We start from the raw sequence: 60,948 nt of genomic DNA on the forward strand, positions 1-60,948 counted from the left end.
ATTTCTCGCGCGTACCCCGCGTCTGTTAGACGACGAACCTGGTCGTCGAAACTACTTCGCAGCCGGTGAATGCATGATTTCTTTAGGGCATTGTCAAAAGATGAATAAACGATGCTACGCTTGACTAGCTTAGAATGCGAGGAATGAAACAACAAAACCGGTTTTTTAGCTCTTGGCTGGAAAGCCCAGCAGACGTGACGAGGTGAAAAATGAAGCCCTAAATCGAGGAAACGTAAAAAAAAATATCAACCGGAAGCTCGTGAGTCAAAACTAAAGGTGCCAAGCACTGACGAAAAAGTGCAAGTATATCAGAAGATTGCTTTTGCAAGTCTTCCTCGTCACAATCTAGAACAATTAAAAAGTCGTCCACGAATCTAAAAACACGTCACACTTGAGTGGGTGTCAGGCGCTGCTGCAACAGTCTGTCTAACTTCGCTAAAAAGATGTCACTTAGTATTGGAGCTATGCACACACGAAGCCTCAGGACACACGAAGCCGATATAGGCGAGTATTAAAGCTTCACTCCTCTATAGAGGAGCTGTGAGTTAGTCTTTCTTACCTTAGTAGTACAAGTTTGATTATATACGTCTATCGCATAACGTCAGAACACATATTTAATTAAAAAGCCTCAGTATGCGCATTTCGCTACACATTTAGTTATTAATAAAACTGGTTGTTCAGTACACCGAAATACCACGCATATAATTTTACGTTCACGTTTTGCTGAATACGGCCTTCGCAAAGCATTCTTTTGCATTTAGCCGTCGCATCCTGTTGACAGTTTATGTATCTCAAGTTGTTGCTGCATCAACAGAAAAACAAAATAAAGAACTAATTTGCGATTACCGCACGCTTCTTGATGCTCGCTTCTTGAAGTTTCTCCGGCAAAACATTGTCACTTTGCCTGTGCTTTTGCGTATACTGTAAAAAGCCGTAGCTGTAACGACCGGTACTGTACTTGTCACTTGGTTCCCGCCCGAAATGACGAGTTACGTTGTGACAAAAATAACTTCGTTTATTTATTTATTTATTTGTGAGGTTTTTTTTTTCACATTGAAGGCCTGCGTCTGACGTGAGATCGGCAAACCGTTATAAGAAAAAAGAAAGTCACAGTTTCGCCGCAAGGGATAAGCAATGAATGGGATAGCAACGAATTGCAATGTCATACGAAGTAAGGCTAGCAGCTAACTCCTTTAGCGTCCGATCTGGCGTAACTCAACAAAACGCTGGCGTAATGAAACGTGACCGCTGTTGCGAGCGAAGTGACCTTCGTGTTGTCCATCGCCTCAACGCAAACTAGGCGGTGAGGACACTGCACGCACAAAGGTATGAGCCGTCTGCTAATCCCTGTCAAGGTAGGGCGCGCGCGACCATGCCCTGCCACTCAAAGTACGCAGTCCCTACCAGAGCGACGCAGCGACGTATTTACTGTTCGGCGACGAACACCAATAGTAAGTATACGTATATATTGTCATGTGGTCGTGACGTCGACGAAGGCAGCAGGCAGCACGTCCGAGATGAAACTCTTTATTAGGCCGAACTTGTGGCCGGGAAAATGAAACTCCAGCTACAGCAATAAACTGATAGCGGCGAACAGAGCGTCGACCGTCGATCAACTGACAAGCGGTCAAGCGCGTCGGCTTTTATAGAGGCGCTATCGAACTTTCCAGCAATATCGCTGGTGGCGGCATTATCTCTCGACAAAGCCGGAACATTCACGGGCGGCGCGCAATCTTAACAAAACGATCTACTACAATCGAGAAGCTTCTCGAACACTGCTTTGCGGACAGCGTCGATCGTTGATAAACGTCTTTGCTGGTCAAACCCGAATAATTGAAAATAAAACAAGAAGTGGGCGTGGCAATATGATTAAAAAGATAATAAAAAAGACGAACCTTCGACGCAAACGTAGTTCTCAAGCCTATGAGTTCTAGATTTCTCTCTCTCTCTCTCTCTCAATACAAACACCCTAATCGCTAAATCGATGGGCAGAGGCTCAGTGGATACGGTGTTCTGCTCTTGATCAGTAAATCACAGTTCGATTCAATTTTCGGTTTTCGAGTGATATCGTGTATCGCTTTCATCATCATCCTTCGCCTTGTCCAGTGACTGTATAATTGACATTTGACTCTGTGTGTAGGAACTAGTGAGGAGAGACGTGACGTGTATCGTCAACGCAAATTGACGATGTAATAGATGTAATAGACATTTCATGTTCACTGCATACGCTTCAGGCAGGGCTGTCCCACAAGTCTATGCAATGAACCAGCAAAAAAGTGTGTAGCGGTGGTACTCTCTCGATCTGTCAACTCCAACAGACCGCGTTGACTTCTAGCACGAGCCAGAATGAGGAACTCTATGCGTGAACTTATTGTGCAGCCCCATTCTCATAGCCTCTGTCGATGTGGAGACTGAGTAAAAAGGGCCGAAATAAAATTTATCGTGAATTTGAGCAATAATGGTATAGAAAATCGTCATTGAATTTTGCGAAAAGACCTGGAAAGGAGGCCTTAAAGTAGGCAGCTGTGTTCAACTGGGTCCGACGTTTTCGGAGAATTCCACGAACACATGTGCACAAAGGACAAAGGGCACCCGTCCACCTCGTGCAAAGATGAAACACATACTGTGTGTGTTCTCCCGTATTCCGTGACCTCCGAATTTAAAAAAAAAATGACATCAGAAGCACTCAGTCTGGCAAAGTCACTATGTTGTGCTAAAATTTAGGAAGTTAAAAAACGATTTCTGCGCCAAGATGGCTCCGAAAGTGTTCAGCAAAATTTGAGAACTTGCAACGAAAACAGTGTCGCTTGATTCGATACCTTTGGTTGACAGCAGAGGTTTATCCAGAATTTCGATTTGTTTGTATGGGGAGGGGTTACTGGGTGTGTTGTTGCGAAGAGAGTTCGTGCGAGAATAAAGCAATAACGAAAATAACCAAATATGTATGCCTTATGCGCGATATAATCACGAACCAGCGAAATTTCCGCAAATCCGCAAGTAATCATTTGATGCACATTATGGAATAACGCAGGCTACTACCGTTTTCGCTAATGCTTGGGTACAAAAACTGGAAATTTCCCATAGCATCTGCGCATGTTAAAGATATTACATACCAAAGCATTCATCGATGACGTTTAAGCTGTTAAGAAATGGCGCCGTACGTTTTATTATTCATGAATATAACCGGTCTTTCAGAATAGCACTAATGGAAATCAGAAGGCGCTGACATAGTTCATTATACATATATCGCCTTTCAACGTCCTTTTTTTTTTTTCGAAAATGCGGAACATCAACTTTGTAATGGTATATACACGATGATCATTTCGCCCACACGCATTTCATCACGCATGGATCAGCAGGCGAGTCACTGCCGCACGCTGCGTCAAAACTAAGTTCCTTCATTCCCAAAATGGAGCGGAACGCCCTGCCGCCCGTTTTCGTAATGACTTTTCTCATGCTCTACGTCACCAATAATTGTCACCAATATTTGTCACCAGTATTTACTTATTGGTGACACTTGTTTGTGTGCGATGTTTCAATTTATCTCTCTTGCAGTAGCAAATTAAAACATTGTTTTTTTCATGTGGGCTTATTATTTTGTTTATTAGAACAGCTGTTGACTTTAGTCTGCCACATTTAAGTATTTCTCTATCTTTTTGTGTTTATACGACGTCACCTATCTCTTTCTGGAACATTCTTTGTATGATCCATTCCAGTGCAATTAACTAACTATCAATTAATTATTAACAAATTAGTAAACATGATCCGCCTCCCAGAAATCTCGGAAAGTACTAGGTTTCAACCAAACGACATTAATACTGGGCTGATAATTTTATATTTAATTTTTTTTTAGCTCGAAGGCGCGGTTTCGATTCCCGGCCACGGCGTCCACATTTCGATGGGGACGAAATGCAAGAACACCCAAGTCCTCTGATTCAGGTGTACGTTGAGGAACCTCTGGTGGTAAAAATTAATCCGCAGTCTGCCACTTCGGCGTGCCTCACATCATGTCGTGGTTCTGCCACGTAATACTCCGAATTGTTATTATTATTATTATTATTATTATTATTATTATTATTATTATTATTATTATTATTATTATTATTATTATTATTATTAGTAGTAGTAGTAGTATTAGTAGTAGTAGTAGTAGTAGTAGCAGCAGCAGCAGTAGTAAATCAATTGCTGATTGAATTCCTACATCGATGTCATGGCTACAGCACGCTGCGAAATGTTTTCGCAGAAACGTGGTTTTAGCGATACCAGCCTTGCAACGATGACTGCCTGATGCCCGTAAAGCTTGTTTCAGCGACGCACTTAGACAAATGACTTTCGCAAGTGGATAGAGTGCGAGAGATGAAGTACATATGACGACGACAGCGACAGCTGCACGAACGGAAGGGCTCCATCCGTTCCATTGTCGGTGCCCAGATCTGCAAATTACGTCTACTAACTCACCTTAAACTTGTGCCATTAAACTGCGCTGTTTCACGGAAGCAATTTCGACAAGGCGTGACGTGTAAATGCAGCGAAGACGAGGGTTTCGTTTATTCGAGGCCGGTAGGTGCAATCGCTATGGTGATCGTGTTTACATCGCAAGCCTAGTTCGTATCCAATCCAAGCCGCGCCAGTTTCGCTCATGGCGGTTTTGTTGGATTGTGATTGCGGCAGCTTCATATCGCACAACAAGCTTGTAGAAAGCTGGTACAGGAACTGCCGGCGCTCTGAAATCGGCGATGTTGTTTCTATGAAGCTCAAAGACGCTTTATTCGATGTCAGAACTCCAATGAGAATGGACTCGGCTGCCGAGAAGCTGGTAGCGGGTACAAAGCACAGGGTGAGTACGCAGGCCGCTTGGTTTATTTTTGGCGATCAAGAATGTTTACTTTGAGTGGTGCAATATTTACACCACCGAAACCATACTGGACATTTATTTTCAGAAACGAAAGTGGCGAAGTTCAGATGACACTCCACTGACCGATTTTGTTAAGGTAAGCAATGTAAAAAATTTCAGGAGAATTACGTGCCAAAACCACGACATGATTATGACGCACGCCGTAGTGGGGGTTCCGGAATAATTTCGACCACCTGGGCTTTTTTAACGTGCACCTAAATCTAAGAACACGGGTGTTCTTGCTTTTCGTTCCGGTCGAAATGCGGCCGCCGTGGCCGGGAATCGAGCCCGAGGCCTCAAACAAACAAACAAACAAACAAACAAACAAACAAATAAATAAATCCTTTAAAATATATTTCATGTACTATGTATCAACAGAACCATCTATTGAAAGGGCCCACCATAGTCAAATCATACATCGGAATCACGCTACACACTCATGCCTTCTGACTCCTCTCACGACGCAATTTGCGCAGTGTAGTCAGGACTGGAATAAATGCCGCGGTGTTTCTGTGACTTGTGTGGCTTGCAAGTCTTAGTAGCGCCACACAACCGGCCGCGGTGGTCTAGTGGTTATGGTGCTCGACTGCTGACCCGTAGGTCGCGGGATCGAATCGCGGCCGTGGCAGCCGCATTTTCGATGTCGGCGAAAATGCTTGAGGCCCGTGTACTTAGATTTAGGTATACGTTAAAGAACTCCACGTGGTCGAAATTTCCGGAGCCCTCCACTACGGCGTCTCTCATAATCATATGGTGGTTTTGGGACGTTAAAAACCCCAACAATTATTATATAGTATAGCGTCACTCAAGCCGCATACACAACGTTGAGAACATTTTGAACACTTAATTGGTCATCATCTCAATTCAGCTTTGGCCGACGGTAATTGATGAGGGGCACGCAGCTGATAGGCATGTCATTTTGTGGCATATCATCCACTGACTACGCAGTCTTCACCCACTGCAAGTTATGGCACTGGCAACCTCAGGTATAGGCTTCATAGCAAGGCTGGTTATGAACGCTAGCGGCAATTGCACGTTCTGAAAGCTATAGCTGTAACCAGCCTGTAGAAATTTTGCAGCACACACTGTTACAAGAACTGTCATCTTTGTGCACGGGGATCAGCATATCGCGAATGAGAAACGTAGAGTCCACGTGGTTTCCGACTTTCCTTACACATATTATATATGTGTACCGCCCGCGACGCTTCTGCGTTCCAGTGATGACAGGGTGCAAAATAATTGCATAAATAAAACAGAAGAGGGAGAGAAACACAGATGAACAGGAAGGTACATCCGGCTGCCATAAATTAATTGTGCAATCGTCTCTGAAGGTGAATGAAGGCACAGTCCATCTTGCAATCAGTCGTGCAGCTGGATAGCAGAGGCGAGTGACCGCATCGTGCGAGCTGCCCTGGATGCTGGCCACCTGGAGCCAGGGCCGGCCAGCGACCGAGAGGTGCTCGAAAACAACCGCGGAGCGCGGGCCGCGGCTGCCGACGCCCTGGCGGCTACCTCTGGGGTCGGTGCCTGTCTGTCTTCACCCGTGGGAGTCCACTGCTCGGCGCCTCACGCCAGGCATGTGTTCTTTCTTTCTCTGCAGTCCATGCACGCATTTGGGCACGCAATATATATATATATATATATATATATATATATATATATATATATATATATATATATATATATATATATATATATATATATATATATATATTCGGTTCATATTGCTATTTTGCTATGACCTAGGGGCCGGCCCTACTGCGACGTCGTGAAAATAGCGCTTCGTTATTTTGACCGGGTCAAAATAAGGAAACGCTATTTTCACCCAACTTGGCTTGGATCTGTGAAAGATTGTGGCTTTTCGTTGAACGTTTACACCGCCGGTTCAGGCAACCTGTGGGCGCTTGGGCATGTTTTCTTGCGTGTTTGTGATCGGCGCGGTGTTTGCGGCGGGCGCGGACTAGCGCGGACGCTGTGATTGTGCTTGTCGTTTGCTGTGCTTTTTGAACGTGAATAGTTGGATTGTGTTCGCATCAGTGCGTTTGGAACCGGTACTGTGGTTCGCCTGAGCTTGCGTGGTCACTACGATGTCTAAGGCTCTCATGAACCTGTTTCGATGTTCTTTGAGATTCATATTTTATCTATTTTCGTGCGGTACGTGAACGGTGGTAGCATTGTGGTAGTCCGTAGTTGTGCACATTTCTAGGGAAGTTTGTTTTGTGCTTTGCACGGCCGTTCTTACCTGCTCTGCAACCTGTTTCGCGTTGTGCTTTTGCGCATATTCGTCGAAAGCTTAATTTTATAGGCGTAATGGCATCGAACTCGCCGTGGCTGAGCTGTTAAATGCATGGTACTTAAACCACTTCGTCCAGAAAAGCCGCTGACCAGCCTCGATTTCATAGTACGGGCATCACACGATGTAATTTCGATGTCGATCCAGTCCAAGTTTCCTAATCGCGATTTACTTATTTGCGCTAGATGCGGAGGCGAGTCAATCACGGTCCAGAATTTCGATTTCATTAGAAAGTGCCTATGTGACACCCGTATTGGTCACCGCATGCGCAAGCCTCACTATTCGCATCGACGGCTACACGATCGATAGTTATATGCGACAAAACGTTCGACTTCGTCATCATCACGTTGCTCGTAAGAGCATGCGGCTCGCACCCCACGGGTTCTACGCACGGAGCAACGTGTGGTAGCGGGCTAGTTGGTATTCCATACTTAAAACTGCTCAGCGCGAAAGTAGACACAGCAACGCAGGTGAGACGAGGACTAGCGCTGACATCCAACTGAAATTTATCACAACTCACAAATATGTTGCCTACACCCAAGATTAAAACAACATGCTTACGCTACAGCATAAGCATGTTGTTTAGCATAAGCATGTTTATAAAAAAAAAAAAAGAGGTCAAGCATGAAAGCACAGTGAGACCGTAAAAAAAAAACAACAAAGGCGGCACAGAATATGCTAAATGAATCCAGATAAGCCAGTTCTTTATCAGATAAGAATAATGAAGGTTGCTGGTGCCATCATGAGGGTGAGCCACAAGAACTCACGAGTGTTTTCTTGAACAGAGGTTAGCAACCATATTTCTAATAATGAGAAGCCATAAAAACGTCTCTATCCATAACGTCGCTACCCACATTTTTTTACTTTTTGCCACTGCAATCACATGCTTAGGAACCTGCCTATTTGACCAAAGCACCGAATAAGCAATCTCAGTAATGTGTTCGAACTAGAGCCGTAGAAGGACCTTCGAGCCATTGCCAAGTTATGCGCCGTAAAAAGTTTGTTGACTGCGTAATAGGCGTCATTTACAGCGTGCCTTTGTCCTGTGAACACAGCTACGTTGGTCAAAGAGGTAGATGCCTGAATATACCATTACAGAAATATTGTCAAAAAGTAAAAAATGTGGATAGGGATGGTTCTTTGGCTTCTCATTGTTAAGAATATATAGTTGCCAGTCTCTGTTTAAGAAAACAAGCTCTTGCAGCTCACCTTCATGATGGCACCATGATGGCATTGAGGTTGTAAGAATAGCTAAAGGAAGCTGTGTCAGTAAACCTTCAATATTCCTATCTGATAAAGAACTCGCTGACCTGGATTCATTGTCATGTGGCATTCCGCCCTTAGTTGTTTTTTTATAGTTTCACTGCATATCATCTTTCACTTCTTGTTATTTGTTTCTAGCATAAGCATGTTGTTCTTATCTTGGGTGTAGGCTATATATTGTGTTGTGTTAAATTTCAGTTGGAAGTCTGCGCTTGTCCTCGTGTCACCTGTGTTGCTTATCAGCTGTCATGCTGAGCAGTTTTAAGTCTGCACATGGATGCATTTTATACATGTTAAAATGGACAGTACAAAAAAAAAAGAGAACACTAGAAGAAGGAATACACACCACAGCACCATCTTGCAACCAACTTTATAAGAAAGCCCACCATTAGAAGCAAACCAGGAGTCTCAAATTCACCTGAGCTAGCGGGCCGCAATCACAAAATTTAGTCCTGCGAAGGCCGGGCCAGTGCAGACATTTATTAACACAGACAATAAACGCCGCTCTTCATAATAGCCAACTAGTGGCAGTTATTTTTCTTGATTTAAAAAAGGCTTTCCTCACCGTCGATCATGGCATCTCACTCAATAAGTTAAGTGCTTATGGGTTTTGCAACAGTGAACTTGATTTTTTTCCCAGTTATTTTGATAATCAAATCATACATATACACAACATAATGTCATACCCTCAGCATCTTAGTACAAGAGTACCGCAGGGTTCAGTACTTGGTCCCCTGTTTTTCACAGTTTATATAAATGACTTGCCCCAAACTTTACAATTCGCTGATTTATCAATGTACCAGGGGCGGTGCCAATGGGGGGTTTGGGGGGGCTCCAGCCCCCCCCAAAATTTCTGCCTGCCCCCCCCTTTGCCCCCCCAAGAGCAAGCATACTCAAAATACAATGCTTATGTTCCCAGCCTCCCTGCCCCCCTGAAGGAACCCACTTGTCGTGGGTGCCCCCCCAGTAAAAAAATCCTGGTGCCACCCCTGCAATGTACGCTGATGACACCGCTTCGATAATTACAGGTGACAAGATCAAGGAACTAGAGGAAGAAGCCCAAATCGAGCTTGCTATTGTTTCCGAATGGTTCGTTGCCACTAAACTGACCATTAATACTACAAAAACTAAATATACCGCTTTCCACTCACATTAAAAAATTATCTGTAATGGTTGTGTCTCACTGCATATAAATCCATGCCCACTCAAGCGCACTTACTGATATATCTATCTTGGCGTTATTCTTGATCACCATCTAAATTGGCAGCATCACATGGAAGCTCTTGTTCAAAGTTGGCATGTGGTTGTTTTGGTCTTTCAGGCAGGGGAACATTTTCCAAGAAACATTCTCCGCATCTTGTATTTTTCATTTTTCCAATTTCACCTAACGTACTGTATTGAGTCATGGGCATGGACATTCAATGCATACCTAGAACCTGTTCAACGTCTACATAAACGAGCCATCCGATCTATTAGCTTCTCGCGGGGAAGTGAAGCAAGTAAACCAATTTTTGCTAAACTACAAATCATACCATTCCATTTCTTACGCAAAATAAGTATGGCGAAGTGCATTAGTAGTATAATTAAGGACAACTATCCCTTGAACATATGAATATTGCGTGTGCCCAATCGTCCAACAATAAACAAAAAAATTGGCAACTTTAATATACCATTGGCTAGAAATTTATATGGCTAGAGACAAGTGGAAGTTATTGGTATAAAAATATGGAACGACGTACCACTTGAGGGAAAACAAAGCAAGAACGTTTCACTCTGGTTAAAAAAATTCAGTCTACAGCAGATGTCATCCGGGCATGTATAGACACTTATGTCACGTACGCAACCTGTAGATACATACATACATATGATTTTTTTTCTTGCTTTTTCCCTCTCTCAATGTTATGCTTACCACACTTAAGTTAAAAATGACATGTCTCCTTGTTCTATACTATATATTCTGTGTCTGTTATATTTTTTTTGCTGCTGTTGCTGATTTTTTGTATTGTCATTGATGATCGAAACTATCAATTACATGTTTGTAAATTTACTTTTCGGTAATTACATGTCTAAATGGCCCCAATACTAGCCTTCGGCTAAGGGACCATGCAGTGTTTGCAATCGATCTGTATTTACTTCATGTCAATAAACTTAACAACACTTCATTTGGAGGGGGGGGGGGGTAAAATGTCAAGTATTGTCACTTAAAAGAAAGCCTTTTCCCATATTTCATTATATGGGTCATTTCTGAAGGATATTTGTCATCAAGATTCGAGAAAGATGACGATATCGACTTTCAGAATGGCTAAAACTACAAAATAAAAAGCTTTTACTCCACGTTTTTGTTTTGTCTACATGGAGTGCTCCAGGAACAAATGCTTGAGACCAGTCACGTCTGTGTAGCTTACCCAAACAAAGCGTTGTTAAGTGCAACAGGTGAGAAAATTGTGTGAGTACCATTTAGCAAAGTCACACAGCTTTCTTCCTTGCGAAATACAAAATAACTGCTGAAGTTCTAAACACGCTGGCTTGATGCCTCGCAAAGCTTAGCCGTGATGAGAGAAGAAATGTCCGCATTAACTTCTCGTGCAGAGACGATCCTCGTGGTAAATCACAGGTGCTCATCAGTCATCCTCAACCAGAGAGCTGACTTTTTAATTAGGGTAAAATATCAGATGAAGACACGAGCAAGGTAGCTATTTGGGCGAGTTGGTCGAACTTCGTCATAAAACAGTGCAAACACACACAAATACAAAAGAAGGAAGCACTCGTGTCGTCAGTTCTTCCTTCTTCTTTTGTGTGTGAGCTGTTTTATGATGGGGGTGAAGACAGTCAGGTGCGGGCTGAGTCGCTCAAGAAAAGTCTGCGGGACACGTGTTTGAGACCCCTGTGACCAGTGCCCATGTGTTGTTTTCACATCATCCACAGCAGAATTGTGCACCCTCAAAGATCAAAACAAGGTTACAAAAAATTAAGGCATATTTGCACTAGTGGTGCTAAGCCAGAAGGAAGTGCGGAACTGGGCGGCCTTCTTTGTTTGTCTTCAGTTTTCACTTTTTTCCTTCCTCTCTTTATTTATTTTTCTCTATTCTCTCTCTTTTTCCTGTCTTTTTTTCATTAAGATTTTTCTCTTCGCCTTTCTCTCTCTCTTCTTGAATCTTTCTCTTTCAGCACTTCTCTCTAATTTTTTCTATGCTATGCTTTACCCTCTCCCCTCCTCCTTTCCCTGTTCCTCACTTCCCTTTCCCGCCCCCTTCCTACACTGTACTATAAAAGGCTATGGTATATGCTCTACTTGCATGCCTGGATAGCTGAGTGGTTACGCCACTCATCTTCAAATCGTTGGTATGTGGATTCGAATGCTACCTCACCGAGAAACTTCTGTCTCTCGAAGTGTCTGGTGCACACCAGAAAAATGTCTGGTGTGCTGTGACATGCATGAAGATGATGACATGATGTAAGGTGGGCAATTTTGTGAGCTGTAAAAGAAGGGTGGACGCTTGGGCTAGTTAGTATGTATTCAGGACAAGGACGCTCCTCTTTGTGTGGCTTGTGTCGTTTCCTTGAGTTCGCGTTATAGCTATCATCCTGTAAAAGAAATTGTGAGAAAGAGAGAGTGTGTCAAAACCATGACGAAAAAGCAAGATGACAAGCTAGATTCTTCCTTTAAGAAAGAAATTATGTCAGCCAAAGTGCACAAGCGTTGGCTCAGGCCGCCTTCAACCGCCTTTGACGAGGAAATCCCATAGAGTACTAAAGTTGCATGCAAAATAGGGACTTTAGCTCCACCTTACCTCTGCCCGCCAGATTCCTACGAAGAGTATTAGCCCACCAACAAAAAAATAATAACGGATGGCCGATAGTTGCATGCATAATATTCCAGCACAAAGAAGGGTGTCTTTAAAATGCACATATGATTTTTTGTTCCGCATGTGTGCCTCCTGGTGAGTAGCTGGAGAGTCTCAGTGCTGCATGCTTGGCCCATTTCTACTTCTATTTGCTTTGCACGAGAGTGCTTAATATATGAAGTCAATCTTACAATGACTCGATCAATTCTGAAAGCTGGCCTTGCCACGTGTATTGAACTGAAAGTAAAAGATATGTGCTTTAATTGTATCGTGCTTCACATATCGCTGCAGGTAGCAGCAGAAGGTTCATTCATTTAAAATATGGCAGACACTGTATCTTGGCGCAGCTAGATTTATTGCTGTCCTCTCCATGAAGAGGTCCCCACTGTACCTAAAAAGCACCCATACTTTTGAAGCCTTACATACTGAGTGCCTTGTCTGGAATTACACGGCAAAGGTGCTAAGAATGCATGTGTTCCTGGAAAACAACCACAAAGTGGCTCGTAACAAGCCTGCCTTCAATGTGTCTTATTCCATTATTTGTTTACCATGCTACGCAAATCACTGACGCACCTACGCTCTTGCCTTCTTGCTGAACGAGGTCGTAAAAACAATAAATTTTGTGATTCGTTCACATTATGTATGAAAAAAGCTGGTTTCCTCGATCTCATACCTGTCAGCTTCAAAATAGAACGTGCATGACATTCTTGTGTGCCTTAAAATAAACTGCTGTTCATGCCTTAATTTCCTCTATGGTTTTGTTGATGCCAGGGGTGCATGTGTAGTCTGTGTACAGTTCTAGCCACGTTTTATGAAACAGCACAGAAAAACAGACTTTCTTCTGTACGGTAAAAGCACAATGAAACAAGCCCTGGAGGGAGTATGGCCTAGGTGACAAATTGCTAGTGGGGTTTTTCTACGTTGAACAGAATTATGTGGCTGCATCAACAGAGAAACAGATCAAAACCAGCACCAAGGTGAGGAGCAATACTGCATGCATTTATGTCCTGCTGAGTATAATTATTTCCTATTGTTATGACTAATCCCTCCAATCATTTTGTCTATGCCAAGCATCTTCTGTTACACAATAGGGCTAAAACATTCTGTGCCTTTGGCTTCAGTCAAGCTCTAGCTTTTTTGCAGCCTGCCTGCTTTACAAAAAAAATATATAGTATCCTGCTTCAAGATGGGGCTGTGCTGCATTTACGTGGATTGAATTAAGCCGTGCAGTTTCTTTATGAGAAAGAAATCGAACAGCACCATAAAGAAAAAATGGGGTGAAAATGACAGACCCATGTTGTGTCTGTTGCCTTCCCTCTATTTCATCAACAGCGCTGTTTGATCCCCTCCTAGAAAAAGTGTATTCAGTAGTACACCTGCAGCGTGTGCTACCAAGCACATTCCAAACAAGTGTTCCTCACAAGCTGTGGGATTCTTTAATTTCAGAGTCAAGTATAGGAGCAGAAGTTCTACATCTGTTAAGTATGGCTTCTATAATTGAAAGAAAACTTGAGATACCGCTCTTGCCAGAAATTTAAATGCATGCCAGCACTTCTAAAACTGAAAAGAAAGGACAAAAGTTTCAGAATGCTAGCTATTTGGTAAAAAAACCTTGGATACATTTCTGAGAGAAACGGATTTGTAGGAACTGCAAGATTAGTATTGTTTAATTAGTACTGCGGATCATTTTTAATTTGCAGTGCGGTCACATGTCTACATAAAGTGCACATCAGTATCTTCACTGCACAACGAAAGTTGATGCAGTGAGGCCGGCAAAGTTCTCTGCAAATGTTGCTTGCAGCTGCAAAAACTACTCACAGCACGCCTTGAGTACGTTCTTTGCATCTAGACAGATCTTGCGCAAGACATTGATTATGCACACTGCAAATTAAACAAGTAAAGTATTTAACTGTGCTTACGAGGCACACCGGCAATGCTTCACTGCATAATTACTTATGTTACTGTAAAGACAGAGACGGTAATATTGAGAGCTTAAATAACCAAATCAGTAGCAGTTCTGAATGCCTGATGAGTAACATACAGTTATCAGGCGTCCCACTGGATTGTACAATGACTAGAGACAACGCATGTAAGGTTTCATCATAGTCAGCCTATTTTATGTCCCCTGCAGGGCTTCTTTCATTTAGCTCCAATTAGCTGCGAGAGCCATTTTATGCCTCGAAATTTATTCATTTCGTATCATCATCCAACCTTCTGACATCCTCTGTTATATATGTTTCCCATCTCTTAATATCCAATCCGTCGCTCTGGCTGATCGTCAATTATCCGTCCCCCACATGATGTCACCTGCCCATATCCACTTTTTTTCTCTGAATTTCAGCTAGAATGTCGGCAGCTGCCCCTGTTTGTTCTCCAGAGTCCACTCTGCTCTCTTGCTAGATATGTTAATGTTACACCTCTCATCTTCCATTCCATGACACACTGCGTGGTTCGCAACTTCTTTTTGAGTTTCTTCGTTATCTTCCAAGTAAGCTTGCATAAAGACCTCTGGTGTACTACCTCGGCCGTGCTAGTGCCCTTCTTAGTATACTTCACTGCACAGCAAAAATGCTTCGCCTCAACACATTTTGTGTGATTCACCGCATAACATTTTCATCCTCCAGTGAAGCTCAGAAACTTGACAACTATTGGGGCTAGGCTACAGAAAAGCTATTATTAAGCGTGTGGATCTGGGCTACACATTAACGCTATATATGTTACTTCACAAAAAGTTAAGGGTCGAGCAGATAGCAACAGTTATGACAGCGAGTCAAAACAAATATCCGAGCATGAAGCATGTATCCAGCAGGATTGATGAAACCTGCTCATTGGTTTATTATTCGAAGCATAAAGCTGTGCAAGCCCTCATGTGCGTGATTTCATATGGCATGTGTGTGACTGGCATTTAAACATTCATATGATTTAAATATGCAATGGAGTTTTCAAATGGAGTGCAGCTGCAATATGGTTTGGTGCCAGAAGGGTTGAATTGAAGTCTTCAGTCATAAAACTAATTTCTGTAAAATTGGGAAAACAAGTGTGATCACGACAATTTTGGACTTATGATCTCAGGTACATTAGATATGGAGAGGATATATATGCGCAGCAAAATTGCTTTGGGAAAAATTAAATGTGAATATCTGAATCTGGACTTAAAGGCAAGAATGCTGCTCACATACTGGAAAAAGGTTAATATAATCTTGAGTTATTGTAAATTAGGCAAAAATTCTTCAAAATGCCAATGGTGGCGCTACCACTCGAGATCAGGGATCCATACAGAAGTTTCCAGGATTATATATTTATAAGTTGTTAGATTGGCTTAAGTACATTATTTCTTGTTGATATATAAAAAACAATGGGTATTATATACTTTTCAAAATTTATATACAAAACAAACATTCGGGGTAGGTCTGACCCTGAATGCTTAGTAATAACCCCAACAAATTCTGGCAGATAACCAACCTTAACTCATCCCTTGGCATCAGAATTTCTAAGAACTGTGAAGTTTTATCCGACCTAAACTGTGCCAATATGTTTAATTCTGTTTGTTCATATGTTTTTACAACCAAACCTCTCATGCATTTTTTTGCATATGCTGCTCCTGTCATGCCTTCGATGCCTGATGTTATTTTTTCACCAGTCAGAATATCCGCACTAAGTGACAGTCATAATTAAGTTATCCTCATAAGCCAGTGCTGATGAAATCACCTCAAAGGTTTTAAAAAATGTCAAGTACAGATCTCTGCCATGAATCTAAACCTGCTGTTCTCACAACCATCACTACCAGGCACTCTTCCAGACGAGGAAAAAGAGCAAGGTAGTTCCAGTCTACAAATCAGGTAACAGCCAATCGCCCTTAAACTATCGTCCCATATCCATCACTGGTGTCGTTTCCAAATCATGGAATACATCTTATTTTCACATGTTATGAATTTTTCGGACAGCAATAACTTTTCCATCTGTCACAACATGGCTTTCATAAGGGTCTATGGTGCAACTCCCAACTAGCTTCATTTCTACATGACATCTACTCAAATCTTGATGGTAACATTGCAACTGACATATTTTTTTTACTTTGCAAAGACATTTGATAAAGCAGCTCATCAACGATCACTAGCTTGCACTTTAACGTCATAACATGGATGAAAAAATTTTTTCGTAACCAATCACCATCTGTCATCATTAACAGTACTACTTCATAATTTCTCCCAGTAACATCAGGCATCCCCCAGAGTTCAGTTTTATACGTCCCCTCTTATTCTCAATAGTATATATGAGCGGTCTACCATGTCTCTTCTCACATTCGAATGTTTGATGACTGCGTTCTTTATTGATCTATCAATAACAATAACATTCGCATTTTATTGCAGAATGATTCATTCTGAATGGTTTAATGCTAAGAACTGGTGTGACCAGTGGATCATGGTCTTAAATCCTTAAAAATGTAAATCCATGCCAGTTTCTCACAGCCATAATCGATATCACTTCCCTTTCACACTTGACAACACCTCCATTGACAGTGTCAACTAATTCAAGTACTTTAGGCATTACGATCTTCAATCAACTGCATGGTGCTCTCATATGTGACCAACATCACATCATCTACAAGCAAAACTTTAGGTTTTCTGAAACGTAACAGTTGCGCGGTGCTCCTCAACATGTAATATTACGGAAAGCCGAACTAGTTGGTACGAACTCATAGTGCAATAGCGCAAAAAACACAGGGACACAGGCAAGAGAGACGATACAGGCGCCTGTATCGTGTCTCTTGCCTGTGTCCCTGTGTTTTTTGCGCTATTGCACTATGAATGTAATATTACTCGCATACAAAACATTGGTTAGACTTAAACTTGTATCCCTCATCCTTATAGGGAGTATGCACTGAAACTGAGCCGCAATGTGGCGCTGCGGTGCCCCGAGCTGGGCGCCATTTTTGCGGTTCTCGTGCAGCAGCCGACCCACGCTTGCTACTGTGTTTGCTGTGTGTACGCGCTAGGTATTGTGTGGTGTTTCCTTGACTTCCGTGTACTCGCGTGTTTCATTAACGATAGTACGGCGTTGGAACTGTCCCTTACCACTGCGTGTTGCACGGATCTTGTCATTTGCCTGGCTGTGCAAGCGATCGCCGTGTTGCTGCAGTGAAAAGATGCTGCTCAGCGACTACGCCAAGTCGCTGTCTGATCCCGAGCGCAGGAGATACCACATCAAAGTCGCAAAATGCGGTAGCGACGACCCGGCTTGGCGCTTTCCGATGACCAGTTCACGAACGATGTTGGCTGCTATCCCAGCGTAGACCGTGCGGATATCAAACGATTATCTTGTTCACGGGACAAGTTTCGTGACGCGGGAGCAGCTTAAGACCTACAAATCCTAGGAGGCTCACAATTATGTCACAAGCGGCCTCGTGGAGCCACCAAGGGTGAAAACTCTTCGTGATGGCAACATCGTCGTCGTTTCAAAGGTAGGCTGTACATATTGTACCGCATGTTCCCGACTTAACGGCTTGTTCTAGGTATCCGTAAAGTTAGTGATCGGGTGCTAAAGTGGTAAAGCTTGCTATCAGTCGCTGATAGGGCGTCCATCCCATCGCACTTTGTTGCCGCTATCACTAGATGGGCAGCCAAGTTGTCGCTGTGTTTCGCGTGTTTTTAGCGCTTGCATGCAGGGGCGGCGCCAGGATTTTGATGCTAAGGGAGGGGGGCACCGAAGACAAGCGAGTTCCTTCAGGGGGGCAGGGAACATATGCGTTGTGTTTTGACCATGTTTGCTCGAGGGGGCAGGCAGAAATTTAGGGGCAGCTCTAGCACCCCCCCCCCCCCGGCGGCTCCCCTGGCTTGAAGTAGTGCTCTAAAATCTAATCGCGCGCGCTGAACACTGATTTATCTTACTATCTGCGCAGGTCCGCCACTCACAAGCGTTTAAAGAAAAGCCGCTGCTGCCGTGGCTACTAATCAAGCCTGATGGTGAAGTTCTGTGCGCGCACTGCACGTGCATGGCTGGCCTTGGCGAGGCGTGCTCACACGTTGGAGCAGTGCTCTTTTACTTGGAGGCAGCAGTGACACGCCGGGATGGTCGATCATGCACGGATGGACAGAATGCATGGCTGCCACCGCATAGAGCTCTCCGCTTTGACGACAGCTCCGTTGTCTTCGCACACTGCCCTGATATAACTTTCGGCACGACATAGAACCCTACCCGTTGAAAGTTCTCGTCGTTGGGGCTGTTTCTTGTGCGGTTGGAGCAACCGTAAACAGCGCAGTTCACCATAGCCGATTGACGCAGCTCGACGCGCAACAACGTCCTGCGGCTGGGGCACTTTTACAAGTCCATGCAACACGCAGTGGTAGGGGACAGTTCCAACGCCGTACTATCGTTAATGAAACACACGAGTACAAGGAAGTCAAGGAAACACCACACAACACCTAGCGCGTACACACAGCAAACACAGTAGCAAGCGTGGGTCGGCTGCTGCACGAGAACCGCAAAAATGGCGCCCAGCTCGGGGCACCGCAGCGCCACATTGCGGCTCAGTTTCAGTGCATACTCCCTATGGAATCCTCACCAGATCTACCTCAGCAGCACTTAGAATCCGCACAAAATCGCGCCGTAAGGGATATTTATTCATCATTCTCATTCGATATCAGCGTTTCGTCGTTAAAAGCAGATTCTGGTTTGGACCCCCTAGCACAGGGGTTCTCAAACGTTCTGGCTTTGGAGAACCCCAACACGGTTCTTCCAGAGTGGGGGGCCGCGCGGAACCCCTAACTTTTTCTTGAGCATGAAGACAATCGAAACCGGGGGGATGACTCCTATCTACGCGTGCAACCACAGTATTAACACTGCCTGCGTTGGCCTCTCTTTCTTTAATATCGAAGGCCTTCGCCGTTGATGTAGAACTCCCGATAATACATAGACTTAATTGCGATTCGCTCCCCGCGCCGCTCCGGGAGTCGCGCAAAATGCTTCAGGCACCGCGCAGCGTAAGCAATGTGTTCACGCAAACGAAGCGCCGGACGTACAGCGGCCTGTTTTATTTTTTTGCAAAACGAAAAAGGAGGCATGCCCGTCGCACAGCGAAGCGGGTAAAGCTAAGCCTAAATGCTTGTTCACGAGAGAACCAGCGCTCGCGCGTTCACCATGGGTCCGCATAGTCGTGCAAGTTTCATGGCACGCACGTACTAAACGACGAGTCTTTAATTCTGCTACTACGCGGGTCTCTCGCTGCCCGCAGACGCCCGATGTGCGCATGCGGCGTACGATATGGCTTCGTTAAAGACAAATGCAATGCAAATTTGCACGTCTAAATAAATAAATAAGTTGCGAATGGGACTGAAACGGGAGCGGGTTGTATTCGTTCTGGCCGCTCGCGGAACCCACGTCCTTCACGGAACCCCAGGTGGGTTCCGCGGAACCCAGTTCGAGACCCATGCCCTAGCACATTGTTGTCGTCTCGCGAACTTTTCATTATATCATAAATTCTGTAGCAGTTTACTTTGCCATAGACCTAACAATTAACAATAAATAACAACAATAACAATAAAATAAAAATAATCGACCTCCTTCGTGCATTTCACTGTGCACATGCCATCAACTTAACGTCGCTCGCCTGAGTGTGCATACTGTCGCTTGCTCATCATCATTTTTCCATCGCACAGCCAAAGGCTGGAACGGCGGAACGGCCTCGATCCCCAAACACATCGCTCCCATCACCACCTCACCTGCAAATAGTTTGCATCTTGAAACCTTTCTCTCCAGCTTTAGAATCTCTGGCATGCATTTAACTTTCTGGTATATACTCAGTTTTTTTTAAGTTTTAGAACCCTGCATGCATATGTACCAGAGCAGTGTTGCGGAATGGGCGCCTCCATTCCATTCCAATTCCATTCCGGGGAATCAGAACTTGCCGCAATTCCATTCCTTTCAATTCCTCGGAATGAAGAAACTGAGCCCATTCCCACTCCGGGAATGGCCGGGCAGTTCAATTCCATGCCTGTAATTCCTCTACGTAGGAAAGGCATCTTGATAGTTTTATCGAGTGCACGTCCCATAACGCTGATGTCATCAGATGCATTAAGAACTGCAAAAGTATGCAAAACACGTTACCAACGTCGAGGAATAGTAGCTTGGTGACATATCTCGTGCAGTACAACCACCCTACTAATTCCCATAGGGGCAGTTCTCTCGCTACCTATAGTATTTGCATGGTCAGCATGTTTGAACGAATGGTGATGTTTTAATATTGTTTAAGGTTAAGTGTGTTAGTGCTTAAATGACGACATAGCGTATTTTTATACTGACAAAAGCAGTATTCAAGAAGACTAAGCAGTTTCCACACGTCTGGAGCGGTTGTGAATATGGAGAAAACTAAGATTTGGTTAATGGGGAACAAGACTCTCTAGATCTGCTGGTATTAGTTGGAACAGTGCACTGCTCGGGCACCTTGTGCTTTTGCATCGAATACGGAACACTGCGCCACACTGCTCGTCAGCACTCATGCTTGTCAAGCGCGCCTCGCAAGCATGGATGGGGTGAGGAGAACTTTCTGTGTTCTCCTGTGCGCAGGTATATATGCAATGTCTTCCTTGTCACAAAGGTTATTTACGTGTGTCAGGTACTAAACTGCTCGTGAGATAAAGATCAGGCTGTGCATAGAGTATCGCCACTTTTGTGTTGGGGTATCAATGGAAACCAACGCGCAGGGATAATTTGTTTCTCCCTTCAGTATCTGCTGGGATAATGCATTTGTTTGTACACTAACTTCTGCCTCGGTTTGTAGTAGGCGCGTTGCTTATTAATGTACCGTGCTTGTGATCAGCCAAGTCATTTTAAAAATACTGCTTTATTGTTGAATCGAGGCTCTGACTTACTAATATTTGAAGTTTGAAAAACAGTACGTAGACGAAAACGTGCTCTATTTTCCGAAAAAGACGCAATTCCATTCCCATTCCATGCAAAAGGCGCTTACTTCCATTCCCATTCCATTCCTCCAAGCGTTGTCCCCATTCCATTTTGGGGTCGCGAAAATGTGGAATGATTCTGGAGTCATTCCAATTCCGGAGTGGCAAGTCCGCAACGCTGTACCAGAGAGCTTCTGCTTATACTTGACTCTGAATTGAGATACCCTATTGTTTGTGTGGAGCACTTGTTCGGAATGTGCTTGGTAGCACACACTGCAGGTGTACTACTGAATACGGCTTTTTTTAGGAGGGAATCGAACAGCGCTGTAGATGAAATAGAGAGAACGCAACAGAACATATATTGTGTGCGTAATTTTCTCCCAAGCTTGTCTTTATGGTGCTGTTCAATTTCTTCCTCATAAAGAAATGCATGGCTTAATCCAGCCCATGCAGATGCAGCCTACTAATTGAGACACCTGCTAAATGTGACCCAGCAAGCACAGCCCTAACTTGACGCAGGATATTTTGGCACTATTGTGTATCAGAAGATTGCTTAGCATAGACACATGCTAAAAAAAAAATGAGCGGAGAATTTAGTCGTAACAAAAGAAAATAATTATATTCAGGAGGGCGTAGATGCCATATTTTTTCTCACCTTGGTCTCTGGTATTTATCTGTTTCTCTGTTGACACAATCACATAACTCTCTTTAACATAGAAAAGAACCCTGTGAGCAATTTGTCACCTAATCCCTACTGGGATTGTTTGAATGAACCTTTACCATAAAGAAGAGTGTTTTTCTTTGCTGTGTTTCACACAACATGGCTAGAGCAGTACAGGGACTATGCATGTGCCCCTGGTATCAACAAAGCCAGGGCCGTAACTAGGGGGGGGGGGGGAGGTTGAGGGGGTTCTGACACCCCCCGAAATTTTTTCATTCTTTAACTTTTTGGGTGATAGTCAAATATTTGCATGCCCTCACAGTGACCACGTGTTGCCAAAGCTGGCCGTTCTACACACAAACACCCCCCGAAAAAATCCCTGGGTACAGCCCTGAACAAAGCCACAGAGGAAACAAGCGTATGAATATCATTTTATTTTAAGGCACACAAGACTGTCACATCCTATATTGAAGCTCAAAGGCATGAGATAGAGGAAACCAACTTTTTTTGTACACACTGTGAATGAAATACAATATTTATTGTTTTCACAAGCTCGTCCAGCAAGAAGGCAAGAATGAAGGTGTGTCAGTAATTTGGCAGCATGGTAAACGAATGATGGAATAAGACATATAAGACAGGTAGCCCTGTTAGAAGCCACTTTGTGGGTGGTCTCCAGGCACACATGCTTAATTCCAGACAAGGCATCCAGCATCTAATGCTTTAAAAGTTTGGGTGTAGAAAAATGAAAAATAGGCAAATGAGTCCGTTAATGTTAACGAAAAGTGTGATGTAGCAAAGCAATGTACTAATGGGTAGAGCACAACTCGTGGTCTTGATCTTGGTTTTTTTGAGCTGTAGAGGGATGGGCAGGTTTGGAATTGGCTCGACCTGATTGCACAGGTAATAGTAGCAATACTTCGAGAAATATTTTCAAGAGGTGGTTCATTGAGCCCAGTGCTTTTTAAGTGCATTGGGAACTCTTCATGGAGAGGACAACAATAAATTTATCTGTGAGAAGATACAGCGTCTGCCATACATTAAATGACAATGCACCTTCTGCTGCTACCTGCAGTGATGTGAAGCACAATAAAATTCAAGCGCATCTTTGACTTGCAGGTCAATGCATGTGGCTAGTGAGCCCAGAATTCAGTCGCTATAAGACACTGACTTCATATATCAACTCCTATATTGAAAAACAAAAAGTGATAAGTGGAAATGGACAGAGCATGTAGCATTGAGGTTCTTCAGATACTCGCCACGAGCCTGATGTGTGTGTTGTAAGCAGCCATGCAAGCAATGACACCTGTGTTGTTCTAAAACTTAATGGGATATGAAGGGGGTGCGTCTTTTTTCAAATTTCTATTGCTGTGGCAAGCTACCACTGAATAAACTGTCTTCTGCCTGTTGTCTTCTTCACATATAACGGTGGCAGTGAGGATGGTATAGTGACCAATGGCAGTTGTGTATGAGTAGAAGTTCAGTCACTATGTTGGGCACAGAGCCAAGTGCAAAAGCCAGCCAACTATGCATTGGACATATACCTCAGCTCTGTCCATCAAGCAATAATCTGGAAGCCTATATTAAGTGCTTTGATGTGTTTGCTCGCATGAGCAGTCTCATTGATGAGCAAGAGTCTGGTATTTTTATCACAGTGCTCGGAAACAATGTCTCCACTATGATGCACAATGTGCTTTACCCATGTGATGATTCTGTTTTGGTTTGGCCAGCTAAGGAAGCCGAAGAGCTGAAGCGAAGGAGGAGAAAGATGATGAAGTTGTCCAGGGTCCTGTTGCCGAGTTCGATTCAGCACTTCACTTTGGACCCTGTGTGCTGGGCAGCCGCTTCATGCGGGTGCTATTGAGCCCACAACTAGAATGAAATGGTCCCACACTGCTACTGACACCCTCCTACACAGCTACCCGCATGCCACACGTGTGACAAGTGCACAGTCAATTATACCCTAGCCTTTTGGTCAATTTAGACTGTGTATTCGCATGGATACACGAAGATAGATGGCGCTAACAAAGGGCAAGTTCGATTTCACTTGCTCGCTTCATGGGCACGCTGAACTACGCTAACTGTACTGTGAGAGCAGACTTTTGGGAAAGTGAGACACAAGGGGCCATTTTTGTATGTTCTGTACCTGACATTATCACAACTAGCCACACTGGTGTGTGAAGTCGCCAGAATCAATACTGTAGCTCACTACTGTCTGAACGTGCACTACATGAAAATGGACTTTAATGTCAAAATAGGATTGCCACATGTGCTTGTTTTATTATTTCCATGTGACTGGGCTTCACTCACGAAAATGGTTACACGTGTTGCCACTTGGTGCAAGCCACGCCAGAACGCATGGCCACCTTCACAAGTATATTAGACAGTTTCAAGATGACATCATGCATAAAAGACAGAAGCCGAGTTTTGCATGGGTAGTGCTTAAGACGTATTGAAATTTGCTTAAAAATGAGTTGGTTTCAAGAAACGTTCAGAGATTGTGCCCGATCAACAACTGTGCTTGCCGCTATCATTGTACTGTGAGTGAACTTATTTTTCTCCACACAAGCTTAAAGAGTTTCATTTTTACTAGATTGAGTTTCGTTCACTTCACTGTCACACCCACGCAACAATACATTATGAGCATTGACCGAGCTTTACACATGCTTACAGCCATCTCTGCATACAGGAGATAATGAAGTGCAGTGCAAGGCACTGACGAGGTAAATAATTACGCGATGCATGTGACAGCTGCTTGGCCAAAACAGCATCACTGCTGGGCCAAGGAGCAGTTTTGTAGCATGGAGGACCAATCAGCATGCTCAATGCTACGTCAGGATCCCGATGGGAAATATTATGCCACTTTGACCGAAAAGAACTGGTCAGGCAACGGAGAGAGGTGCGGGAATTATTTTCTGAAATAGAGCACATGCACAGCTCTGTGATGGTTGTTAAATGTGATTGCCACAGCCTTCTGTATGAATGAGTAAGCATGTTTAGGAGGTGTACAAAAAGAAGACTGGGCCTGTTTACCAGCTCTTTTAAGCAAGTCACGTCAAGTCCTCAGTTCCCATATTAAAACAGACTTGGCATGAAAAGTGTGACAGTGGTGAACATATTCACAAGAAGACCTGCCATGCTACAAAAGACAGACTTGAACAAAAGTACCCTAGCTGTCCGATGTGTTCTTGAACAAGGAAATGCAGCAATTATGAAAATCTTTTGAAAGGTGTTAGAGCCTGCTGAAATAAAAAAAAGCAAGCAGTGCAACTTCTCAACAGCCTTAATCCAGGAAAGCTGGTCAATGGGGTAAAGAAAGAGGCAGGCCACTCTCTAGAGGTCTTCTTTTCCACTAAGACCCACAAGCCTAACATCCCTTTCCAAACCGTCGTTTCTGAAAGAAACACTTGGCTTCAGGTGATGTCTCGGTACTTGCAGAAGAACATGAACTCCCTTGTTGTTATCGACTACTTCCTTGTGTGCAGTTCCGACATGGTTGTGGAGTACCTTAGGCACAATTATTCGGGAAGATTAAGGGCGTTTAGCCTTGACATCGATTGTCTATGGCACTCTTTACCACAAGTCCCTCTGTTGCAGAATGCAAAGGACTGTATAAGCAATCAGGATGCCAAACACGCATTCACTACTTGCTCAGGTGCGTCTGTTGGTGGTTTCCTCGAGGTGCTACATGGATTTGATGTTCATCATATGGAAAGGGAAAGTTTTTGCACAGCAATCTGGTGTGTGCATTGGTTCTTGCGTGGCACCCATTCTGAGCAGTGAGTACGACTGCTTTAGCGACGGTAGATAGGGCCACTCAGAGCAACCTTTTTGGCCTGGCAGACAAGATTATTCATTTTGTTGATGACTACTTGTTCTTCACCGACAGGTGAGATTTCAATTGAAAAGTGGTTGACGTAATGAAGGTGTTCAGGGAACAAGGGCAGGGACTCATGTCCACTTCAGAAACCCCCAAGAATGATAGATTGCAGTATCAAGACTTTAGTGTCTCTACCACAACCTACTGTACTACTGACCTGCCCATATGTTCCCTCTCCAGCGCCCACGTTCTAGTTCATACCTCCTGCTGCTAGGGACGTAACCTACAAGCGTTGTGGCGCTAGTCAGCACCTGTTCGCTGACGTCAGCTTTAAAGGAGTACTGACATGAATTTAAAAATTTTTCGGGTTGTTGCTCTAAATGAAAGCACGGGTGTCGAGAACCCTAAAAAGACTGTCGTGGTGCCTGGGGATGCATTGCATATATTTTTAATACCGCTTCTTTCAACCAGCAGTTTCGGTTTCGGTTTCGAGAGGGCGGCTTCTTAGTGACGTGTCAAGTCTGCCCTTGACGTCACGGGCAGACTGCAACCCACGAAATATGCACCTGCTGTCCTTTGCTGTCAGTCGAACGCGGTTCATGATGAGTGAACTGTCGTCCAGTGCCTCCGACAGCGATTTCTGTGATTTAGGCTGCATGCAGAACCCAGACTTCGCAAACCGAGTGAGCTGACTTGAAACGTCATAGGGCTCTCCATGCGATGAAGCTGCCTTGCAGATGCTGGGAGATGAAAACTTTAAAATCAAACTTAAATATTTATACGTGTTTCCCGGATGCGGTGCGGGGAGAGCGTTAACACTACATGCCAAGGAAACCAACGTTTTGCTGCACTTCAAAATCATGTCAGTACTCCTTTAACGCTTGTGGTGATGTTTCGCCAGTGCAGAGCGCTCATATCGTGTAATTATTATGCATAAATGCAAAATACTTCGGAAATAAAAATACGGAAAGTGAATTGGAACATTTTTTTGCATTGAAAAGGACACAGCCGTCCTACACTATGCAAGTCTATGGCTTCTCATGTTAGTCAACCAGTGCGCAGTAAATACTTAACCGCACTGAATAGCTTACTTGACCCTCGGTCTAAGTTTGCAGAAACAGTCACATAATGCTGGCAGTTCGTCACATAATACAGGTGTTTTTACTCTAGCGCCGTCCAAATGCTCGCAGAGTAGCAGACGAACAGGTTATAGGAAGCGCCACCTACGATGAGCGAATGAACGAAAGCAGGGACGCGCGCTCCCACAGGACCCTCGCTATTGGGAAGGTCAGGAGTACAGTAGGTAGTGGTCTCTATGACTTCAGTGCTCTAGTCATAGAACACCCAAGAGTAAAACAAAGCCAGTGATTAGAAAAAAACAAGCTTATTTATCTGACACATTAAGATAATGGAATGTCCACGCAGCTCGAGCGGTTCACTGGTGACTGAAATTTCTTGTAGTCCGCTGGGCAAACACACTCCCACAAGAACAGCTAATGACAGTGTTGCATGTGTCCCCCATTTTATAGCCCAGTTCGGAGGGGATTACAGTAACAGTTTTAGTCAGGAGTGTTTGAATGCTCAAAGGCCAAGAGGCACGGGGGCTGTATGCTAAATGCGTGAAACTTTCAAGAACTCAAAGAGCCAAAAAAAAAAAAAAAAGAAAAAAGGAACAACTGTCCACAACATCCACCCTGATTTGGTTTTTGCCCTAATGAGATACGCTGGCAGTATAAGCCAAGATCGCAAAAGGGTTTGCACAGCTATCAGTCTGGCCACTCTACACTTGTAGAAAACGGCATTGCTAATTCATTTATCCAGACTGCCATTTCAAAATCTTGCCTGCACCCATAGGCGTGCGCAGGGGGTGGGGGTTACAGGGAGGCGGCCGCCCCCCCTAGTCACCGAAGAGGGGGGATGCAATGTCTGCCCCATACATTGACTTAATAGGGAGGGGGGAGGGCGCTGCGATGAACCTTTGCACCCCATGAAGGGGAACCCTGCGCACACCTATGCCTACACCTTATGATAAGAGACAGGTTACCCTGGTGCAGTAATAGTGGCTACAAGTGAACATGTGCTGATATATGTAAGAGCAGGTGGCAAGTTGGTACCGCGAGAAAGAAGTGAAGAAAGTAGGCCACTTTCAGTGATGCCCTATGTTCATGGTGTGTCCCATCACTACGAGTGGTGACTGCTATAATGTGAATGTGATTTTTTCCACCAAGAATAAGCTAAAGGGGATTTGTGCAGGACTTCAGTATTGACAAAAAAGAAAAGCAAGAGGGTAATGCACCGTGAAACACGGCCTTTGATTTGTGCCGTGCGTTAAGGGGGTAGTATAACAGATTCTCTTTTCATGTGAAAAAGTTTACGTAGGCCAGACTGGCCACTGTATGAAAATTCGTCTGGCAAACACCAAAGCTCTTAGAAATGTGCTCCGATATAAAATTTGACCTTACAGTGCAGTCACTGTGGATGCAAGCCGCTGTTTGAACTAGCCTGTTATAATCCGTCACAGGGTACAAGTAACTCAACAAATAAGCGAGGCTTGCATCATCCAGAGGCAAGGCTCGTGTGTCTGTAGACCTCTTTGATAAATAATTCATTCCTTAACATACCTGCCTAATGTTGCACTTTGTAATTGCAATGCGTGCATGGTTTCATTTTGATGGTTTCCTTTATGATAGAGTTATTGTGTATTTTTCGATATTGCACCTTTGGGTGTCATTGCAGGCGACGCATGCGGGATTCCTTGCTTGGTAGGGTCAGTTTTTTCCTTGATAGTGTAAAGGGTTTTTTAGAACTGTCATTTATAAGCGCATAATATATTCATGTATGTTCCCAAATAAACATGGGTTGAAGTTCGGCGCTTGTTCTGTCTACGTCTTCTTTGCCTCCGTTGTTTATGCGCTACTCATTCCCCCCCGAAGTCATACATCTTTACCAACCTGCCATACTTGCCGCACCTTCGATCGGATGGAATTTCGTGACCGCATAAAGCAATCGCGATTAAGGAACTCGCGCTCAATCGCGATCGAAATAGCATGGTGTGATGCTTGTATTCCTCAATCGAGACGGAAAAGTAGCTTCGCTGAGCCGACACAATAGCGCAGTTTGCCGAACGCTTTGTATGGTCATGCAAGTGAAAAATGTACTTTCCTTGAAACGCGCGCAGTATAACTGGTACAACCAGTACAACAGTACAACGAACGGATGGCCACAAATCGACCGCCGCACACGCACCACACAAAGGCACCACACAAAAGCCATACCGAGCACAAATTACGTAAGTGTGCAGCCGATAACACACGCATTCAAAGACCAACGATGCCAGTATTCACTCCTCAACAAGCACACGGGCAACGATAAATAGCCGCACACGAACATCGAGCACAAATCACGTAAGTGTGCAGTCGATAACACACACGAAAAAATTAAAAAATAAAACACGTGTAGGTTGCCTGAACCGTCGTCGTAAATTTTAGGCAAATAGCCACAATCTTTCACAGATCCAAGCCAAGTTGGGTGAAAATAGCGCTTTCTTATTCTGACCCGGTCAGAATAACGAAACGCTATTTTCACGGGGTCGGAATAGTCACTGCCTGACCTAGGCTTCATGATCGACGCGGCGGATGGTGCACCTTATATTGGCGACACCGCACAAGCAGGCGCACCAAACCAGAAACCGCGCGAAATGAGGCACATTCTGTATTACAGGAATTGTCATGCCGATTATGTAGTTTTTGCACTGCATATATATATATATATATACACACACACACACACACACACACACACACACACACACACACACACACACACACACACACAGACGAGACTTTGCGCTGTAATGAACAGAGACGGACACAGCACCCGTTCCTGGGCCAGCTTTTCTATTATCTCCCTCTTCCTCTTCGCTCTCCAGCCCGTGCCCCGCAGCTGCCGTGCCGCTCTTCATTACATTCGGCCACACTGCGGACCTGACAAAGAAAGGAAACGACAGTTCATTTCAGCTGTAGCTGCCTGACTGTTTTTCTTTTCAGGCGCGACACGTGCACGGCAAAGTTATTTCTTTTTCGCTTATCGACAGTGAAGTTCTCATCTGAGGTGCTCACACGCCAGGTATTTTCTCCTACTCGCTCAGTGATTTTGAATGGCCCGTCGAACTTAGCGAGTAGCTTCTTGCCCGGCTCGCTGCCGCACCTTTGCACCCACACCTCGTCACCGATGTTGTAAGCAGGAGCAGGTCTACGGCGGCTGTCGTAGTAGCGCTTTTGATTTTCTTGTTCTCGGGTGGCTTTCTTGATCGCCGCAGTTCTTATCTTCTGACAGACCGATTTGCGATCGTCGGAGCGTGCGACTATAATGGGAGCATCTAGACTGAGGACCGCTTTCAGCTGTGGCAGTTTTCCGTAGACAATTTCGTACGGCGTCTCCCCGGTAGACGTTTGCAGTGCCGTGTTAACCGCAAAAGCGGCTGGCGGGAGGTGGACGTCCCAGTCGGCCTCTACCTTTTTCTCCACTCTCGTATAGGGAGCGAGTCGTGCCTGGATACTCTGGTTGGTTCGCTCTGTAAGGCCGTTTGCCTGGGGGTGAAACGCGGATGCGTAGTGGTGCTGTACACCTGCCTTGCAAAGGTACTTTTTCAGTTCCCGGCTGCGAAACGTTGTAGCACGATCGGATATTAATTTCTTTGGCAAGCCGTGCCTCCATTCATATCGGTGCTTCAGGAAATTGATGAGGTAAGTGGTCGCAAGAGATGGCACGGCTTCCACTTCCACGTATTTCGACGGGTAGTCTACTGCTACAATGATGTAGCGGTTTCCTGCAGTGGTGGTGGGTAGAGGTCCTATGTAATCGATGCCAACCGTGTGGAAAATAGTCTCAGGTATTGAAATAGGGGTTAGTAATCCAGGCTGGCGCCCCGGCAGTCGCTTAAACTGCTGACAGATTTCACAACTGGCGACGTACGCACGGACACTACTTTGCATCTTCGGCCACCAGAAGCGTTCTTGTAATTTGCGGAGCGTGACACGTTGGCCGGTGTGTCCGCCTTCCGGGGAGTCATGAATGGCTCGTAATATTTCTAATCGGTAAGACTTCGGGACGACCAGCAAGTAACGCTCTTGACGTCGGTCCTCTTGCCAGTGACGTCGGTACAATGCGGCATTGCGCATCACAAACATCGAGTCGTTTCCTTTGTCAGCGATAGATGCAATAATTGATGCCAAGTCTTTGTCCTCCTGTTGAGCTTTGGAGATGTCCAGCTGGGCGAAAAAAATGTGGTTTTGCCTGGTCTGTGACACACAGTCAAGGGGGTTCCGTGAGACGGCATCGGCGACGTTGTTTAGCCCCCCGGCGCGATGGCGCACATCGAAATCGTATTCTTGCAGCGTGATTATCCACCGGGCAAATTTGTGCTTTAGTTGCTGCTTGGAAAACATCCATGCTATTGCAGCATTATCGGTCACCGCCGTGAATTTGCGCCCGAAAAGATAATGTCGGAATTTATCATCGACACTCCATACCACTGCAAGACATTCTAGCTCATTAGAGTGATAGTGGCGCTCGGTGTCTGAAAGTTTCCGGCTGGCGTAAGCAACAACATGTTCTTTGCCATCTGGATCGCGCTGCACCAGCACTGCGCACCAACTTGGCTGGCATCGGTGTGAACTTCGGTGGTCCAGTCGTCATTGAAGTGACTTAATATTGGGCAGCAAGTGAGCTTTTGTTTTATCGTTTGAAAAGCGTTTTCTTGCAAGGTGCCCCATTCAAACCGTGCGTCCTTTTTAAGAAAACCGCTCAAGGGAGCTGCGATCGAAGCGAAGTGAGGAATAAACCTTCGCAAATACGAAGCCATACCCATAAATGACTGAACCTGTTTCAGGCAGGTTGGTGTGGGATACTCCGACACCGCAACGATGCGCTCCGGGAGCGGCTGAATGCCGATAGGAGATATGTCCAAGGTATGAAATCTTGGGCAGTCCGAATTGGCACTTCTCTCGGTTTAAACGGAATCCTGCTTCATATAGCCTGTGCAGCACTTCGTCCAAATTGCTAAGATGTTCATCCTCTGTCTTCAACGACCAGGATGTCGTCGAGGTATACCACACAGGCTTGATTCTTCAGAGATCCTAGCACGGAATTCATCGCACGCTGAAATGTGCTAGGAGCCGTTCGCAGTCCGAACGGCATGCGGTTGAATTCATACAAGCCCGAAGGAGTGCGGAAGGCAGTCTTACATTTATCTTCCTCCGCGACGTTGATCTGCCAGTACCCTGCGCGTAAATCAAGGGACGAAAAGAACTTGCAGTGGCGTACTGTATCAACAGCGTCATCAATGCGAGGTAAAGGGTACGAGTCAGGCGTTGTACACTTGTTGAGCTGTCTGTAGTCCACGCAAAAGCGCAACGATCCGTTTTTCTTTTTTACAAGGACGACTGGTGCTGCCCATGGGCTTGATGACGGTCTAATAATGCCCGCGGCGAGCATTTCATCTACTTGTTCTTCGATCACTGTACGCTCTCGTTCAGCGTATCTTCGCAGTGGTACGCATATCGGCGGATGGTCGCCCGTTGGGATACGATGTAGCAGCAAATTAGTGCCCGGGAGTTCCGCGGTATTCCCAGCAAACACTGGTTCATGGCGAGCCAGTATAGAAGATAGGGTAGGGGAAGTGGACTGCTCACCTGTCGGTGGTGGCCGTGTCGTCGATGTTTTCCCAGGTGTGGCAGGCCGGAGCTCGACGTGGCCGCGATCTATGGTGAGCTGGATGTCGTCAAACAACAAGAAATCTGCTCCCAAGATCATGTCGGCAGGGAGGTCTTCGAAAACAGGAACAGCTGGAAGAACTTTAGTCCCCGCCGACGTCCGGACTGAAATGTCGACCATGCCCACTGACATGGCAATTCCTCCAAGTCCGCAGAGTGGTGGTTGCGTCCACGGCCGGATAGTGTCTGGAGCATGACGTTGGTGTAGTGACGTCCGTTCTGCGCCGGTATCAACCAGTGCAGACAAGTCACCTATTCCCTCGACGTGGACTGACATCTGAGGAGTCCGATAGGCCTGGTAATGCATTCGGATCTGTGAAGGTTGACGGCACTCCTTTGAATTGTGGCCTATTCGGCCGCACTTAAAGCATCCACGTCGTGTTGAGAGGGGCGGTGAACGTTCGGTCGCTAGTGTGTCGAAGCTCAGACGACGGCGAGTATTCTGCTGCAACTCGGCTGCCTTGTGAGCGAACGCCTGGGGTGACACTTCAGGTGCCTGGGAAGATAGGATGGCAGCATGGGTCGAATCAACCAACCCATCAACGACGTACTGGCGGGCAGCTGGAGAGATCCATGTAATGCCACAGTTTTCTAGAAGCCTGAGCTTATCGTAGACGTATTGACGGACGTCTTCACAGGGAACCTGCCGACGCGATCGCATGCGCATGAAGTGGTCGTCGTATGCAGAGGGAAGCGGGCTGAAGGCAGTGGTGATGGCCGTAGTCCATTCGCTCCAGGATTGGTACTTATAGCCATCGTACTGATGCCACGCCTTGGCAGAACCGCGCAGTCTGCCTTCGGCTAGCGATATCTTGACGTCGTCAGGCCAAGCGTATCGACGGGCCAATCGCTTGCAACCAGGCAGTGGGGTCCTGTTCCACGCCACTAAATTCGGGAATTTCGTCGAACGATGGCGAAGGCAATGCGGTGCGTGCACAAGCTGCTGTGAATGAGACGGTAGCGTCTTCAAAGCGCTTGGACAAAGTGGAGATGGCCTGCATCACCGCAGAGAGGTCGCTAGCGGTCGCAGGCGAGAGATTACGCCTGTCTTCTGGCGACGATACTGAGGTTCCTCCAGTTGCGGTACCGGAGGCGAAGTCCAACGGAGCGTGTACAGCGTCCCTTGGCAGTGAACCGGATTGTGAAGGCAAGCCAGTTGAGTCGCCGACCGGAGCTGCAATGACGCCTGCAGACAGCGCGCTGGATGTGGTACCCGCGGTGGCCAGGTCGGATGCCGTGGCCACGGTAGCAGAAGCAGCAGGGCGCAGGAAAGTGCGCCCACTTCGTAGCACGGTTTCTGACTGCAGGTCGTCGCGCAGAGGTTCGTTGCGCGGCTCAGCACCCGTTCCTGGGCCAGCTTTTAGTAGTAGTAGTAGTGTCCTCTACTGCATGGCTCATACCCACTCAGGGGGATTGGCCAAGAAGTCTATTGTCTCCCTCTTCCTCTTCTGTGTGTGTGTGTGTGTGTACACACACACACACACACACACACACACACACACACACACACACGAGACTTTGCGCTGCCCTGACAGGACAGCGCAATGTGCTGTCTGTCTTGTCCCGTTTGCCCGCCCGCGCTGTTTCCTATGATGAAGCCATGCCAACAAGCTCAAGTGGATACCATTTTAACACAGACGACGACCGATAACTCGGTGACAGAGTCCGAGAATGCTGTTCGCATTAAAAGGAAAACTTTGATGAGTTTGAAGAACAGGTGAGCGCGAATAACTGCGAAGGTGCAACTGGTGACAGACACAATTGTACGAATAGACCCTTTTCACAATTGTGAAGCTAGCTTTCCTGCTATGCAGTTTGCTCAACTAATGGCGGCTAGTCACTTACTGCAAACAGCGTATTCAAGCGCATTTTGCTTATGCTATGACGTGGAAAATGTAGACTCGGCTCTCTTGACATAAACATGCATAATAGACAAGCCCCAGCACGTGCCAACTATAGGACCTCGTCTCCACTCTAAGCTAGACAGGTGCCACCATTAGTGGGGCAGATATGCAGCGCAGGGAAGCGCACTTGCGGATTATGAAAAGGGTCTATTATGGCTGTTAGTTAATCTTAAATAATACAGCGTTGTTATCAAGGGAAATCGTATGTGGGTGTGTTCAAATAGGGACAACGAGAGAGGGCACCCAACTGTCTATTCTCTCCAACGAAATGTTATGTATCAAAGTACATCCATGAATCTGAACCGATCTTATCAATTCAACGCACACCTTTATGTCAGCACGAAAAAAATTTTGACGAAGTGTACTATGCGGCTTTAGCAACAGCACGAAATTCCGGCATTAAAGTCTAGAAAGAATAAGTATTTTTTACTTATTGTGCTTTTATGCTTTATATACGTCCTTTACAGAATATTAATAGAAGTAAAGTCAAACTCAATTCGCGCAAGTTCACCTAAGAAACAAAAAAAAAAAAAAAAAGGGCGAACTGGTCTTGAACGTTGGCCTTTTATGGCAATTTTTAATGCTTCTTTTTGCCGCGAGTTTCTTTAGAAATGTGTCTGTGCGTACTGATCGTGAATCTGTTATCAGTATTTTTAGCTTTGGTGGTGAAGGAGAAAAAAATGCGAAAGGTAGACATTTTAACACAGAGGTTTCGCACGCAAATAAAAAAAGAGACAGTGATTTCCTATTTCGATCAAATTTTTCAGGACTATCTACTGACATCAGTTATTTTATTGCTGTGTGCAGAGTTGCATAACTTTGTTGGGAGTACAGTAGAAAACAATGTTCAGTAATGTATACGGGCTGCGGAGGTGTTTATGTAGCACATTTGGTCCACTACTATTAATTTTCCTGCCGCCGCTCCAGACAGTGTCGTGCGTGTATTCCTTGATTCCCCTTTCCCCCTGCGTGACTCTCCGCACCTGAGTGTCTGCAGTGAGACACAGTTATCGTGCACTCCCCACCCAATTTTCATTTTCATTTCCTTCTTCCTATTAAGAATCACCCCCCCCTCCTCTTCAGTGAGCGCCCCTTCCCTCCCTCCCTCCCTCTCTCTCTCGTGCGTTCCTAATTTGGTAGTGTATATCGCACCAACCGATGCTCTCTCTCGCTCACATTGCCAAGCCGTCAAGCAGGCGATTTCGCGACCCTTCCGCGGTGTCTATCACTGCAATTTTCCTTAGCGATCCTCGATTCGAATCCATCCGACTGAAGAAGTTAAACGCGTACGTGTTACGGTGTTAGCTCGCGACACCTGTCGAGAATCGCCGTGGAGTGTCGACGAAGTGCAGTGACCGCTTTTGTCAAGGTGCGGTGTTGCCATTGCAATTCCGGATCGATGTGGAGTGCGTACTGGAGAATGGTTCTAGATTACGATCGTTCGTGACTGTAACGTTCTTATTGAGCACGCGGGTTCGATTCTCTCCGGCGGCGGCCGCGTTATAATGGGGGCGAAATGCAAACGTTCACATCTGGTCGGCATTAAAAATCGGTAACCTGCCGCCTTGGCGTCTCTTAAATCCCGAGAGTTATACTGATTAGGATGTTCAACCCGTAATTACAAGAATCCCTGTGACTTCGTTGCACAGGTTAGCTGTTGCACCCTACATTTTCTTCTCTTTATCTTTCTCTTGCGGTGCCTTGCATCTTGTTCCACACTATCCTTGCATTGGAGTGGAAACTGTATGACGCTTTTCGGCGCTATAAGCTAGAGTGTTTTGGTGTCAATCCCATAGGCGTGCGCAGGGTTCCCCTTCAGGGGGGGCGAGGATTCATCGCGGCGCCCCCCCCCCCCTCCCTATTGAGCCAATGTATGGGGCAGACTCTGCGCCCCCCTCTTCTTAGGTGACTAGGGGGGCGGCCACTTCCTCCCCCCCCCCCCCTCTGCGCACGCCTATGGTCAAGCCTACGGTTTAGCATCGGGTGCACCATGTACTGGAGGCAGAACAGGTGGCGCTACACGCGTACGAATACGTAAGATTGCGCCGCTAATCGTTTGATGCCAGCTCGTCCGCTCATCATGTTGTTGCGAAACGGGGAGTAGAATTAATTCTCGCGAACTTGGTGTCGAACATCTGCAACCGACGTCGCGTGTGGCACTCATTTTAATCGTCGTGTTCTCCCAACATTGTGCAATCGAATTACGTGCGAGTTCGCGCTGTCGTTTCGCATGGTTGTTGCGCGCAAATATAAGGCAGCTCGGCCGGGCCCTCGTAGGCTCGGCAATCGAAGCTGCAGAAAATGTATGATTTTTATCTATCTGCGATACGCTGTGCTCTGGCAGACTATAATGCATAGATGTGCATTATAGACGCAGCGAAGCGGAAAACAAGAACAGTATTGACGCTGAACTCGCAACTTTCGTTTTATTTGATACAACATGTACTTGTACACACGCAAGGGAGAAAGAGAGAAAAAGACGCATACGCAATAGATTGTAAGCTCGAGCATTCGCTATCACAACTAAAGGCCAGGAAAGCCTGTCAAGGTCGCTTGATATAATTACTGATACCATTTCGCCACTGCGATGGACGGCTGGCTAACCCATACACGAATTAAAAGTGTTCCTCATTGCGCAGCTTCTTCATGCTTCTCCTGGCGCGCCTTTTAGCGACAGGCGTCGTGGTTGAGCCCTTTTGTTCCCTGTATGCATTGAAGGTAAATGAAAAAAAATAATGAAAAAAAAAATAGAAGCAGGCAATACCCGCACCACCAAGGTTTAACGGTCTAGGCCTCTTTAACATGAGCAAAATAGAGGTATTAATACGTTACCCAAAATAGCAGTTTGAAAAAAGTCAACGATAGGAAAAAAAAATGGGCACGGTCATAGGCGTGCGCAGGGTTCTCCATCAGGGGGTCTTACCGTGGCGCCCCCCCCCCCCTTTCCTCCAGTTTCTCGCGTCCGAAAAAAACACAAGCTCCACCATGTATGCAAAAATGAAAATGAAGTGATGCCGTGCTTCTCACAACAGCCTGGCCTTTCCGGGGGTAAAGGTAGGAAGTGAACTGTTCTTTCAATTCACCACCAAGGGTCCCGCCATTATTGCCAAAAAAACATGGGTTACCATAACCCTGCCCACTAAAAAATGGCTTATAAGGTCCGACTGAGTAAATGTATTGGGCAGAATTGGCACCTCCCTAAGATGATTAGTGGGGGCGGCCACCCCTCCTGCCCCCCTCGTGCGCACGCCTATGGGCACGGTAACCTAGAGTCCCAAGGCTTGATCAGCGAGGACATGTAGACTATCCTCGCATAAGCGTTCGCAGGGTTACCCTTCAGAGGGGGCGAAGGCGGGCAAAGGTTCTGCAGCGCCCCCCCCCCCTCCCTATTAAGTCAATGTATGGGGCAGGCTGCGCCTCCAGTACCTCCAGCCCTCTTAGGTGACTAGAGGGGCGCCCCTCCCCCCCCCCCTGTGCACGCCTATGTATCCTCGTATAGGCCGTTTAGTGGGTATGTGAACAATAAGTTATGCTGAAATAGAGGAGTTATTGCCAAGTGCACGAGGAAGGGTCAGTTCTCTTGATTCTGTCTGGTTTCCACGAACGGGATGGAAGGTTCGTGCTCTGAAAACTACTCTATAGGATACGAATGGATGGAATGAGGGCTAACTGCATCAAGGAGTAAAGATTGCTAGAAGATAGAAAATTGAGAGAAATCAGTTTATTGAAGGTTAGAAGTAGTACTAATTAGAGGCCGGATTTTTAGGCATTAAAAAAGATCGTTTTAGGCGCCAAATATAGGCAGGCAAAACAACGTTTTAAGCCTTCAATATCGTAAATATAGGCACAATAAAATTTCACATAAATGCGAATAATTCCAAACGTAGACGTGCGCAACCTCTGTTTACGACAGGAAAACAAAAATGTTTTTGCTAATGATGGCACAAAGGCGCCAACAGTTGAGCGCAGCCGTGCAATTGTGCTTTGTCCCGCACGGTTCGCAGAACACGGTGAGTCAAGTGTCCACTGTCGAATCAACACAGTCCTGGGTGTCTTTTCGTCATGACTGAGAAGGGCAGAGCAGGAGCAGATAACCGGACCGCTTAAAGACCAGAAGGGAGGGATTCCCCCAAGTGGCCGGGTTGAATGGTGTAGATCCTATTTCTCCCCTGGCAGTGAACCATTGGCTTAGCCAGGCAAGGGCGAAGGTGAGGGGGGGGGGGGGCGCAACCTCCCCCCCCCCCCGATCTTCTCAGTTATTGTGTGTGTGTGTATAACGCATGCGCAAACATAAAGTATAGTTGAACCCCCCCGCCGCCCCTCCCGAAAAAAAAATTCTGGCTAAGTAACTGCAGTGAACAGCTTAAAAAGTAAATTACAAACAAAACAAAAGTTGCGTGCACATCAAATTTTTCTTGTTCTTCACTCCTATCAATCTCTCGCGTCATGTCAGCGCGGCGGCGAATGCTCTCCGGCGTGTCTGTCCCACTTCACTGCTCCTAGCGGTTGTTTCCGGGAATTGGTTGAACTAGAGAAATAGTTCCCAATAGTCAGTGCTACGCGGTCACACGATATAACGGTCTCTAACAGCACCCGGGAGTGAAACTTGAGGCTAAACAGCGTTTATATAAGCGCCAATTTTGAAAATAGGCATTTATAGGCATTTGTAACCATTTAGGCACGAACGCCAAAAATAGGCATTTATAGGCACTATAAAACACTATAAAAGTGTTTTATAGTGCCTATAACCTCTAATTCGTGCTATAACCTCTAATTCGTGCTATAACCTCTAATTCATGCATATAGTGTTCTTAACCTCTAATTCATGATCATATATCAAAATGGCGCGATAGAAGCGCAAGGAACAAATTATGCATTTGCCTAAAATCCGGTCTCTATTAATAATGAAAGAAATATAGGGGCACTAAGTTGGGCGACAGTACGTGTATACAGACCGAGTATGTACATCATTTCTCCTCGCGTAAGCTGCGGCGCCATCTGTTGCAGACTGATCGAGTTTCGTGGCCTACCAGTGTGGCTCCCCGCCAACGCACGAGCGCAGATCGGCGACGTACGAGACTTGGGACCGTTCCTCACAGGTGAACTAACCTACACTGTAAACCACTTTGCACCCTTTTGCCTAACCAAAATTTGCAAAAATTAGGGTGTAAGTGTGCTTTCCTTCCCCAAAACAGCCTTTAGGGGGTAATGCTCTAACTAAACACCCTTTAGGAGTGAAGGGTGTTATGTGTTATCGAAACACCCATGGCCCATACCACAGCGTGCCAGATGATAACTGGGACTCGCTGATTAAAATGTCGTTGGATCTTCGGCGAGTTTAGATTAAAAGATATGTCTCTTTTAGTGCTATCTACAAGCACCATAAATTTACGCCTATTCTTTTCATGTTTAATGTTCATTTATACGGAACAGAAATATCTCCACCGGCACTGAACGGCGGCTTCAGATACTATGGCTATATATACCAGATGGTCAGTGTAAGGCTGTGTAGCACGAGCGCTCCGTCCATGTGGTATTTTACAATACGCTTTGTTGTGTCTGCGGTGTGGCGCGTGCGTACACCTTCTATGCTGATGTCATCTGTAATTGCATGTTCCCTGACTGGTAGATTTTTTTTTTTCACATTTTTCAGTGATAAGGGCGTTTAGGCCATTGGAAACACCCTATGGTATGGGTGTTTTGATACGTGAAAACACCCTTTTTCTAGGGTGTAAGGGTGTTGGTTATAGACACGGCAAAACCCCCTTAAGGGTGTAAAGTGGTTTACTGTGTACCCGATTTGCATAAGTGTGTGTGTGTGTGTCGTGGGGTCTGAATATGAACCGCGCTCGGAACACACGGAGACAGTAGACGCCGTCGGGCAAACCAAACACGTGTACGTTTTATTAACCTGCTTTTACATACGGCGAGCTCGCCTGCCGAATCTGATACACAACTAGTAGCACGCTAAGTAACCTTATATAATGCCAATACAATACCCGGGAAACATAAAACATGTATGTATACAATGCACCACGAATGCGGCGTCGCCGATGTGCGACTTGGCCCGCGGGAAACGAGCCGCGGTATCGTCCCCCACGGACCCCTCCGCGGGAGACGTCCATCCACGCACGCCACCAAACACCAAAAAGAGGGTCGCTGCTGTCTTCTGTACGCTAAAGCCCCTTGATCTTTACTGTACGCGCGGTCTATCCTCGCCGACAGGGCGGCGCCACCGCGCCACCTTACACCGGGGAGAGGTTCTTTGCAGTACTATAGTGCCTAGAATTTCTAGGCACTATAGCAGTACGTTCCACATGGGTCTCCTTTGCGCATGCGTGGCCACGCCTGGCAACCATGGGCAGCGCGCGCTGGCACCTAAAGTCCCTAGATTTTTCCCTGTTCTTTGGACTTTACTGGCACCCGCCTCACGCAAAATATGGGCAGCACGCGCTAGCAGACGCCGCACGCCGACGGCTATGAGGACCCAACTAAAAATGTCGCTCTACAACAGTCGAAATCAAGCTTAGAAGAATAGGAAAAAGGGACGAAGGCTCCCATGCGGGCACATTTGAAATAAGTATTGGGCGTGCAGCTGCTACGATGGGTGATTATATGCGCTGCACGCAGGCATCCGCAAGCAGCCCGCGACCCATGCAACTAGCTTCATGAAACTATTACGGGTCTGTGCTTGTGCTACTCCATTCCATCTGATACAAATGTTACTTCAGCACATATTTTGAAGGTGAAAACTTCAGCGCTAATAGGACGGAACACGCGCACTGCGCTCGTCTCATCTCTTTGTAATTCGTCCTCGTTTGTGCTGAACTTCTTACCTGCAAAGTTATGCAGCAACTAGGCCTATTAACGTGAGCGTTTGAACGGGTTGGTAATTCATCTAGAACATCATCTTGATGGCTTTCCAGTCGTCTCAGGCAAATGCATAAGGGACCCTGAGTTTTTATTGTACTTCAGTACAGGCCATTTCACTGGGGCATCGTAGCACCTCCCTACGGTAAACGCCATAAGTACGGCAACATCTAGCGCATGCAAATGTCAGTCGCTACTAACAAGTCCCGCAGGTGCGCCTTACATCTTCTTCAGGTGCTGTCGCCACAGCAGGCTCCACAGTGCCCCGCGTCGTAGGAAAAGTGGCACGGAATCTTTCAGCAAGTGCTGAGCGTAGTCGCAGCGGCCAAGCGGCACTACCACTACGTTCAGTATAGTCTAGGGACCGTACTACCGCACTACCACACGCCCGACATGCCTGTGCTCGGCCGCGCCAGTCGCAAGGCGCGTGTCTCCGTTGCTAGGCGACGGCCACGCATGCGCAAAGGAAACCCATGTGGAACGTACTGCGAAGAACCTCTCCCCTTACACCGCGCGATCACAGCGACTTCTCGCTCGGCGGCTGCTAATGCTAACTGTGGCTAATTCGTGAGGCGCGCGTGCGCCATAAGGCGCAAACGACTTTACAAGGGGTGATAGCACCCCCACATCCCCCCAACCTTAAGTCAGCACATATCCCGGTAAAAAAAAAAAAACTTAAAACAAACAGCTACACAAGCTCTACGAATGTTCGACGCCGCATTCGCGGTGCATTGTATGTCATACGTTGTCTTGGATGTGTGTTAAGTTTTCCGGATATCGTATTGGCATTGTATAAGGTTACTTAGCGTGTTACTAGTTGTGTACCAGACTCGGCAGGCGAGCTCGCCTATGTAAAAGCACGTTAATAAAATCTACACGTGTCTGGTTTCCGAGCATGGTTCATATTCAGACCCCACAGTGTGTGCGTGCGTGTGCTTACCAAAAGCTAGAATATACTTTTCAAGGAACACAAAAAAGGTTTTTCTAGTATTAGTAAATTACGCTTTCACGATACCAAAAACACCACGCTTGCTGCGAGAGGTTGCTTGGTAAGCGGGAAAACGCGCAAAAAGAAAATGCGGGTGGCGACGCCACCTTTAAAGGGACCGACAACTGCCCAGAACATGAAATGAGATGACTGCACTGATAGAAAGATTGTCCGTCGCATTGACTCAAACCAACCCTGTTTATCTCGTGAGACGCGGATTTATATTTTTATTTCTTCATTGAAAGTCGCGAAAAATGACCTTTGGCGCCTCTGGCGGCAAAATCATACACGGTCCGATGAAGCCGGTCACGTGACCATTGATTGGTGTATGCGTTCGATGACTTTTCTGTTAGTACTGAAATATTGTTCATTTCTTTATATTAACAGATATTACTCCATAAAAATGCACATATAGGCCTGCGTTAGTTGTAGCAACCAAGTGGCGCTGCCTTCGCTTGGCGTAATGATCCCATGCCGCGAAAAGCCATCCATGACACAGGCGCAGGCAACCTTGGTCGCAGGCGCGCACAACGCTGTACAAATACCGAGAAGGTGTATAAAGCCACATCATCTCAATGTAACAGCTTGCTATTTTCAAAAATGGCTGGAAAACTCAAAATAAAGGTGGTTAAGCATAGCTACAGTAACTCCTGCGAAAGCAGAACAACGACAGCTTTCACAAGGACTAGCGGCATTGCTATCAATTCTCAGCGTTGCTGGAGCAAGCCTTCATGCGTGTTTGGAGCCTTTCAGATCGAAAAATACTGCTTATAAAATAACTACGTGCTTTTAGGATAAACCACTGCAGCTACAAACGCTACGAAGGGTAAGCTTCCTGTCGCGCCGTAAAAAACTGGGTCGAGAGAAATCAGTTGTCGGTCCCTTTAAGTTCCCGCACCAGTCGCCGTGACGTCTAGATATTGACAGCAACTACTAGGGTCTGCGTAGTTCCTAATCGGCAAAAATGAAGTGCATTGTCTTTTTAGGGAACAAGAGACTTAAAGGGACACTGAAGCACTTTTTAAAAAAAATGACTTTGGAATGTGTAATCATAGTTTGATCCTTGCTGAATACGAAAACCAATGTAAGAGTTCACAGAAGTGAACGCCAATGGCATTTCTTGGCAAAAAAAGAGCGGCTGCAGCCGCAGGGCTTTTTGAACTGCTGAGCGAAGGCGGTGACGTCAACTTCGGTATGACGCGTCATCGGCGCCATCAGCTCTGTAAAAGCATGGCCTTCGCGATCATTTCCACCAACGCGCGCAGCCAGAAGTAGTCACGGAGGCCACGGCTCCGCCAAAACCACGGTGGTAGAATAAAACAGGTGGCCCATCGAGCGCCGCGAGCGCGTCGCTGTACTGCTCGAGTTGCTCGCGGCCGCCGCTAGGTTCGCGACGAGTTTTTGGGCCGAAAGACGCGCATTGCAAGCTCTCGCTGGGCTGTAAAAACCGGTTTTTTTAGCTAACTTTGTGGCTTTAAACGGTTGTTTGTGCTTTTACTAGCTTGTAGTGGCTGTCTGCCAGCTTCGACCGCAAAAGTGAGAGCGCCAGGCTTTATGAAGCTTAAAATTTTTTAATCGGCGCGGGTAGTCCCGATATGACTGTCACAGGGTGCCGATTGCAAGACACGCGCGTATTTTTTTGTTGTTGTTGTTGTAAAGCGTGCAAAATTCTACCGGCGAGTGTATGGAGTAAAAAAAAAAGCATTTAGTTTTCACGCTATCGTATGTATGTCGGAGGACAGTAGCTGGCGGTCTTTCCGTGGAATTGCATTTCTTCACAACTGCAGTCGCTTTTCGTCTTTCGGCACGGAGAGAAGACACAGCTTTTCTTTGCACGTTTTGTAGCCAGATTTGCAATTTCGAGCGAAGCATTTTCGTCCCATGGTGGCTGCCGCATCAGCGGCACAGATCGAGCCACCGTGCTTTCAGCCGTGGTTCCAGCTTACAAAGTGAGCGGAAACACCGATGCGGTCGCGCGCGTTGGTTTGACAGAGCGCAACGAACGCGACGCATCAGAGCGGATCTCAAGCCGTGGGATCACCTAATCACGACCACAGTAATCTGGCCGTGATCATGACTCGAAGGCTGATTGCGACTTTGCAACGCTGGTTGCGTCGCATAGGGACGCTCTTGCTCTTCGGACGCTTGCACCCACGGACGCCTCCGCATTTATCGAAGATGACCAAGCAGAAAGGAAGAGACGCGGCTGCAACGCTGGTTGCGTTGCATGCTTTCATTAGTGGCGCGTCCGTTCTAAGCGACGGCAACTGTTCAGTGTTGCTCTAGGCCTCTCTGGTGTGATAAATACACCGCGGATCTCTTTCTCAAAAGTTAAAGATGTAAATTGCAGTTTAAATGCTCGCGACGCACACTGGCCACATGCTTTCAAATGCGCCGGAGCGGAGATATCGGCCCAGATAGGGTGCCTTGATGCCCGCGCGCTCCGCTGAGGGTGAGGACAGGCGCGTCGTCTGCTACGACGGCCGCCATTGCGAATCCCGCCGCAGCTCGGCAGCATGCGAAACGCGCTACACAAAGCGCTTGCGGTGAGCGGATACGTCCGGAAATAAGTGCACGCTAGTAAGCTTTCTCTTTTTCTTTTCTTTTTTGAAGCTTGGGCAGCTTTTATTGCTGTTCTTGCCTAAATGTTTATTAAGGAAGCATGTAATTCATGTAAGCTGACGGCCTGTGCATGTCTTATGCGTTGGATGTAGACGTAGACTGTTATGTTGAAAACGAATCCTCTTCCTTACGCCGGAAACGAAAAACTCTAAAGCCTTACTTAATTTTCTCGTAAGCTCTGCATTCCAAATACACAAATAATCGTTTAAAGTATTTGTATACGTGTCAGCAGCAGCAGTATATGTATCTGAACACACACAATTAAGTGTTGCGAAGCTACCTAAGCGCGATTAAGGTGGCTCATTTTGCTAAGTTTGCAAACAATTTACTCGTTTATTATAAATGGCATCATACATATATTGAACAAAGGGCCGAGGGTCAGTATGGTGCGAATATCCTGCTAAAATGAAACGAAAGCTTCTTTATCATTATTATTGCTGACATTTCTTGCTCTTAATCTGTAACCGCTACTGTATCGGCACTCAAGTTGCACCTTGAGTCCTTATCGAAACGATGAATACGCTGTTGAGTAGTATGCCGTAAAACTTTGCATGCGCGCAGTATCAGTGCGTTTTTCCTTCTTCTTTTTGTATCTGCAGTTTCTTTCTCTGTATCTGCAGGTTTTCTCGCATGCCCAAATTATTGAGTTTTTCCAATACTGTTTTACACTTTGTGCGGCATATGCACGGCGTCGTTTATTTGTCTATTTTATTCATAATAAAATCTGGGGTTTTACTTGCCAGAACCATGATATGATTATGAGGCACGCCGTAGTGGAGGGCTGCATGAATTTTGACCAACTGGTGTTCATTAACCTGCACTGACATCGCACAGTACACGGGCCTCTAGCATTTCGCCTCCACCTAAATGCAACCGCCGCGGCCGGGATCGAACCCGTGACTTTCGGGTCAGTAGTCGAGGACGTATTTTTTAAGGCGAAAGCCTTAAATGCCTCATCAAACGCGAAATTTCACCGTCGGCGTCCCGCGTCTACGGCGTCAGCATACCACGACGTCGGGGACGAGGGATGCAAAAAATTATCGTCACGTGATGACGTCACCATATGACGTCATCACGGCTTCGCAAATTTTGACGTGACGTCATATGATGACGTTATCACATGACATCGTAGCTTGGTCAAAAGTGGGCAGATCACGGAGGCAGTGCACAACTAGGTGAGGTGCCTCCGATCTTGGAGGCAATGCAAAACCGCGCTTTGGGCGCAAAAAACTGAGAAGAAGATGGCTTTCGCTTTCGAGCCGTCTTAAAGGGGTGGTGCCATAAAATTTCGAGGCTATAACAAGCCTGTTGTGGGTTTCCTCTGTATGCAAGGACACTCCACACGAAGGGTCGGACACAGCAAACGTTTAGAATATATTTTAATTCACTTCCAAAGTGTACCTAAATGCCCATTCTCCCGATCAAAACCAATCGCTAGCGCGCCAACACTGACGTAGATCTGTAGGATGGGCAACGAAAGTTGTAGTGACGTCACACCAAATCTGCTGTAGTAACGTGAGTGACCTCCGGATCACCGCCACTTCCGCAACGTACGTACCGGCTGTAATGAACTAGAATATATTCTAGTTCACTATAGTACCGGCAAAGCATCGGTTGCTACATCACTCGCCGAGAGATCGCTTCCTGGCTAAGTGCGTCACAGCCTTGTGTGGTCACGTGACCACGCCTCCTACACTTCTACGTCACTGCCCAACCTCGGCGCCTAGAAACCGAAACCGAAAGTTGTCCACATCAAAAGGCGATATTAAATTATTTAGCGAGAATACATGAATCTTGGTGCCTGCATCATGCTTATTGGAGCTATAGGAAACGCTTACAGCAAAGAACGCACAAGCCACGAATTTGGTGGCACCACCCCTTTAAGCGAACGCATAAGGGAGCCTGTGAGTTTTTATTTCATTAACTGGTTTTCCATGACGTACTCATTGTACAACTTGACTTTGTTTCTTGTATTTTTTTACTGACATGGCGTGTCTACTGTACACAATGCTTCCCCGTCTTCTTGTTGTTTTCATGCGTCTTCTTTGTATAGACGCTTCGCGAGAACTGTTTGTATGCGCATCCCTGTATGAGCCTTCAGGGCTTACATTATTAATAAATAAATTATGCTTGCTCAAAGAAATAAAATACTGAATGTGTGTGTGTGTGTGTGTGTGTGTGTGTGTGTGTGTGTGTGTGTGTGTGTGTGCGCGCGTGTGCGTGCGTGCGTGCGTGCGCGCGCGCGCGCGTTAATATCCAATGTACCGGCCATTTATTTGTGTGCATTAAAGCTGCGCTGACAGAAGCAATTACACAAATAAGACTCAAATTACACAATAAAACACAACTGTCACTGGTCGATTCAAAGTGATCGTAAATGATTAAAAAAAACAGGCACTGCGTAATTATTTAGGACAGGGCAAAAATGTAACTTTGAAACACAGAAACAGGGAAGGATAAAAAACATTTAACTGCACACATACATACATGTGCAGCACAGAAGGCGTACTTGAAACACGGAAAGGAATATAAAAAACAAGAACCCGGCGTGCTTTTAGTTATGGCGCTTGACTGGTGACCCGAAGGTTGCGGGATCGAATCCCGGCCGCAGCGGCCACATTTCGATGGAGGTGAAATGACAGAGGCCCACGTACTTAGATTTAGGTGTACGTTGAAGTACAACATATGGTCAAAATTTCGGGAGCTTTCCACTATATACGGCGCCTCTCATAATAATATCGGGGTTCTTGGGACGTAAATTCTCACAAATAATAATTATTAGGAAAAAAGAAGGATCTGATCTGCAGACAAACACGCATAATATATTCCACGATACATTTTAAATCGCAAAAATAGCGAAAGCAAAAATCAAAGGCAGATAAGGACCAACCAAGTGCAGTAAAGAATGTTTGCGAAGAAAAATGCAGGATTCATGCACACGTGAACCAAAGCATTTTAAGCATGTAGCCGATATCAGTCTGTCCATTTATTACGCAAGGTTAACACCGGCAGAATTTATCCTTGCATGTGCATTCGAAATACCGGCGGGAAACTTACGCTGCCAGTGCATAATGTGTTCTTCGGATGCCGCTTGTAACGTTTGATTTTTACTGTCCAAAGAAACCGCGTATCTTCTAAAACGATACAGGTCCCAGCGTTTCAAGAATGATTGGTGCACTGCGGCACGCAACACCCGGTCATGGTGACGGTAGCGATTGCATAAAACTGGAGGGAAACGAGCACCGACCTAAAAACAGCGCGCGCGCCACGCACAAGTGACCGGGCGCGGGGTTCAAAATGGCGGCCACGCTGCCGCCAAGGCCGAGGAGGCGGCATCTGCCCTTTCAAAAGCTGACACCACTCTAAGCGGGGGCGCGCGCATCGAGGCACTCTAGGCCCAGAGTATAGCTGCTGCCACCTTGCGGAAAAGCGGCGGCAACTCGAGCACCTACGCACGGCCACCTGGATCGGGGCGCGCGACGGTGTTGCTCCGGCCGTCCCATTCGGCGCGCGCCCCTTTGAAAAGTTGTAATTGAGGTAGTTCAGACGCGCGCCGCGACGCGGCGCTCTCCTCCTACCCCCTTGCGAATGATGCCGCGCTGACCGCGCCGTAGACAGCCGCAGATGTGTTTGGAAAAATGCACACTGGTCATCGTGCACGTGGTGACTGGAATCAAGGTACGCTATTATGTAATGTTAATCGGGCTTTACACAGTGAGTGTTGTTCTCTGTAGCATGTTACAATCGAGATAGAGCCAAGCAGCGTGCTTAAGAGACTTCGTGTGGCGCGGCGCGTTCATGTGCCATGACCACGGCCGCTACATAAGTGCCATGACACATATATTGTGCCGAGTACGTGATTTTCCGTGCTTCTCATTCTTTGTTTTGGCAATCGTTTCTCCCACGGCCGCCTGGACCGGCGCGCGCCATGCTTCTTTCTAAAGGAAATACATTTTGTCGTCGTCGGCACTGCATAGCTATCTTCTGCGGTCGAGCGCTGTCTTAAGAGCATCACGTTGCTGGAAAACAATTGCGGTAATGATAATGCTGTAGTCGTTTTCTCCTTGCCGATGATAGGCAACATTTTGATATGGGCACGTCTCTTTGCATTCTGAAGTTCCCACGATACGACAGTGATGTGAATGCGACGTTCTTATTTAAGCGCAGGCCGCATGTAGGCGAATTTGAACACGAAAGCGATGAGTGACGCTTGTCGCCTGCGAATTAGCTAAGGGTCGGTCGCGCAATGGCCACTTTCTCTAGTTTTGGTATCGCTTGTCGTTTTAACGCGACAGCATGAAAGAGCCCGTTTCCCAAGCAACATTTTATCCTTGGCAAAATGTCGGCCTGACGTCGCTGGCCAACTGCACTGTCGTTGGCTCAACCTAGGCAACCAATGTAGGGCCGGTCTTGGGGATTGACATTGGCCTCATGTGGGCCTGCGTCGGCACCCGATGTAGGCCTGTCCACCGTGGCCGACGATGCCGAGTGCATGCCGCTCGCGGGTTGACCAAGGCCCGACGTTACATAAGCGTCGATTTACCGACGGCCGTAGGTCGGTTGCGGACGTTTCTCGCTAGTATTGCTCTGCTTTTTTTTCTTATTTTTTGTGCGTGTTCTAACAAAACGCATCAATTGTTTTTCTGGTGTGTTGGTGCGTGTCGTATTTAATGTGAACGGGCAGTTTATAGAGGCGTTTAACTCTATCTGAATTAATTACGGGCAGAGTGCACATGTAAGACGGAAATAAATGCCTCTAACGGTCTGCACTAATTAACGTGTTAATACGTAACACACAATAAAAGAAAGACGTGAATATAAGTTTTCTCTTTTTAGATGTTTCACATTGTCATAACACATTGACTTCAGGCAAGTAATTTGTTTTTAGTCTGCGTACCACGAGGTTACGCCTGTTAGCTGTAGCTGCGAGTTTTTCACTCGCTTGCCTCATTTACCGTGTTTTTCAGAAACGTGCCGTACTGCTGTGTGCCTTACTGTAAGTCAACACCAAGAAAGATTACGTTGCCTCGACGCCAAAGTGGCATTCCTTCCAGCAGGTAAAGCTCGCGCACTCAAGGCCGCAGCATCCCAAGGGAAATCCGCCAACCTCCTTTAAGCAGCGGAACCAACCTTCGGATCGTTTCCCTTATTCTGGAAGCACTCAGAAAAAAAGGGGTTTTTAATAAATCTCATGCTTTCCTTCGCATGTATACTTTTTACTGATATGCTGCACTTAAGAACACCAAAACAATTTTCTTGCAATGTGACTCGCGGGTGTTTTCGCTTCGGTCACCATCATCACGACAAGGACTGGCGCGCATACACAAAAAATAAAGAATATAGCGATAGCCGCCATTCATCCTTTTATTTGCTTTTTGTGAGGGTGGGGGAAGTGCTATGCTAACTCACGGTTACTCTGCAGCGATATCTTCAAGGCGCCGCAAACCTTCCTGCATAGAGCGCAAAGAATGGAGGGGTAGTAGGCGCGCGCCGCGGTGCGGCGAAAGGAGCGGTCACGCCCCTTTCTGCAATTACGCCTCCTCCGTCCGAATGGGACGGCCGGAGCAACACCGTCGCGCGCCCCGATCCAGGTGGCCGTGACCTACGTGACACACGCGGCGCATTGGCGGAGCCAAGGAGGTTAACCTCCTTGGGCGGAGCGGCGCGTCGGGCCACCCGTTATTCTACCACCGTGGCCAAAACTACCGACGATGACGTAGTTCCGGTCACGCCCACACTTTCGGCGCGTTCGCGTGGGCGGAGGAAGACGAACTTTTCTTTCGCGTGTTTTAAAGCTCCTGCTGCCACAACAGCGAAAAAAATTACGCCATCGTCGACAATAATGTTGGTCCTTGTTAACCACAAAGTTTTACCGAATTGTAAAACCACTTCAGCATCCGTACAAAGTTTCATGAAATTTCGTTGAGCCAATGTGGCCAAAATACGAAAAAAAAAAAGCACTTTGAGATCCGTGACGTCACCATTGGAGATTTTGGCGGGAAACTTAAAAGTGAAACTTGTTGCGCTCGACTGCTGACCCGAAGGTCGCGGGATCGAATCCCGGTCGCGGCGGCTGCATTTTCGATGGAGGCGAAAATGTTTGAGGCTCGTGTACTTAGATTTAGGTGCACGTTAAAGAACCCCAGGTGGTCGAAATTTCCGGAGCCCTCCACTACGGCGTCTCTCATAATCATATCGTGGTTTTGGGACGTTAAACCCCAGATATTATTATTATTATTATTATTATTATTATTATTATTATTATTATTATTATTATTATTATTATTATTATTAAACTTGTGACATTGATTTTCTCATCTATTAATAAACCTATGGTGGTAAAATTAACGACACAAAATTTGTGAGAGTATAATTTATCAGTCCAAACGAATTTATTGTTTCACTTTAGTGTACGTTTAAAAAGTTTAAAGGGACACTAAAGGCAAATATTAAGTCGACGTTGATTGTTGAAATAACGGTCCAGAAGCCTCGTAGTGCTACTTTGTGCCAAGGAAGTGCTTATTTTGAAATAAAATCACGTCTTAGTGGTCCGCATCGCGTTAGCGCACTTCAAATCACCCGCCTGAAAGCGGTGTTTCTCACGTCACTGCTGCCGTGCCCGACGTTGCCCGCCTTTACTGCGCGGCGGCGTGCACTGGCCACACTGGCGGCGTGCGCCATTCGGGCATCCGGCAACATCACATGCATGCGGCATTTTGTCGAACTTTTTGTCAGAGCGACTTTCACGAGCGCGCAAAACACACGCGGCAGTACGCGATACCGAAACTACCACTGAGACGCGACCGCGTGAGCGAAGCAGGGTGCCGGGCATAGAGTTAATATACTGACTCTAGAGGAAAAGCTCCCCATAGGGCCCATGCATTGAAACCTATAACCGCATGGGTTGCGCCATGATAGAACAAAACGATCGTTGCCAGCGTTGCCAGACCCTGAGACGCTCGCTATATTTGACGGCAGTAATCAGTTTTAATCTACCAACCTAAGCCAGCTACGCGCTGTTCAGAGAACATCAGCTGTGTTTTGATGTGCGAAGCCGTGTGTTAGTGCACGGTTGTCTGTGCAGCTGGCCCGGTTGATAACCGTTAAGATTTCCACCTGTTTGTGCATGGTTTTTACTAGGCACTCCCTACCAAAGTTTCTCCGTTCGCTGGCACAAAGGTCACTCGACAGATTCGCAGCTCGAAACAAAGTCCGTAGGCCGTGGTCGCGCGCTGATTCGACTTGCAATGGCGAGACACCTGTATCCACGTTCTTTTTCAGCTCATTGCTGCCGTACTTCAGCGCTGAGAGCCGTAAAGCAGAAAAATGTCGATTGCAGCATGCAGCGGCGAATGTGAGTGAGACATCTCCCGAAAGCTTCAATCGAAACTAAAGTTACAAGGCCCACGCAGCTTTATCGCCGTTAAAAAGTATTAAAAAAATCGGTTGCGACTAGTTCGTACATAACTTTCAGGGCTTGTGTCATCTCTTCTTTGCCGTCCGTCCTGGTTTGCACTGATGAACTCAAGTTTCCAGCTCGAAAGAAAAAAGGGCTGTCACATGAAGTCGAGTGGTATGCGGCGACAGAAAACGCACACAACGGGACACTATGACAACTACGAGATACACGACGCGAACGAAGTTTCAGGGGCTTTAACACGACGCGCAAACCGGCGCAATCGGCCGCAAGCACACACTCGCGTACTCGTGAGTGTTGATATGGTGGTGCCATCTAGTTAACCATCCTGCAAACGCTCCTTTCCGCGCGCAGTAAATTGCATAAATAGCCGTCGTATTCTTTCGTAGAAGTATTCAAAATAAACACAAAACAATATCCGCAAGTTTTTAGTTGTGCAGATGCTTCTTTAGGATTGATTTGTGATGGGAAGAATGACAACGTTCCAAGATGTCAGCGTTCTTGTGGTTATAGGTCTCGCGGCCCAGCTTTTCCTCTAGAGTCAGTATATTAACTCTATGGTGCCGGGCGGACGCTGCCGGGCGAAGCGCAGTTCGGCGAAAACGGAACCTTTGAACCACGCGCGCCGTTCCCCATGGCAACACCAAAGAGGTTCTTTTTTCCATGAATCAAACAGAAACGAACAAGCAGCATTTTATTACGTCTCTTGATGCACGGAAGGTTCTCTTTTTTATTGCAGCTAGTTTGATTACGAGTGATTAATTGTAGTCCAACTCTCTCACGTCATCGGTATCATTTCCAAAATGTGCCGCTCGTGGCGCTCATCGTGTGCTACATTTAGCTTAATTTCTCGGGAAGTAGGGCACTGCTGTTGATAATATTGCCGTCAGAGTGAAAGCTCAATGTATGCATACATTGAGCTTTCACTCTGACATAAATTGTTATTTGCCTTTAGTGTCCCTTTACTGGGTGAATCGCGGTGTGCATTCGGAGTTTAAGTAAACTGACGCTAGCCACGTGGTTATTTGCAGGTTCGTTCGACTTCGTCTTACTCGACCCACCCTGGGAGAATAAATCGGCTCGACGGAAGCGCGCGTACTCCACGCTGCCGCGCGACGAACTGTTGTCGTCACTGCCGCTGCCGCGGCTTGCATCCCCGCGAGGCTGCCTGGTGGCCGTGTGGTGCACCACCAACGGGGCGCACCTGCGGTTCGTGGCGCGCGAGCTGCTGCCGTCCTGGGGCCTCACGTACTTGGCCACGTGGTACTGGGTGAAGGTACGCGCCGGCCGGCCTTCTTACCGGGACATGAGCGCATCCCGGTGCTAACACGCAGGTAACCAAGCACGGCGAGCCGGTTCGCCCGTTCGACTGCCCGCATAAGAAGCCCTACGAATTCGTGATATTCGGCGGCCCGTCGTCAGTGTCCATCCCTCGAGACAAGGTGTTCGTTTCGGTACCTTCCTGCGTCCACTCGCACAAGCCACCACTTACAGGTGAGCGTTAAGCCTTAACCACACGTACGCGTTACAACGCATGGCGTGTAGACTCGGCGCCGCGCGCTCTCCCTATGGAGGGAGAGGGCGCGACGCCGAGTCTACACGCCACGCGCTGACGCGTTGTAACGCGTACGTGTGGTTAGGGTTTAAGGCCCGAACACACGTACGCGTCGCAGCGCGTCAACGCGTGACTTTTTGACGCGGCGTCGCGCCCTCTCTCTATGGAGAGGGAGGGCGTGCAGCTTCGCGTAGCCGCGCGCCCTCGCTCCCCATAGGGAAAGGGCGCGACGCCGCGTCAAAAAGTCACGCGTTGACGCGCTGCAACGCGTACGTGTGTTCGGGCCTTTAGAGGGACTGTCTACGGTCCTTCTTCGCTTTTCTGTTTTGTACCGCAATCGAAAGCATGCAGCCTGAAGTGTCCAACCCTGCAGCGGTTTCCCTGGAAAGTGAGTAGACATTTTTAAAACAGAATTTTTGAATCTGCGTTCGGTCTTCCATTGGCGTGAAACATGCCCACAACACTGGTTGGTGGACGCGATGACGATTGTAGTGCCGATAAAAATTAAAACCGAAAGCACATGTGATTTCTGTAGGATTATATTATTTTCGCTGAACAATAATGTAATGAATGTAATAGTCGTTTTCAGCGCGCTAGCGGTTAAATGAAGCCTTATTATACGATTACAGAACACTTCTTTTGCTGTAATCGCAGTCCATGCGTTTATTTTAGCACTGCTGCTGCAATCCAAGCCAAGTTGATTCATCAGAAGGAGACTATAAATGCACGCCTTCACAGCGCAGCACATGTCAGACATCCTAACAGCAATACAGCGGCACGGTACGACCAGCGCGGAGCGCCGCATAGCATAGCGCATGAGTTGAAGCAGACGAAATCGAAGGCGGCGCCGCAAGCAGCGCCACCGGGCGCCTTTTTAGACGTGTGAGGAAAAAAGGCAGAAAATTACTCTCTGGCGCAACCGAAACCTGCCTCAAGTGCGTAAAATATAATTTTAAGTTATACATGTCTGTTTTTAAGCAAAATGAGTCTACCTGCGAGGATTTCCTGTCCTAGCAGTAGATTGGACCACATTGCCGTTGGGTGACGCTAGCGGTCATTCTTTCACGATTTTCAACATCAAATTAAAAATATAATTTCTTTTCAGTGGGACAAAAGCATGCTCGTTGCCGCCGATGTGACGAACGGTCTTCTCATTTTCACCACAATCAGAAAAATTTTTCTGAGCGGTAGACAGTCCCTGCACACGTGCCGCGAGCGCTGACGACGTGCCCGTCTTTTGCTCGCAGAGCTCGTTCGACCCTTTGTGAAAAACGGCGGAGTCTGCATGGAGGTGTTCGCCAGGTACCTCGTGCCTGGATGGACGAGCGTCGGCAACGAGGTAGTCCCGTGTGCCGCCCGTGGTTCCCTCCTTTATGCTTCCTTTTTTCTTTTGGTCTTTCTTCAGGCGCTCAAGTTGCAGCACGAAAGCCTCTACGAGCCTGCAAGTTTAGAATCCCCGCTTTCCTGACGTATGTATCAGGAGGGAGAGGGAGAGAGTCTGTGCATATTCTTACTATTCTTTTATCATGAAGAAGTTTATTGTTAAAAGTAATCTGCCTCTCTTATGGCTCCAGCTGCTCTTCGCAATGTATGCAGCTGGTACATTTTCTGTTTGTCTTACATTTGCCCACAGGAGCTCTCGATATGTGCATTAGCTAGCCAAATTATAGCCGGTGCCAACAAAGTTCTCGATTGTTGGTCGTGCTGCGGCAAACATTTCTTGAAAAACGCCGTTTTTTTTCTTTCTTTTTTTTTAAAGGTCGCGCCATGGACAAAAGGAAGAACACTAGGAGGGAGCGCGCGTACCGTTCACAAACCATTGGAACCTCCACTGAAGGCGTTCCCTCATTTCCCACAGTTTTTTCAGCGCGTTGCACTCTGGGAATTTTACCTAAACGCATAACTTTTAAAAATGTGACTCGTCATCCCGCCCTTGCGATAAAAGATGTCCGGCGAAGCTGTTCGGAACCGCCACTACAATGCTTTATTGCTGTCGAGTATAATGGTAGTGACAATGGCTTTGTGGTCGCTGTGGTACACCGTGATGGTTTCTGCAACCACTTTCGTTACGTTCGTGACCAAGAGCAAATCCAAACACTATCTGTACCGCGTGGCTAGTTGATTGGGGCCATTGCAGCAGGCGAGTCCAAAGCTGTCCCTGACATACTATAGGAACTGGTCCTTGTCTTCTTGTCTGGCGTCGCACTGTCAACATTTGAAGTCGCCGGCGATAACCACTGGTGATCATATATATACTGGGTATATGAAAGGCTAGTGACGTCACTCTCACGTCGCAAACTGCCGTTGCAACTGTATAATCTTTACCGGGAAACGCATGCGCGCAGTACTGCATGCTTATCACGCCATCAATTATGCATTTGGGGTGCTTGTTTGGTGTCTGTTCTTTATGAAAACAACTGCTGTGCTCTGTGTAATATGAGCAAAGAATGTGTGCAGTTTTCGCTTCAATCGCTGCAGGGTTTTTTTTTTTTTGCTTTTGTAGATGCGAAACAGCTTTTGCTCGGGGCTGTGTCCGGTGATGGTGGTGGCGACCGCCCTCCACTGCGCATGCGCCTACTCTCCCACTCTCCTCCTTTACACAGGTGTTCGGTCGCCTTCTCTCCTCTCCTCCCCCTCGCTGCAGCCGCGGCGCAGCCTCTCCTCCCACGTGATGCAGCCGCGCCGCAGCCAAATACAGCCTGTAACCCACTCTCTCCTCTCCCTTCCCTATTTCATGTGTATATAAGCGCGTGCGCTCGGTCGGCTTCCGTCGTTCTCGCTTCGCTCCCGTTCAGATGAGTTGTAACGTCAACGTCGGCGCCACTCGTTCACTCGGCGCTAACGGAAAGCAACGCAAAAACACAACGTAATGATAACACAAACACTAAATACAAACCTCACACACTAGCGGAAACGCCGAGTGAACGTAACGGAAACTTGGTGTGCGCCCCCAATGCTGCTTCGCATCCCCTCATGGTTCCCTTGAGTTGGAGATGGTGTAATTTTTTTTTTTCGTGAGGCCGACGCCCCGAAAAATCCCAACCAACTAGAGCACGGGTCTCATAAAACGCGGCCCGGCCCGCAAATGACTGTCTTCGTCCCACACACACACACACACACACACACACATATATATATATATATATATATATATATATATATATATATATATATATATATATATAATTTTCTTAAGTATATATATTCATGAGCTACACAGACTGACTGGTCTCCAGCGTTTTTCTTTTTTTTGGTGAGGCACGTACACCATGCGGTCACCATGTGTTGAAGCATAACCGCGGCGCAAATAATAACTCTATATATCAGAATCGGTGTCCAGATTTCAGTCATTCTGCAGATAAATATCAATATATTTCTCGAAACCTGGCTTCAAGTCACCTTCAGAAATGACCAATATATTAGATATGGGAAAGGCCTTCTTTCAGGTGACAACGTTAACAGACATTGTGCTCTAACCCTCCCCTGCTACAACCAGGGGCGCAGCCAGAATATTTTTTCGGGGGCGGGGTTCAACCATATACTTTATGTATGTTTGTCAGTGATTCCACTCCTGCGCCAAATAGGATTTACTGCGCCATCCTTATAATATCGACGGAAATTGCGCTAAACTGCGCCAGAGTCTCGGGATTGGGGTCGTCTATCACCGGCAATCGCACCGCCGGCGTGTCGAAACATGTGCAGCTTGATCTTGGCGCCGCCAAAGTCACAACCACAGACAAAGAATTATTCCGCTGAATAGCTCGCGCGTGCACGCGTACCGAGTAAGCCATGCTCGTGGCCGACGCAGCTTCTGTTGTGCATGTCGGCTCGAAGGCAAAACGCACTCTCTGCAGAGGCTCGTGACGTCTAGGCCAATCGCTAGCGAGAAGGTGTGGTGGACGTTGTCTGTTCCAGAAACGCTGCTGACAGCTCGTTTCAAGCGTCGCGCGTACGACACGTAATTAAAGCAGTGTCCACTATATATAATAACTATACCTGTGACGCTAAAATGCCTGTCACTCCTGTTTCTGGACGTCGCTGAGTGAAAATTGTACTTTATCCATGGATCTTCATTCAGAAAAGCTCTTTCGTAATTCCTTCCACCAGCACCTCCGGGTTCGTCATCGCTCTTGCGGTAAATACCCCCTAAAAGGCCCTGCCCTTTCGAGCTCGTTAGTTATAACTTATAAGGTACGTTCCAATTCGAATTTTTGCTTAATTTTTAAAAAATGTAATTTCATTAATAAAAGCATGCCTCCTGGTCGGAGCAGCTATAATTCGGTTTTAATGCGCTCAGCTGTCTGTAGTGGCGCCGTCGCTGAGGGCCCTGACGTCGGAATGCCCAATGTGAAGCGGCTACGCTATGTTACACGTCCTCCCCTCGCTTTCCAGGGTCAATAGCTGACGGTTAAAAAGAAATCACAGTTTCGGCGAATCAATGAATGCGATACCAACAAATTGTATTGTTATACGAAGTAAGGCTAGCAGCTCACTTTTGGATCCGACCTCGCGTAACTCAACAAAACGCTGGTTTAATTGAATATTTATGGCCGCTCCAGGGACCGAAGCGGTTTTCGTGCGGTCAGTTCTTCAAACGCGAAGTAAGCGTTGAGAGCACAGCAAGTTTACGAGCCGTCTGCTGATGCCTCGAGATAGCGCGCGTGCAAGCGACCTTCGAGCGACGCACCCCTCCCTCCCCTTCTCCTCACCTGGCGTCCCTTTATGCTCCTTACGAAAGACGGGCGGGGCGTTTCCTCTCAGTTTGATGAGCAATCGACGGCATGCCTCGCACGCGGGGTGATGTTATCGCATATGCGCCCTCCGTGCGACGGAGACGGCCGACTCGTTTCATCTCTGCTTCAGCCGCGTTCGTCGCCATAGCTCTCGATCTTTAAACCCCAGGTGGTCGAAATTTCCGGAGCCCTTCACTACGACGTCTCTCATAATCATAGCGTGGTTTTGGGACGTTAAACCCCAGATATTATTATTATTATTATTATTAGCTCGCGATCTTTACTCGCGGGTAGAACATACGATGCGCGGGGTGATGTTATCAATTTGGAATTCATACGGAACATGACGGCGACGGCAAAAACCCGTCGAGGGTGTCCGTATAATTGCTATCACAATAAAAAGAAAACAAAATGAGGCCATTCTACTTTGTGGATCACCAGCGAAGATATTTAGCGCCCGCCGCAGTGGCGACATGGTGGAGGCCAGTTTGATATGCAAGGCCAGGTTGTTGAAGGCCGGGCTGTTAGCGTTCAATACGCAATATTAATTTGAAAGCCTTAGATTCCTCATCAAACATGAAAACTGGCCGTCGGCGGCGTCAACAGGATGATGCGAAAAAAGTCGTCATGATGCCATCGATCGCTAAAACTTGTCGTGAAGTCACATGATAATGTCATCACATGGCATCGTCGCTTTGCACTGCCTCAATGATCGGTGCGCCGATCGTGGAGGCAGTGCAAAACCAGGCGAGATGCAGAAAGCTTGCAATGCCTCCGATCCTGGTGGCGTTGCAAAACCACGTTAGGTGCAGAAAGCTTTGAGGGGGGGGGGGGGGGAGGATCAATACATCGAGTGAGAAGAGGATGGTTTTCACCTTCGAGTCGTCTTAGGCGAATGCATAAGTGAGTTTTTTTTTTTTTTTTTTTGCACTGCTTCCTATAGGGCACTAGGGGTTTTTCGGCGTACAATCGGAATGTCCTAGCTATATACAGCTTCGCTGTAAAAAGAGAACGAAGATTGTTAAATCATGTAGTCCCCCATTAAACGAACTTCCGGACACTTTCGCGGAAGCTTGACTTTGAAGCGGATCCCCATCTTTCGGGCAACCCGGTGCATGCGCAAACAATAGTCTGGAAGCATTGTGAGAACGCTCTTGCTGCAGCACAGACAGACCTCAGAAAGAGGGGAGTGTCGGAGGAAGTTGGCTTTTTGAGGCTAGCTAAGTGACGTCATGTTGCCCCCAGCAATACAGTCGATTGAGAAGAAAAAGAACCTGGCTTTCGCCTTGGAGTCGTCTTAGAGGGGAATGGGACATTGTAATTATCATTGAGGCACTGCTGTACGTCGTGGCATTTGTCTACCACGTCTGCTGATAACCACATGTATTTAGAGTGTTAATTTTATTGATCCAGTAGTCTGTTTATTTGATGGTTTCAAAAATAATCGCTGAAGAGATTATTCCAGAACACTCAACTGCATGACGCCCGTATTTTTGTATTACCGAATGAAATATGGAGTGCTCCTGAAATGATTTTCTCCTTGAGATCTGCAATGAATCGAAATATTTCTAGCTTCCATAATAATTGTTCAAGTCCTTGAATGTAAATGCAATTCGCTTCTCCAGTGTACGCCAGGATGTTAAATAGCTGCTCCAGAGTGCTCCCAGATGTAAAATTACCTGCTCCAAAGTGCTCCAAGATGGAAATTCTTGCTGCCCCAAAGTGCTCCAAAATGAAAATTTTGCTGCTCCAAAAATTGCTCCAAATCAGAAGTCCTCAGTAGCATCACTGATGTTTGTGCATGCGTTTGTATGTGCACGTGTATATATAAACATGCAAAATTGAAAAAAAAAATTCGAGGGTGGTGTTTGTTTGAACCCCTCCGGCCACGCCAATGCGCGGAACCATCGTGACTGCGTGCCCTAAGCACAGTGTGCGCCGAGGCGAGTCATGCGGCAGCCTCCCTATCATCACGTGTTCATGGTAGGCGTCCCCTTGGACTCCTTTTTTCGAAAAGGGCTTCAATGCTGTCACATCAAGCTCGTGTCTTCCTACCTTTTCTTTACTCGCGTCCCCCTTTGACTAATGATCTAACCAATGTGCAATACAGAAGCGGAATGTTTTTCCCCAACCAGTTTTCAGCAGTGCGAGTCGTGCTGTCACGCGGTTGCTAAGGCGAGCAGGCAGGCAGGCTGAAACTGGGAATGTGGTGTGAAGTTTATTTGACGAACTTATGCTTCCAAACTATGGGATGCTACGGGAGGCTGAGCGGCAGCAAAACCGTGCTTACTTTGTGCGCTTGCGTTATCAGCAAGAGGAGCACCACATACATTTAACTCGAGGCTTGGCTGCTTACATCTGTGACGTCACGGATGTGACGATTCCTACATGCCGATGTTTGAATGAGGGCAGAAGC

At 46.6% G+C, this 60,948-nt stretch overlaps 1 protein-coding gene across 1 annotated transcript; it reads left to right on the forward strand.

Moving 5' to 3' along the window:
- Positions 1-4,600: 4,600 nt before the first annotated feature.
- LOC119379046 (N(6)-adenine-specific methyltransferase METTL4) lies at positions 4,601-55,512 on the forward strand. The gene is made up of 8 exons (XM_037648188.2): positions 4,601-4,837; positions 4,941-4,991; positions 6,258-6,469; positions 39,355-39,446; positions 53,276-53,520; positions 53,579-53,738; positions 55,047-55,138; positions 55,205-55,512. The coding sequence occupies exons 1-8, from the start codon at positions 4,640-4,642 to the stop codon at positions 55,265-55,267; spliced, it is 1,113 nt and encodes a 370-aa protein (XP_037504116.1). The 5' UTR covers positions 4,601-4,639; the 3' UTR covers positions 55,268-55,512.
- The last annotated feature ends 5,436 nt before the right edge of the window (positions 55,513-60,948 follow it).

Source organism: Rhipicephalus sanguineus, chromosome 1 (genome assembly GCF_013339695.2).
Source record: "Rhipicephalus sanguineus isolate Rsan-2018 chromosome 1, BIME_Rsan_1.4, whole genome shotgun sequence".
In the NCBI taxonomy this organism is placed as follows: domain Eukaryota; kingdom Metazoa; phylum Arthropoda; class Arachnida; order Ixodida; family Ixodidae; genus Rhipicephalus; species Rhipicephalus sanguineus.

Excerpts from the sequence above, each read along its gene's own strand:
- LOC119379046 (XM_037648188.2), top strand. The coding sequence starts at position 4,640 with ATGGCGGTTTTGTTGGATTGTGATTGCGGCAGCTTCATATCGCACAAC. Across the intron at positions 53,521-53,578 it reads CCACGTGGTACTGGGTGAAG|GTAACCAAGCACGGCGAGCC; the intron begins GTACGCGCCGGC and ends GCTAACACGCAG. Across the intron at positions 53,739-55,046 it reads GCACAAGCCACCACTTACAG|AGCTCGTTCGACCCTTTGTG; the intron begins GTGAGCGTTAAG and ends TTTTGCTCGCAG.